General features: G+C 38.0%; 1 protein-coding gene across 1 annotated transcript; it reads right to left on the reverse strand.

Moving 5' to 3' along the window:
* Positions 1–11897: 11897 nt before the first annotated feature.
* Positions 11898–58778, reverse strand: CDH19 (cadherin 19). Its single transcript, XM_081149421.1, has 12 exons — positions 58656–58778; positions 40950–41255; positions 37889–38183; positions 32285–32404; positions 29597–29761; positions 26516–26700; positions 25126–25379; positions 23104–23225; positions 18419–18540; positions 16996–17113; positions 15359–15607; positions 11898–12629 (listed from the first exon to the last, which is right to left on the reverse strand). Exons 2-12 carry the CDS (start codon positions 41139–41141, stop codon positions 12148–12150), a joined length of 2304 nt encoding a protein of 767 aa, XP_081005547.1. The 5' UTR covers positions 41142–41255; positions 58656–58778; the 3' UTR covers positions 11898–12147.
* Between the last annotated feature and the right edge of the window lie 13311 nt (positions 58779–72089).

The raw sequence follows: 72089 nt of genomic DNA on the forward strand, positions 1-72089 counted from the left end.
CTAATATTTGAGTATTCCAAACCAATATCCCTTAACACTTTTATTTTTAAGGCAAAGTAATATAGGCATGCTATTTAAAAATTCATTATTATTCTGATTTTCTCTCATCTGGGGCAATGTCTTAAGGCAGAGGCTAATTGTAAGAGCCACGTATCAGATCATTTCTACTTGAATAAAGGAACTGTCTGAAAGGAGAGACGCATCTTAAATTGCTTTATAAAGGTGATAATGCTGTTCAGAGTCCCGTCTCTCAGTGGGGCTGTTGTCCTGTTTAACATATTTAATACATTTAAGCATCCTGCCTTTTAGAAAAGCAATTAGAGGTCATAATGAAATAGTCTGACTTAGCTAATGTTATATACAGTATGAAGGTAAATAGAAGTGATTAGGGAAGGGACATTTTAGGCTGAAATCTGCCTCAGGGAGTAATGCACATGCCATAGAAAGTAGCATTTGGCTTTCAGAACTGTAAGGCACGTAGCAAAACAAGAGTCAGCTTGGAAATGAATAGCCCTGTCCCCATAATGCTCTCTCTGAGTTCAAATCCCGAGGTTCCAAAAGCCTTGTGCAACCAATTTAATTAGAAAAGAGAAACAATTATAAACTAACAAATGATTTACAAGGGCAGAAAAGCCTTCTGCAATCTGGCTTGTTACATACAATAAGACGATTCGCTCATAAAAGCCTAGGCTATGGCTTCCAGTTATAGTTATCTCTATATATTTTAATAAATCTATTGATTTTTACTAATGTTGCAAACCAGTAATATAAAAAACTGGACATAAGAAATGTAAGATTTTGATGAAATTCCTGGGTCAATTTTATTTTTCTTTATCCATGTTCAACTATATTTTCTCCCTCTGAGCTGATAATGGATAACATTTGCCTTGGCATAAAATGCAGAAGGACCCATAGTCTTCCATCTAAGTAAATCTTAGTGGAATGCACCCCCTGCTGGGGCAGATCATCAGGTTGATGGCTCCTCTACCTTGCCTTTGCCAGATCAGAGTCAAGGAACCTAATCAACAAAATAAACTGACAAACAAAATAGGACCAAAGGCATGGATACATGGAACAGACTGACAGATCTCAGAGGGGAGGCTGGTAGAGGGGACACTGGAAGAGATGGACCAAAGAACATAAGTGCATATATAGGCATAGCTCATGAACATTGACAATAGGGTGGTGAAGGCCTGGGGGAGGGGTTAGGGGGAGGGGAGCCAATGGGGGTGGGAGATGGAGGACATCTGTAACTGTGTCAACAATAAAAAATAAAATTAAATAAAAGAGTAACAGGCATTTTAATGACCTAGTTAGAAATATAGTAAGGATTCAATGCTAATCTGTCCCCACTATGTTTTAATATTTCCTCTAAAAGTATTACAAAGGGAATGTTTTAGATTACTTGTTTTTCACCAAGTAGAGTAGAAAGGAGTATCGTGACTTGAGCACATTTGCCCTTTGAAAATGTGTTTAGATATGGAGCTCTTAATTCATTCTCTCTTACTCGGTTTCACCCTTTCTAAGTATATTACTAAGAAGATGTGCATGCTTTTTTGCCCTAAATTTTATCAGAAGACATTTTTACATAACAAATTTCAAACGAAAACCTCCAATATAACTGACTTGTGTCATTCTACATTGACCACCTTAAAAATCAATACCAGGTCTGATATATATGTTGGGAGGTAAAAAATGAAATCCATTACAATTCAGATGTGCAAAAAAGTAGGTGACTGATCTGCTTCTCAGCATGTTAATTTTGTACCTTGACCATACTGTGAAGAAAACAGAACCTTCTCCTCTGTTTTCATCCTGAGAGAAATGGACATATGCTAGAGGAATCCATAGACTTGAACTGGCCCAGCTGGTGTTGCTCTGTGGTTGAGCATTGACCCAGGAACCAAGAGATCAGGGTTTGATTCCCAGTCAGGACACATCCCCTGGGATGCAGGCTCGATCCTCAGTAGGGGGTGGTGCAGGAGGCAGCCAATCGATGATGTTTCTCTCTCATTGATGTTTCTCTCTCCCTCTAACAATAAATACAAACTTTTTTTTTTTTCTAAATAGACTTGAACTGGTGCATCAAGTAGTGATGGTGCCTGTTATCTTGGTATTTGGGGTTTCCTACTGGTCGGTTGCTGTCTCCTCTAATCAAGGAGTACGTCACTGTGTGATGTAGCCTGATATCAGAAGGGGACAGTTAAAGGAACATGTCCAGCGTATCATTTTGCCCTTGTTCCTGGGGCACAGATCACCACTGGGAAATAAGTCAGAGAATCAGGTCTGTTTATCAGGCTTATTTTGTTTTACCCAAGCACATCAGAATCTTTCGCAAACACTGTTAATCTCAGTTCTCAGTCTCTATGAATCTCAGAGGTCGTTGCTTAAAAGCAGCTAATCTCTACCTCGAGTTGGTGGTTAAATTACAGGAAAAAAATTTTAAAAGTACATTCTAGTATAAGTGATATATAATACTGAGAATGCCCAAAATCGAGGGAACTACGAAGGAAAACTGAGGGGAGGTACCAAAAGCAATGCAAACAAATGGAGGCTGCTGTGAAATCGCCCCTGTGCATTTCCTGTTTTCCCATCCTCTTGCCTTCACCTTCCTTCTTTCTTTTGCTCATGATTTATTTGTTCTTTGTAGCAATATTTTTTTTAAAAATCACCCAAAAATATTTCTTTCTGTGCTCTTTGTGGGTGATTGTAACTTGAAGAGGAAAATATGACTTTAAGTAAATAAATATACTGGGTTTGAATGCCATTGCCTAATATAACAATGATTTAAGAATAAGTGTGCTTGAATAATCAATGTTTTTCCTGTGCCCACATGTATTGAGTGCGTCCTTTCTAGTAGCTATAGTATGATATATAATAAAAATGGGGAAAGAAAAATGTTTGGCATTTAATTTTGATAGAAACTCTGTCTAGGTAATAAAAGTAATATAAAAAGGGATACATATGTTTTGAAAAAGGAAAGCTAACCTACTATTAATCTTATATATATATATGTATATACACACACACACATATATATACACATACACATATAATTTATATGCAGCCAGAACATTGACAGTAACAAAAAAATTACTAACAACTAAATATAATTAAATGAATTATGGATTAATGGATTAATAAATGAAGGAGGTGATGTAAATGAGGAGGAGCATGGTATTGCTACCTGATAGCTGCCCAAGTAGGAGGGGGCTCTCTCCTCCTAAGCTCTTGTCACTCTCAGGAGAAAGAATTCAGATGAGTGACAGAAAGCAGTGTTAAAGCAAAGCAAGAAAATGTATTAAGGAAGCAAAGCAAGAGAATTTAAGAATACAGTTGGCATAAAGCACAAGAGGGCAACTCAGCTAGTCTGAGCACCCCACCTGGTGGGGTTCAAGGGTTTTATACTTTTCCCCCTTATAGATTTCAAGGTTTCTCTGTCAGGTAGACTAGATTTCAAAGTCCCCCTTTTGCATTTTTGTGGCTTTTCCCAGAATTTATGAGAACACTTGGTGATTTTCTATTGGCAGTTCCCAAGACTGCTGACTTCTTTTTTCCAGTGGAAGAGATAAACTCCCCATTTCTTACCCCCTTTCCCCTCCTCCTGCCCTAGCAGCTCACTAGCCTGCCTAACAGTATCATAGACAAAATCCAGGGAGGCAGAACTAACTTGCCTGGCTTTACATTATTACCACTTATGTGTGTAACTTCAGGCAAATTACTCAGTCTCTCTTTGCCTCTGTTTCCTTAGTAGTATCCTGGAATAACATGAGTACATTCTCACATAGTAGAGAATCAAATGAGAGAACATTTAAAAACACACACACTTAGAATGGGACCTTGGAAATATACCTACTTAAAAAAAAAAAAAATAGAGAAATTTAGGGAATCAGCTTTGTTTGGTCTGTTCAGAAAAATTTGAAAGACTACAAATCCTCTCTTTAATATAGTCCTCTTTTTGACAAATAGTATAACTCAATGAAGCCCATTCAGAGTCAGCAATTCCTTTAGGGAAGCTGAGAATTAGTCTCACCTTAGCACCAACCTGTCACCTGCTCAAGAGTCTCTCACTTCACCTCTAAGAGTTTCTTACCATTATTTTTTCAGGCTAGGACACAGATATTTCACTTGTCAAGATTCTATTCAGGGTTTATTACACACCACTCAACTTGGAAATGCTCTCAGTAGATGCTACTGGTCGATCAAATCTTCAATGTTTGTTATTCACTTATTGAGGACCAGCGAACCTAAGTGTAATATAAGTTTCAGAGCTCAAAATTTTTCCCAGCATGTTCTTTGGCACAGATTTCCTTTCCAGGTATTTATGTAAAAAAATTAAGTAGCATGACTATAGATAATATTTCATACAGAGAGAAATATTTTCACTTAAAACCTGTTATTGGGACAATTTGTTTTAACGATGTGTGATAATGGTAAGTAGTTACTATGGATAAACATGCTATCCAGGGTTGGGCAAAGTAGGTTTACAGTTGTAAGTATGCAAAACAGAGTTTATTCTTGGATTATTATTTATTAATTATTGTATCATTTCTCATACGAACAACTGTAAACCTACTTTTGTCAACCCCTGCATGATTTATCAACTTCTAGTTTTATTTACACAGTTAGTAAAACTAATAACATTTTTAAATAATTGTGTGAGATTCTCTCCCTGTAAATTGACTATGTGTAGGCATGTGCTAAGTTTTAAAGAGTTAAAATTAGATGATTAGCTCTGCAGGGGAAGCTCCCAGAATAATGTAGAGACCTGTAGAATAATGTAGGTTTCTGAACACTGAGGATCCGTATGACCTGGACAGGTGTCCAGCACTTGCCTGAGCACTAAGACTGAATAAAAGGAGAGATTGATAAAAACTTACTCGTCAGAGGACATATGGCAATAGATGTGTCCTTAACTTTTGTTTTTCAAAACAGAGGATGGGGAATGTAGATTGAAGCCAAGGCTGTGGCTTTTCATTCTGTATTGTCAGAGGTGATGAGCGCAATCTGCTTTATAATTTAATTGTAAATTCTTCACATACAATTAGAACTGTGAGTATCAGATGTTAGATACTAACAATAGGTTTGAAAGCTTTCTCTTGGAGCCATTAGCCTGTGACTTTTATTGCTTCCATGTAGTTCTAATAGAACATAGAAATAATTTCATTTCTTCATTCCTTACAAAGTGAGCAAAACCAATCCTTTTTTAAATATATTTTTTTCTAAAATATATCTAGAAAACTTTGCCACAAAATTTAGGTACTACTTATCTTAGCAGATTTTTCCCCAAATAAATATTGTAGAGGAGTGACTTTCAATCAGAATATCTTGTACATAATGTATAATGTGAGCAATTAATTTTTCCTTTGGTAATGAGGCAACAGTAGACAGGAAGGGCCGGGGAGGGGGGGCAGTAACAGCAGGCTAATTATTGTCCTGAGTTAATTCATTTACTTCCAATGCACATCAAGTCTAGAGTAAGGAGGTCAGTCTATGAGCATTCCTAAAGATAAACTTAACAACATAACAACAATTATTATGTTAACAATAACAACAGGTAAAAGCATTGTTTGCCATACGTTCGGCAAAGTTCATTCTTCCATAAGTATTGTTACAGTTAATTCCTACAGTAGTGTGACAATTTAGACATTCTTGATATCCCCTTGTGCAGATGAAGCCACCAAAAGAGAAATTTCTAAATAGCGTGCCAAAGTTGGCCTATCAAAGAATTGTTAGCTGGAAAATAATTAAAAGTGTATTTCATAGACCGCTTACTCTCACTAGTAGGCACATGAGATAATTTATGGAAATGTGAATTCCATATATCATCCCCACTCCCTTTTCTAGACAAAACGTTCGGCCGATTTCTACATCTATGTAGTTGTGAATATGTGGGAGTTTCCTTGTCCAGCCTAATTTGCAGCTGAGATAAATCACTTCGGACTGCAGAACTCAATAAAACACATCACATTTTCAGTATTAAAATGAATAAGCACAAAGAGTGGCATGAAATACAGTTGTGTAAACTATTTTAATATGCTCTCACATGCTTTAAGAACACTATAAATTATATGTACTTCTTTTCTATCTTCCTTATGGTTTATATTAGAAAATAGAGTTTTAAATTATTTGAACTGTGAGAAATGCCATATTGATTTGATATGCTAATAGATTTGGTTTATTGATCAGTTTGTAACTTGAAGGGAACATCATGAAAATGTTTTATTTTATTCCGTTTTTAGACACATTTGCATTGATCTCTCCAATGGCCACTTGGGCCAAATCTCAGATAGTTTGCACAGATTCTGGAAAAGTATCCCTTTTCCAGGTCCCAGAAGCCTTTAAACTCACATCCAGTGAAAGGTTCTCTCTCTCGCCCTCCCGCACTGTCCTTGCTGCTTGTGGACCCCTGGCGTCTGGGTGGGGAAGGAGGAGGAGAGATAAGGGGCACAGTAAACCTGGCTGTTGCTCTCGTCATTTCACAGCCAGAGTCCTGGGCGATGACAAGCCTCCCACTATCCAACTGTGTTGCTCTGTCCTGGGCTACTTGCATGGGATATTGGGAGATAGTTTAAGACCTGGAGGTTCCTATTGTTCCTTAGCCTGGCTGACACCTCTTTAAATGATTTAGTTAAGCTCCTTCTTAGTTCCTACCTTCTGTCCAAAATTTCTGCAGCTGCAAACACTTAACCTGTGGGGAGGGCATGCAGCTTTGCCTGTCAAAGGCTAAGGAATTGCATGTGGTCCATCTGTGGCCCTCTCTCTTTTCAGGACATTTCAGACCAATCAGTCAACCTGAAATCCTCGGAGATCTAAGGGAAAAAAAGGTAGTAACAAATTCCAACAGGTCCCAAAAATCTGCTTTGTGGTTGAAATGTTAGTTCCCTGTCCTCCAGAAAAATCACAATTTCTCACAATAGAAAAATGATAGATAGATGATGGATGGATGGATAAGTGATGATAGATGAATGGATAAGTGTTGATAGATAGATGATAGATAAATGATAGGTAGATGGATGGATAGATAGAGAGATAGAGAGAGATGATAGATAGATGATAGATAGATAGATAGATGATAGATAGATAGATAGATAGATAGATAGATAGATAGATAGATAGATGATAGATAGATAGATGATATAGATAGATGACAGATGATGATGATAGATAGATGATAGATAGATAGACAGATGATAGATAGATAGATAGATGATAGATAGATGATAGATGATAGATAGATATAGATAGATAGATGATAGATAGATGATAGATAGATAGATAGATAGATAGATAGATAGATAGATAGATAATAGATAGAGATAGACAGATGATAAATGATAGATAGATGATAGATGATAGATAGATAGATAGATAGAGATAGATAGATAGATAGATGATAGATAGATAGATAGATAGATAGATAGATAGATAGATAGATGATAGATAGATGATAGATAGATGATAGATGATAGATAGATAGATGATATAGATAGATGACAGATGATGATGATAGATAGATGATAGATAGATAGACAGATGATAGATAGATAGATAGATAGATAGATGATAGATGATAGATGATAGATAGATATAGATAGATAGATGATAGATGATAGATAGATAGATAGATAGATAGATAGATAGATAGATAGATAGATGATAGATAGAGATAGACAGATGATAAATGATAGATGATAGATGATAGATAGATAGATAGATAGATAGATAGATAGATAGATAGATAGATAGATAGATATAGATAGATAGATAGATGATAGATAGATGATAGATAGATAGAGATGATAGATAGATAGATAGATAGATAGATAGATAGATAGATAGATAGATAGATAGATAGATAGTTGATGATAGATGATAGATAGATAGATAGATAGATAGATAGATAGATAGATAGATAGATAGATAGATAGAAAGATAGATAGATAGATAGATAGATAGATAGATAGATAGATAGATAGATAGATAGATGATAGATAGATAGATGATAGATAGATAGATATAGATAGATAGATGATAGATGATAGATAAATAGAATTGGAAATGTAAAATATCACATATTCCTTTCCTCCATTTTCTTTCAAACTAGTAGCCCGGCCTTTAGTGTATTTGATATTTAATGCCCTTGTTATATCACATAGAAAAACATGGAGCTTACCTGGCAGGTTTCCTGTGACCCTGTGATATTACAAATGAGAAGCAGGATTCTCACGCCTGCACGTGTTTCCATGCTCATCGCCCTTCCTGGGAACTTACTCATGTAAGACTTTCTACCACAATCATCAAGAGACCTGTTCTCACTGAAGAGTATAACATCATTACCTATTTTAAAATTCTGAGTAAATGTTAGTAAGTCCAAATAAGTTAAAATGCCAAACTCATATAATTTCTAGAAAGATTTTTAAAAAATCTTTACCTAAGAACTACCCAGTACTAACCTATTTTGAAAAATACATTAACTCCATACTAATATTCAACAAAAGTCAACACAGCTTCTATAGATAACAAAGTATTGATTGGGATCCATTAATACATTCATCTAAAAGCATTTATTGGTCACTTACTATGTGCCAGAAACAATCTTAGACAAGAACAAATGAACAAGTCCGACAGTTCCTTGCCCACTTAGGGTTTACATTCTAATAATGGGTAAAGACAATAAAAAGCAATATATATATATAATGTGGTAATACTAAGTAGCTCAGCGATTTGATGAAAAGCAAGGCAGAGCCAGAGCCACAGTGGGGGACTGTGGTCAGACTGGCCTTCCTTAGAAACCACAGATAGTCACACACCTGGACCAAGTGAGGGATTGGAAAATAAAACTGTTTGAGGGAATACTGCTTCAGGCCTAGAAGAGGAGGTCGGAAGAGTTAAGAGAGTGTGGGCATAGCAGGGGCAGGATAACACATGTCTTTACATGTCAGGTCAGGACACTGATTGGTATTTGAAATGTGCTGTCAAGCCTGGGGGTCCATCTCGAGAAGGGAAGGGACCGTCCTGCTCTGGTAGAGTAGCATCGGCCCTGGTAGGGATGCAGGCGCGTAAGGGGCCCGCACCTTGGCCAGGGACAGCTCTTGCTGCTCGTTTGACTGAACCTTCCCAACAATCATGTGAAAGGGGAGACTGGGCCTCATTTCACAGATTACAGGCTCAGATCCAGAAAGGGTAGGCTTTTCACCAAATTCACAGTTTTTTTCAGATAAAAGTGAACTAATTCCTACTCAGTTCTGCCAGGCTGTCTTGTGAACATCCATTATTGCTAACTTTTTCTGATTCTTATAAAGGACTAAACATTTTCCTGTTTCTACCATTAGTAATTTAGGATTCACACCTAACCCTGTGAGTGAACTATGGGTGGTACTGGGGCACTTGGGGACGAATTGCAGCTGTGCTGCCTGGGGAATACCTGCACTGGGGAACCTCTATTCAAATGGAAAACAACTTAATGCCATGTCTCTAGCTTAGGATGCAGCTGACTGTGTTCTTGCAACACCCATGTGACCAGGAAAAGATTGAAATAAGTATTGAGATATTGCCAAGCATAATATCTAGGATATTCCAGGTTCTCTGATAGAATCAGAAAGTATTTTTTGGATGCAGTTCAAAGGGAACTTTTTAGAACAGAAAGTAGCTATGCAACCAGGTGCCCCTTCTGGTGTCTCCTGCGATTAAAAATCCGTCATTACCTAAACCAGAATTTATTTGAACACATCTGCTTAATACCCCTGGACACAAATGTGAGACCTGGCTGATGAATACATGGGAGCATTGTGCGTTTTTATAAGCGTTCATCCAAATGGAAAAGTTGTGCACAGGGCTGGCGTCTGTGGCGGAAGCTGCCGTGTCCCAGGCCACCCTATTTCTTCTTGGAACCTGTTTTCCATGCGTAGCTTCATCTGTTATCACTATTTCCAGTCCTTCTGCCATCATAATGTTGTGTTATTGTTTAAATACAGGGAGAGGTCCTGTGTTGAATAATTTACAAAAATTGCCCTAACTGTACTTTTTCAATTTTTATGTTATTATGGTAGAAATATAAATGTCATCTGTACTCATAAATTTGTTTTATTTGCCAGTTTTCAACCTTTTAAAATTGCCTTTTGTTGAATAGTCTTAGTTTTTCCTAAGTTAATAACGCTATGGATGCAGAAGGGTCCAGTACAGCTGAGCGACTCACCCTCACCCTCTCTCCGTGTCTTCCCAGACCGACTGCAAGTCTGATTTTCTCAGGCTTTTGTAGAGGGACGTGATCTCTGTCACCAACATAACAGTCCTCGATTGATATTGGTGAAAAATCTCTCTGCTGTTACCTGGTGTGGATGCTGGCATTTCAAAATACAGAGAAAACTACACTGTAGCCATTCAGCGACTCTAACGCTAGCTCAAAAGGTTTAATTTGAACATGTATGTTCAACTTGTTAAAAATGAACACATGGCCCGGCCGGCGTGGCTCAGCAGGTTGAGCATCAACCTAGGATCCAGATGATCGGGGTTCGATTCATGCCCTGGTTGCAGGCCCGATCCCCAGTCGGGAGTGTGCAGGAGGCAGCCGATCAATGACTCTCATCATTGATGTTTCTCTCTCTCTCCCTCTCCCTTCCTCTCTCTGAAATCAATAAAGATGTATTAAAAAAAAAAAAAAAAAAGAACATATAAACCAATTTTTAGGACATTATATTCACTACTTTCTTTCTGTTTAAACGATGAATTTTAAATTCCACCTTGATTTGAATAGCATAATAAGGCTCATTCTTAAAAAGCTGATTAAAATTAAAAGTGCTTTATCTTATGATCCAATATTACCATAAAGGTTTATGTCCAGCAGCTTTGCATTCATCCTTCATAATGTTACCATAAAATAACTGCTGCACCCAACTCTATATTCCATAATAAAAAAAGATACCAAAGAATAAGTTATAGTCTCAGCTCTTAATAAAAACAGAAATGCTGTGAATTTTATCCCGTTTTTCCTGTGCTGGGTAGGATTCGGTGCAGCTGATCATAATACTTACACTGAATATTAACTCAAGTGTGAACCCAGTTCTTCTTTCACTTGCTTCTATCATTTTAGTAGCAATAAAAAGTTACTTAAATTTTTTCACACTTTCCACCATTTTCATAACTTTTACATTTACTGATGAGTAGACGTTGACAAATATTTTGTGAATGTATTGTGACAAGATAGCGACGCATTTTGGTTACACACGAAAACAATTTATGAAAAACTCCTCAACATATCTTATCTCCCATTTATACACAAAGCTGTAATATCAAAAATAATAAATATTTATACAATATCTTTGATTAATTAACATATACCAGTTAGCTGTCTAAATGTGAAATCAGTTTTAAAGTGTGATCTTGACAGAGATTTAAAAATACCAAACTAGAATAAGTCATGGAATCCTAGTAATAAACTTGCTTTTTTATTAAATGAAATTGTTCTTTCAAGTTTCGTATGATTACCCAGATTCTCCTAGGTGTTTAAGTTTATCTCTGGATAGCATCAGGAACTTAACACACATATGCAACTTTCCTCTTACTTGGTAAGATTTAATGAAAGCCTAAATGAAATAATATTAACATACTCTAGGTTCAGTGCCTCTCCCACATTAAACATCCAAGAATGCTGAGAATCTGTACTGGATGGGATTGGAAACAATGCTGGGAGACTATGCCAGGGTGCGCTTGCGGTGCCTGGCACCGGGACCCGAGGGCTGCTGGTCTGCATCTCTCTCCCGCTCCACCTTCAGTGACAAGGCTTGCAAGAACCATGGGTGTTTGCTCCAAGGAAATCAGAAAACACTCTAACTCAGATCTTATTTTTCTATCAGAGAACTGGAGCATACAGCTCTTTACCAAGAGACTCCCAGTTTGCTCCAAAGCACAATTAAAACTTTTAATTGACCTTATTGGGGTGACCTTGGCTATAAAACCATGCCTGTTTCAGGTGTACAGCCCTATAACGCATCATCTGCACACTCCAACACCATCTTCCCCCCTGTGCCCCTTCCACCCCCCCCTTCCCTCTGGCAATCCCATAGTGTTGTCTGTGTCTGGTTTTTGTTTTGCTCAATCCCTTTACCTTTTTCACCTGACCCTCCAACCCCTCTGCCCGGCCAAGCCCTAAGTTTCTGACTGCATGGCAGAACCAAACACGCACGCTGATCTCGTAAAGGGAGGCTCCAAATCCTGCAGGCCGTCAAAGTGTTCACCCTCCCCAGAGGCGGCCGACTCTAAAGAGCTCAGGGACCCGGCCGAGGACCCCGTCCCCTCAAAGGCGTAGGTCCGGAGGGAGTCAAAGGGAGGGGCAAAAGGATCGGTGTTAGCTTCCGCCAGCTTTTCCAGGATGAATTCCTTGATGACGGCATCGTCTGGGCCAACCTGCCAAGACGGGCCCCTGAGCCCCGCGGGGGGCGCTTTCCGCGGCCTGCGCGCCCTCCTGACCGGGCTGCCCCTGGGCTCCCCGGTGGCCAAGGCCTGGGCGTCTTCCTGCCCTTCCCCTTCGTCAGCGTACCTGATGATCCTCTCTTTGAAATCTTTACCCTTCTCGGCAAACAGAGGCTGCTTCCTCCTTTGTCTCAGAACTAGGAGCGTAAAAATAAACCCTGACAAGGAAAGCAACCGAAATATTAGCACAATATAGCGTAACACAGCGTCACAATATAGCAGGATATGTTATTTATAATAAACTTTACAATCCTTGCTTTGGTTACAAGCTTAAGACAAGAGCTTAGATGTTATGATTTTTAAGGCAGAAAGGTATATTTGCTGTTGAAAATTTACAAAAGGGGCTTGCAGAAAGACAGGGATACAGCAAACTTGCTGGTTGATGATTTAAAGTAGAAAAGCATAAAAAATATAGTGAAATGTTTTTGAAGGTGATCAATTTAAAACCTAAAATTTTATTTTTTTCTTATATATTGGAAACAGAACAAAGCAGAATATGGGAACATCTTTCAATCTCTATGCATTTGTCCATTTAGTAACCAAAGATGCAGGTTAATAGAAGTTAAGCACAACAGAGCAACTGAGGGTCCCCATTGAGGAAGATTCTGTGGCATAATTATTTTCTAAGTTAATATTTACTGCCCGTAAAATGTGTACCAGGCATTTTTCTAAGAGCTTTAAATCTATTCATTGATTTAATTGTTATGAGACCATTATGTTGCATATTCCCTGTTGAAGTTGGGAAACGAGCCCAGGGACGCTCAGTCACACTCCCAGAGTCACACAGCAAGGAAACAGAAAGCTGGCACTCAAAACCAGACAGCTGGCTCCGAATCTGCACCCTGGGACACCACATTAATTTTAGAAATTCCAAACTGCCAAGTCTTTTCATTATAGCACTGGTATGTCAACCATCAATATTTATTAACAAGGTAATTTTAATATCATGTAAAAACAACAATTTCAGAACACTTTTTATTTTAAAGAAAATGTGTGTGTGTGTGTGTGTGTGTGTGTGTGTGTGTGTGTGAAGGGTAGCCAATTCTTACTCAACCTTGGCTTGTATGTAGCTGTTCAGAATTTCATAGATAGGACTTGAACCAAAATGGAAGCAATATCATTAATATTATCAAAAAGATAAATATATTAGGCAATATTTTATATAAAAGTTACATTTAAAATATTGAAACACTGCTCTTGAATCGAGTAAGGGCAGCACTGTGTCTAAATTCAGATACTATACTTTAAAATTCATCTGCGCTTGGCCCGGTGGTTCAGTTGGTTGGAGCATTGTCAGGTACACCAAGAGGTTGCGGGTCCAACTCCCCATCGGGGCCCATGCCTAGAGTGAGGGCCCGACCCCCAGTAGGGGTGAGTAGGGAGGCTACTAATGCATGTTTGCCATCCATGTTTCTCTCTCACATCTCTCGCTCTCCCCCACCCTCCCTCCCTCTGCCTCTCTCTAAAATCAACGAAAACATATCCTTCAGTGAGTATTTAAAGCAAAAACAAACAAAAAGCAAAACCTCATCTGAGATATATGGCTGAAATGGAAGGAGGTCTAATAAATAATTCCTAAACCTATGAACTGGAGGCAGTCCTCATGAAGCTTTCAGAGGAAACCACCATTGGTTGGCCCCACTTCCCTTCCCCCCAATATTAGGCGTGCCTCTGACTGCGGGGCTGCCCTTGGTTTGCCTGCAGCATTTCAGGACTTGGGGTAGGCCTAGTGATTCAGTACTTGCCATCCCCCAGATGCTATTTTAACTATTTCTTGATTCCGACGTCTAGCTATGTAGCTCTCTCTAAATTCATTTTTATGATCAAAGATCATTAAAAATAACCGGAAACAGTGAAGCTAGGTATAAAAGAATGTTGGACGGCAAGAGGAATGCATGGGCTTTGGGGTTTTGATAAAGATGAGGGGAGCAGAAGCAAAGCGAGTCCTGAAACATTGCACATCTGTTGGAGCCATAAGGTTGGGAATCCAGATGCAATTGCTGATGCGGTTGCTTTCAGCACGCAGTAAGGTGTGTTGGTTTTAATACAGTTATGAGGTAACAGAGGGAAGGGTTTAGATTGTAGACACTGATAGATTAAAGAAACGGAAAAGCTTATGTTAAGTGAATCATTAGTTGTCTGGAAAGCCTGGCTACATACAACATTTATGGGTTCATTTTCCTCATCAGAAAATGAGTATAACTTATCTTCTTGTGAAACAATAATAACAACAGCAAACAAGAAATAATGGAGTTATTCGACTGCAATTGCTTTTGTGTTTAGCACTTTGATGAAATAAAACTCTCTCCTTTACATTCCTCCACGCTAACATTTACTCTTTCTAATGCCCCAAAGCTGTGAGTTGCTGTGCAGGATTGAATAGCAGTGTGTATGGTTAGAGAATCTCGAAACATCATTTGGGAGCCGCGGAACCCTTTGTAAATCACATAATTCTTTGAGTTTCACTCTTGTTGTCCATTCAACACAGGTGATTGAAGTTACTACTTCATAAGGTTATTGGAAGGATCACATCGCAATACGTATGACGAGCACTTAAGACACTCCCTGGGTGTGACAGAAACTCACCATTATCACTCCGAATTTTTATATAACTATATATGTAGCAATGCCTATGTGGCAGAACCAGGCCTAAACCACTGTGCGCACACACTCATCTCTCAAAGAACTCAAAGAGGGTGGACTTTCAGCTTCAAGTGCATGATCACCATTTTTTAAATTCACTCCACTTGATTTAAGAATTGAGAAGAGGAACTAAACGCGTACACACACAAAGACACACTACCCTGCTATAAGGAAATGACCCATTTTCTATATGTATCACGTTATTTTCAATAAATGAAGATATATTCAGTTCAGCATGACCTACCAAGTATTATCACAGCGCACGTCAGGACAGCAATTACGATGTCTGTCCTGGATTCCATGAGGAGCATCTCTTTAGCACTGCAGATCTGGGGACTGCCACTGTCGTCGCAGTCACAGACGCGGATGGTAAGGGTGTTCGTGCTCGTAAGTGATGGGGTACCGTTGTCGGCAATTAAGATGGTGATGTAGAAGACCGGCTCTTCTTGAAGGCTAAACCCAGTTCTATTAGTCAAAATTACAGCCGTGTTATCTAAAACAAAAACACATATGCATGATTTTTTCAACAATACATAAGAAATTCATACCAGGCATATGTACTAGAGGCAATGGGAGAGAAATACCTAAATAATTTTTTTTTCAGGGCAACTTCTTATGCCTCAGTACTATGTTTTCTTTTGTTGTTGTTGTTTTTGGTATTTCCATCTCCCCAAAATATTTTCTGTAGCAATCAGACAAACTTTAGAAGGCAAACTATAAAAGGCAAACAAAGGGAAGTCTTTTGAAATGTATGCCTCCTTCCGACTTTTCTCGAGTCATTCTTTTAAAACAATGTCTCCATCTTGCTCTTGAAGCCTATACAACCCTTTTGATTCTAGTTACTAGACAGATAGAAAAGGTGATATAATTTACATTTTTCCAACGTCTAGTTTATTTATGACCACAAACATTAAACCAAATCAATTACTTGTTGTCTCAATGTCTTTATTTTGCCTCAGTACATTATTTTGTGTTAATATAAACAAATCTGAGCTACATCTTATTTCTTATGTTCATATTTGCATTTTTTATCCTAAGTTTATTTGTGTCCCCTGCACTGGGGAATCTGACAAGGACAAGAGGAAGATAACACATCTGCATTTATTATCCCAACAAAAGAGCCCCTGCACTGACGGTTGACCTGTTGTCCGAAGGACAGCTACACGTATTGGGTACAGATGCTTAATAATAAACCCAGTGGTGACTCATATCTCTGGGATATGAAGAGGAATTAAAACAGAAATCCATATGATGGTAAAAGTATTTTACTGGAGTTAAAGCAAAAAGAAAAAAAAGAAAAAAAGAACAGAGTGGCTCTCTATAAAGTTAGTCACGTCAATAAGGAAGGAAAAGAAATTCTGTCTCTCCAGATGAAATCCTTTAGAACATTTTGTCCTCAGATTGAGATAATGTTCCACTGTGAAGGAAAAAAGAATTACATTAAACCTATACTGCATAGTCATAGCCATCATTAATGACACCGATATCTTTGAGTCAATCGAGCTAACACGACCGCGAGTTGAGCGAGACCACTTTCTCCCCCAGGCCTGGGCCGAAGGCTGAGCTACATGGTGACGTGACGGGAATCCCTCTCTCGGCCGCGAGAATATCTGCAAAGCCGTTCGGACTTTCCGAGGACTTACAGCCACGGATGACGCGAAAAAGTGCTTCCAGTTTCAAGACGCCCAGTAGAAAACGGGGGCAGTACTTTCGGAACTTGACTTTGGGTTTTCTTTCCCATTTTCATTTCCACTTCTTGCTCCATAGCTTAACATTATCAGTGTGCAGGAAAAGTGTAAAAAGCAATGCTGTAAGTTGGCTTAAAATCAACCGCGATGCCAGGAGAATGGATCGAAAGCCACCAAGAGTGAACGTAATTACCTTGATTATCTGTGATTGTAAAGGTGGAGTTCTTGGAGTCCTCCATGGATAAATTAAAGTAAAAATGCTGATCTTCTATGGAGTCATCTCTATCCACTGCACTGATGGTCTGAATTACCTAGAAAAAAAAAAAACAGAAAAAGGTTTTGTTTGTTTTGTGGGGTTGTTTTTTTAAATTTATTTTAAAAAAAAATCACTGTTGTTGTTGTTATTAGATTTTTTACTAAAATTTCTTTACCAAAATCTTTATGGACATTGCAGAGGAAACTATCAAACTGATGGAGATATTAACATATTTTCTCAGGTTGAAAATATCTTTACGTCCCGCATTCAAAACGGTGTTTTGATATTACACAGTGAATACACTTTTGTTGATGGGCCAGATGGTTTTCATAAGCTAAGTATGCTAGACGTTCTCGAAGCTGTGTCAAGGCTCCCTCCCATTCCTCCTGCCTACACCTCTCCCTTCCCTTTCTCTTCCCTGCCCTTATCTGAATTCTAGCCATTAAGATTTGCTGCAATTATATATTCCCTGCTGGTTCTGAGAGCAGAACTGTGATGAAGTTATTGTCTTAATAAAGTATTTGCTGAAGTATTGAGTTTTTTTAAAGTGATTTAAGAAAATAATGCATTTAAAGTTTAGAGGCAAGGTACATGATTTCATTTGATCCATAAAGATGATAGGAAAAGTGTTCCACCTCAAGTGAGTTCCTCTATCTTACATCATAAGAGTGAAGTAATGCAGCTATGAACAAATCAGATCTCAATTAATTATTGTCTTTCAAGACATGAATATGTCAGTCAAGTAGTTCCTTATTGTCAAAAAAGAGAGATGATGTCAGGATCACATGGTGAAATTGTGATTAATTCTGGAAATTAAAATATGTTGATTATACAAGTTTATAGTGCGTTTATGCTCCTAAACACACTATTTTTGTGTTATAACCTTTTAATACTGTTGCTTTTAATTACAATTTACTTGTGATCTTTATGGTTATATGCTTAACTTTTTTTGTGTTTGAGTTTATGTGTGTATATAGGTATTTAATTTTGTCTTTTTTTCCTTTTGCTATGAGTTCTTTAAAAAAATGATACAACTTTTATTCTACAATTCCAATCTAATAAAAATTTGGTAAAAATAAAATACTATTAAATGAGTAAATGGGCAGAATTGGCCTTTGTTAAAAGTAATATTGTTAATATTAACAGTAATAGTTAAGAGTAGTGTCATGCATTAATAGTTCTTAACATGAGGCCCATTCCCTTCTGAAGAGATTCCAAATGAGCTGTAAGATGTCCATGGACACATGGCATTGCACAGAAACAAGGTCAAAGTGTGACTTCTTAAAAAGAAAGTTAACTTATACAGAACTCACAACATAAAAGCATGTAATTAATATGTCAGCAATTGATTATTTCTTACCTGTCCAGAGCTTGCCTTTTCACAAACATAAGTCTCATAGTATTCAGGGAACTCAGGAGCATGGTCATTAACATTAAGGACTTGTACATACACTGGAACTTCAGAAGCCTGTTCTGCATTGCCTACAACAAGCAGAATACAAATAAATATTGTCAATGTTGTCTTTAGGGGAAAAGTTTATAAAAATTGTGTTAGAAGCTATGTGGTATAATTTCATTTGAACAAAAGCTGTCTGAGGACCGGCTTCCTATATAATTTATATATTTATCAACAATACAACATAGAAAAGAACATTCTTAACACATTTAACTCAACCAATATTTATCAAGTGCCTGGTACCTGCCATAGTTGTAGGAGCTAAAGAACATAGTTCTCTGAACATCTTCCTAAAATCCAGGAAATTTTTTAACATATTTGCATTAATCAATCTAATCTGGGTGAATATATGTGTTATTATTCTCCCCAGTTTTGCTGATAAAAACACTGAGAAACTGCCCAGCTGGTGTGGCTTAGTGGTTGAGCGTCGACCTATGAACCAGGAGATCATGGTTTAATTCCCAGTCAAGGCACATGCCCAGGTTGTAGGCTCCATGCCCAGCATGGGAAATTCAGGAGGCAGCCGATCAATGACTCTCTCATCATTGATGTTTCTGTCTCTCTCTCCCTCTCCCTTTCTCTCTCTGAAATCAATAATAAAAATATATATATATTGAGAAACTTTAATTTTATACATTACAGATAAATGACCTGCCTAAGCTCATAGCTGAAGTAGAAAAGGCAGTTAAGAAGCCAGCAGCCAGTACTCTCAATAACAGCATTGTTCAGTGTAGTTTTAAAAGCAACAAAAGGACATGAAATAATGATCTAAATACATGGCAAAATAAGATAATTAAAATAGTATCTAAGTAAAGTTTTATATATACATTGAGTTGGGAGGATTTTCTTAAGTGAGCCCAGAAATACAGAAATGTAAAAAAGCCAAGATGAAATATTAGTAGCTCTAATTTTCAAATCCTGACAGATGATATGAAAAAGACAATTCAGTGGAAATATTCACAAACCACAAATTCGCAGATGAGAAAATTCAAATGATTCCCACCAGGGTTTCTTAACCTGGTCACTACTGATATTTTAGGCTGGATAATTCTTTGTCTTGAGGGTTTATCTGAGCACTGTAGGGTGCTTAGCAGCATTTTTTAGTGTCTACTAACTAAATGCCAGTAGCAGTTCCCACATTAGTTGTGATAATCAAAACTGTCCTCAGACATTGTCAAATGTTTTAGGAGGCAAAATAGCCCCCAGGTGAGAGAAGCTGCTCTAGCACAATATTCACAAAGGCTCTTGCTCCCCAGAAGGCAGGAGAATGATGATTTGGTCCATGTAATGCATGCTAATATGCAAAACAGGCCCAGTGATGGTGGAGTGGTGACAAATAAGGGGGATGTAAACATTTTCTGGAACCTAATCTGGCAATAGATAATGAAAGTTAAGTCACACATATCTTTGACCCAGTAATTAGCTTGGGAAACCCATGCTACAGCCTAAGACACTGGCACCAAAAAGGGACCTGGACCAAGGTGGGTCTGCCCCCAGCATGGTCTGGATTGTGTGGGTTGTGATTTTATGCAGGAAACTTTTCATAATGAGTCCAGATGGTTCTGAGAGTACATTTATTGAAGCTGGGGACAGTGAAATAAAGGAAGGGCTTAAGATAGAAGAGGCAAGATCATAGCAACAGGAGTGCACCTAGGTGTGGCTGCCTTACCGCTTAGAAAGAAAGTCACAGGGCAGAAGAAGTGAGCCAGCAGGGCTGCGTGGACTCAGGAAACAAGCTACAGAGGCAAAAGGAGGGCCCTTGGAGACTGGTTCAGGGGGTTAGCCCAGGATGAGCTGCTGCTGCCTGCTGCTCCCCTGGTTGCAAGTCTCCTGGGAATCTTTAGAGCTTAGGAGAAAGAAAGCAAAGTTATGCACCTGAGGAAAGAAGGGGGTGGGGGGAGGAAGGCGTGGGTGTGCTCAAGAGAGCACAGCTTTTGCACTGGGTTCTTTATCTTAAGAGTCTTTATCTGTTTTCTTAAGGTGGGAATTTTAAGGGAGGTCTTAGGGGAGGATCTCAATAGAATATTCATCAGCTTTCCAGGTGTGTCCTTTCATATGCTGATTCACCCAAATGAGCATATAGAGGGGCTCAGGGCCATTCTCTGGTCAGTTTCACCTTCAGAGCATGTCACCAAAGAGGGACAGGGACAAGACAGGCCTGCCCCACCAGGGTCTGGAATGTGTAAACCATTTGCTCCAAAGTGTCCTTGGTTGGGGAAGATAAGTCCTTGTGATTTATTATCTGGCTGTAAATTGCTCAACCGTTTAGCTATCTGTCTCAGTTTCCCCGTTCCACTTGCCAAAGAATTTTCCTAGCTCCTTACTATCCTGCCTCAGCACCAGTATATAATAGTACAAGATTCAATTCATTTATTGCAGAATTGTTTGCATCACACCCAAATAATTGGAAATAGCCCAAATGTATATCAAAAAGGAACTGGCTAAATAAATTACAACCATACTATGAAATTCTGTGTGCTTATTAAACATGAATGAGTCAACATAACAAATGTATTAATATAATGAGCTTTAAAAATGGATTTTAATCCTGGTTGTCACCATGAAAAAAATATTTAACTACTCTTTGTTTCAGTTGATTCTCAGTAAAATGCAAACAATACTAGTAACTACTTACAGAACTGTTATAAAGATTAATTAACACATATAAAGCATTTAGAAGATTACTTAGCATATAAAGAAGTGATAAATATCAAATATTACTTTATTTATCTACTAACCAGAAGTGATATACATGCTATTTTGTGAAATGATAAAAAAGGAAGTTGCAGCCTAATCTGTTCTACATTTATATAACATTATTTTAAATCTTTCTCTTTTTTTTATTTTAAAAATGCTGTGGAAAAGGTATATACAATAAAGACTAAGAAGGGGGAGTTTCCTTTGTTTCTCTTAATGTTTCTGTTTATAACCTCCATGCTCCTTTGTTCATTATATTTACAATTGTAATTTTTAATGCAAAGATTTTTTTTTAAAAAGAGACTTAATTCTCTCTGCTGAAAATAAGGGGAAAGACTTGGAACATTTACCTTACGAAACTCATAATTGTAGGTTATTTCTCTGTTTCTTTGAAACATATATAAACCTTTTAAAAGTTAAAGAAACCTCTCTCCAACTTGCCAGCCCAGGTTTGTCTTTCTAAAGTACTGGGAGCCCAGTCTTTGAAATGGAACCATCAAGGAGGAAGAGGCTCTTCCTTCTGGCCTCTGTGAGAGGCCAGGAGCCAAACTTTAGCAAAGACCTGGACTCAAGTTGCAAAACTGCGTCTCATCTTAAAGGGATGAAAAGTTTAGCTTTCATTTGGATAAAGTCAGTTAGCAAACGCAGGTGGACACTCCAACTACGGGTGAATTTAAAATGAACTACGCATGCGACACGTGATGTGAAGGCCTGGTAACTGCTGATCTGGAGAGCTGGCGCGGTGGGCTGTCTGCCCGCTGCACAGAGGGTGAGGTTTCTCTCCGTCTTGGCCGCCTCTTCGCGGATTTCCTTCAATGCAAAGCACATCCTGATTCCATGCTTTTCAGTTATAAAACTCTTTTCCCTCTATTCCACTGCTGTAGAGAGGGTTTCTGGGTTGGGATGAGATTTTGTTCGTCAACTACTTTTCCCCAATAAATAACAGTTGCAATTATGATAGAAACTGCAATTTTTATTTACTTAAAAATTAAAAATTGCAGAGTTTAATACATAGTCAAAAAATCCATGGCATTTAGGAAATACATATACCATTAAGAATTATTTTGAGACTCTTCTCTTTTGTGTTATATTCAGGATAAATAGATAAGTGAAACATTAAAATGTTTTTTTAAAAAACTATCCCTAGAGATTTCAAGGTATAATGAATCAGAATTTAAGGCTCATCTTTTCATGGTTTAAACATATAATATACGACCATAGAACAACTTTTTGCTTAAGTAAGTAAACTGGAAACAGTATTCCAGGTACAAATAAATTTAAGAAAAATTAGTAAGAAATTCATTTAAAGATTTTATTCTTTTCTTCTGAAAAAAATCTGTTTAAGTTCAAATTAAACCTTTGACATAACTATAGAAAACATATATATATATATATTTTCATAGCTTCGTTTTAAAGTAGTTTGTCATTTCATTCACTTAGCTGACAAGCTGATAAATCGCCTGTTGCTTCATTTGGGACCTTTCCCAGGAAGGAGACGAAGCACAGTCAACTTCATTTGCTGATAGCACACATGCCGCAAGGCAACATCTCTTTGCTACAATCAACACAACTGCTACTTCGCAAGCTTCTGGGCAGTGAACACGTGCAGCAGGGTGCTTTCAATAACACCTTTATGAGGTGCCCTGTTTTCCAGGATCCAGGTGGCTTGTTCATATTACTACTGAAATTCAAATGGTGAAGCGATTTATAAGCCGTGATAGGAATGAGCAGGCGCTGTTAACTTGAAATAATAAAATGCCACATGTGTGAACTGACATACACAATATCACTTACCTCTAATTCCAAGAGCATTTTAAGTTGGCTCTTGTCCCTATTACTGAGTGGTTTAAACAGTCTGGGGAAGGGACATGTGGTCCCCAACGGGCACTTACTGATTTCTCTGGCTGTAATGCTCAGGTTGCACCAAGCACTCGTCTCCCGGTCAAGAGGGCCAGCCGTGACGATGGTGCCATTGTCATAAATTTGGAAGGCACTGCCGCTGGTAATAGAGTACCTGGACCAAAGAAAGGCTCCCTCAGTTTCATTTTCTCTGTGCAACGGTGACACATAACACCTTCTTAACGCAACGAGACTGATTGTCAAATGCATGCTCCACATAGCTGATCAAATTCTGAACAATTTTCAGAAAGGCGTATTTATATATTTAAGATTCAATTCACAAGAGATAGGACAAAAAACAAAACAAAACCTATAATGGCTTCACAGTTAAGTTGATATATGCTCAATCTTAACCCACTCTCGTTCCTAAGAGAGAAAATGCTAATAAGTGAGTAGCTTGGTTAAAAAGAAATGGCAAAATGTCACTCACAAAATAAAGAGAAATGCAAATGAATGGGAATAAAAATTAATGCTCAGTAACATTTTTTTTTAATTTGAAGCAACATAAAACAGTTGCCTAGACTGCCCTGAGTCTCTTTCCAACACCACATGGTTCTTGTTAAATCTGTGCATATTGTAATTACGCGGTAGCTGACCTATGAGAAATTGTTTAATTTTGTTTGCTGAAATAAAACAATCTGATAATATTTAATTTTGTTTTCATGATATATTAGGGACATTTACTATACTACCTGGAAAAAAACAACAACTTGTGATCCTAATATATGAAAAGCAATCTTATTGATAAGACACTTCTAAATGGAAGAATGTCCATAAAAGGCATTGAAATATATTTCTGATAGGTTCTCACAAACTATTTTTAAAGGTAATTAATTTCAGTATAAAAATGAAAATTGTGTGTCTCACTTACTTGTCTCATATATACCTAACATTTTTACTAGTAGTAAACACACAACTCTAATAATTTTGTGTTATCTTTTAAAATCATGCCATGTTTTTATTAATGCTCATAGGTATTGTTGTAAATCATTCATCATTATTGCCTTGTTTACTTCATTAAGATTCAATACATAAATTGTTTTTAACACTTTATTATCATAAATAATAATATAATAAACAGCTTAGTCATTATAGCATTTTTGAAAAATTAGGTATTCTGAAGTATTCTAAGAACAATAAATAGGTTAATATATATACTACTGTAAAAATCTAAATTAATTTACTGGGTTATAATTTTATATTTTCCCCCCTAAAATTACTATAACTAAATAGGAACTATATCTACAAATTAGGAGTGGGTTTTTATAATTAGCAATTACTGTGGAAAACTGGGAGCATCCCTGTCTCAAAAATTTAAAGCAGCTCCTTCTTTCTCTCTGTTCTCTCTGCCCCCCCCCCCCCAAACACACAGCAAAGCAGCATCGTAATAAATACATGGAGGTCTGTGGAATTCCCTGAACTGCAAAGAGGGGAAAATAGATGATTAGGGGAACATGTAACAGATTTTGTTTTTATGTCTAACCAGACCTACGATTTGAATATTGAAAAAACAGAAGAAGAAAACAGAGAACATGGGCATAAAGACTAGTTGAATAGTGGCAAATGCAGTCCAGCTGTAGCAGAAATCTTTCTAAATCACTGCACTTATTTCATTTTTACTCCTTTAAGGAGTATCCTATAGAAAGCTTTCTCAATATTTGAATATCATTTTAATGAAATAACATTTACACGAGCCACGTTGGGTCAGCTTTGCTTCTTCTTTGATTGGGCACAGTCAGGATTTTTTACCTTCACCTCCTTGCCCCAGCGAATGGACTGGGCTGCACCCTAGTTTAGATGGTGACCCCCTATTTCTTGCACGTTGGCAGTTGCTATGTCACTGCTTTTTAACCAGTAGCGAGGCTCCCTGTTGTGACTTGTCTAAGCTGTTGCAAATTTGATTAATACCATACGGAGAAATACAGAGGCGTCCTGTTCCATGGGCACGGAATCTTATGCTTAAGCCTGTCCGGGTCGGTGCGCTCACGGCTGCGAGGCCGGCCTCCCGCACTCACCTGACGGGGGCCCTGCGGTGGTCGGGGTCCAGGGCCGACACCGAGCCCACGGGCGCGCCCCGCGGGCTGCCCTCGGGGACCTGGAAGGTGTAGCGCGGCTGCAGGAAGGCGGGCGGCTCGTCCTCGTCGGCCACCTGCACCCTGACCAGCGTGGTGGACGCTGGCGTGTGGTGGCCCAGCAGCCGCTCGTCCACGTGGCGGTTTCGCACTTGGGCTCTAAAACGATAGTAGTTCTGATGCTCGAAATCCACTTTCTAAAAGAAACACAGAGCACACGGAAGAAACGGCTTCAGTCACCCAAGGCTTGCTCAGAAAATGAACATTTTAGCTGTTACGTTATCTCAGTTTGAGTTTTTATTTACTTTTTTATTTATTTTAAATATATCTTTATTGATGTCAGAGAGAGGAAGGGAGAGGGAGAGAGAGAGAAACATCAATGATGAGAGAGTCATTGATCGGCTGCCTCCTGCACGCCCCTGACTGGCGATGGAGCCTGCAACCGGGACATGTGCCCTGACTGGGAATCGAACCGCGATCTCCTGGATCCTGGGTCGATGCTCAACTGCTGAGCCACGCTGGCTGGGCAGGTTTTACTTTTTTATCCCCTAGGTTGGTTTGGGTGTGTTTTTCCTTTTTATTAAATTTACCAGGGTGACATTAGTTAATAAGACTATACAGGTTTCAAGTGTACATTTCTATGATTCACGATCTGCATATTGGTTTTCCTTTTTATCTACTGGATTCCCTGGTATTATCATTAAGGAGTTGCACAGTAGTTCTCTATTTTTACTTTGTTATGTCTATCTATTACAAAATGTTTTGGGCCTGCCTGGCGTGGCTCTGTGGTTGAGCATCAATCTATGAACCAGGAGGTCACAGTTCGATTCCCGGTCAGGCCACATGCTCGGGCTGCAGGGGGCGCACAGGAGGCAGCCGATCAATGACTCTCATCACTGATGTTTCTCTCTCTCTCTCCCTCTCCCTTCCTCTCTCTGAAATCAATTAAAACAAACAAGCAAACAAAAAAAATACAAAATGTTTTGGGATAATAACTATATTTTTTAAATTAAGGTTAAAATTATATGTTTATTGGGTATAAGCGTCTTGTGGAATTAAGAATTAATTTCTTGTTATTTAAGAAACTTATTTTCAAAAAGTTTGCCCTCTATTTGAAATTTTTGAAATTTAAAAAATGTCCTACCTGCAATACAAGAAGCTCTGCAATAACTAAACCTCATCTCTAAACTCCTTGTTTCCCTAAATCAAGAATCACAGGTTCTCATTTCAATTAGTTAAAGAAGGACAACTAACTGCCCACACAAAATTATGGTGTGTATTTCCGATTTGATCTTGCATCATCCCGCAAAGCACACCGTTTTAATCTATCTACCTTCTTTAATATCACTATGCCTTCCTGGGTCTCGTTATCAGTGACGATGCCGAACGTCTGAGACGCGTCGTCTGCAATGCTGTAATCCATTTCTGCGTTCGCCCCGATGTCCTTGTCGTGGGCCGTGATGATTCCTATAGAAGCACCAGCGGGTGTAGATTCAGAGACATTCATGCTGTACAAACCTTCAAAAACAAAATCCAAGATACTTGTACAAATAGTTAACATAAGAATCTCACAATGATAGCATCCTTTATTTATGGCCTGGAGGAAACCCCATGCCTGCCCATTCCACCCCTTACCTGCCCCAACCTCCCTCTCTATACATATAAACTTCCTTCTTTTATTTTTACAATCCGGACATTTCCTTAATAAACTATTTGAGCATCTATTATTGGCTCCTAAGTATATCTTAGGAAGTCCTATTACCAGTACATATAATTTTCAAATTTCTATTCCTATAAATCCTTCTCAATATTCATGGATTTATTTTTTATTGTACCCTTCAACCACCCCAAATTAAATTTGATAAAAAGAGCTTTTCAATTTCACTCAAGCATCCTGATACCTAAAGTTACCAATAACTGCAAGAATGAATTAAAAAACGAGAGAGACTAAAAGAAAATAGTTGAGTTCCAAGTACGGTAGTTTGATGTGGAGATGTTGAGCCTGGGTTCCCGTAGCCACGGCAGAGGTGAAAAAGAAAGTTGGATCCATAAAATCTGGAAAGTGGGTGTAGCAGAAAAACTGTGTTGAAATGAGGTGACCCTACTGCTGCAGCCACAGTGAAATAATGGCAATTATCCTGGAAATGCAGAGATGCTAAATAGAAATAACTGAGCTCTTCTCCTTATTTTTGAGAAGTATTTTGCATAAAGCTGATAAAGAAGTAGCCATTCATGTATTATTATTTGTAATTCATGCTTAAATGTAGGAAATAATCCCATTAGTCAACACGCACGTTTTCAAATGAGTGTTGTTCGGGAGGGGAACAGGGACATCGTCTGAAGAACTGGGTAACCTTATGGTATCACGACCATGTCCTCCACACTCACATCTGATCGAAGTTAGTAAGACTCTCCTCGAACCTGAGGATTCTGGGTACCTAAGAGGATTTGAAAACTATTATCTCAGTTTCTTAATAACTGATAAATATTGTTTTTTTAAAAAAAACAAACTAAAAAAGCAGCAAAAGGTTCGAGGACTTTCTGTCTCAAGGAGCTTCTTTGAGAGCACTCTGCCTTCTAGTCTTCAGCTTGCCATTTCCCCTTCATCTGAATAGAATGTAGACTAGATTTATTCAACGAATTCAGCCAGTATTTCTCTACATGTATTATACGCCAATTATTTTATGAAGTTCTCAACATTTCAGACTTAATTAGACATTGTCTTCTTGCCTTCAGGGCATCTTCATGTTGTGGCGAGAGTCACAAACGCTACACAATTCATAACACAGAGATGAAGGTCGCACACTGCTTCCCCACTGCCTACCTGCCACCCAAAGAGGGGCTGTTTTGTTGACTCATAAAGAAAAGATGTAGCTCAAAGGGTACAAGGTTGCAATTATGTAGGATGAATACATTCCAGAAATCTAGAAGTGAGCGCTAGAAATGTAGAGCATGGTGGCTATAGTTAATGATACTGTATTATCTAATGGAAATTTGCTAAGGGAGTAGGTCTCAGGCGCTCTCACCACACACACACACACACACACACACACTGTGCAGAGATGGACAAGCTAATCAGTTTGACTGCAGTAATGATTTCACTGTGTATATATCAAGTTTTACACCCCAAATATTTACAATTTCTATTTTTAAAAAAACCACAGTGGCTACATACTTTAAACCAATAAAATTTAAAGTTGGATAATAGCACAGAAATAAAAGTTCAGAATTCTAATATTTCTTGAAAATTCAGAAAATCTGATAACCTAGGGCTGGCACAAATTGTCTACACTGAGTATTGTGTGCATCACTTAGGAGTGTGTGTGTGAGTGTGTGTGGGGTGGGGTGGGGCGTGTTTGTTCTGCTTCTTTCTTTGCTCCATGCTTATCAAATTTTCCTTCTACCATGATAATTGCTCATGATTTCTGGAAATTTTGCAAATATATTTCTGTAGCTAAGAAAGAATCCCCTGAAAAAGAAACTTCTTACAAAATAAATTCCTCCTAGGAGTGTCATAAGAAATTCTTTCTGAAGCACACCATGCAATTTAACTTACACTTACTACTTAAATTCTCAGAGCAGGTGTGACCTATTCTTGCTATAAATACATAAATGAATAAATAAATAAATAAATAAATAAATAAATAAATAAATAAATTATATACAATTTAAATCATTACTGGTAGTAGGTAGAAGAATGACTCCCAAAGTTATTTGTGTCTTCACTGCCAAAGATATGCAATAGAGAATTTACGTTTCAGATGGAATTAAGGTTGCTAATCAGTGGAACTTGAAATGTGGGCACAGTCTTGGCTTATCCAACTGGGCCCAATATAATTACATGTGTCCTTAAAAGTGGAAGAAGAAATAAAAGTGTGGGTCAGAGTGATGGCAGTGAGAGAAAAATGTGACACCTTGTGCTGCTTCTGAGATGTGTGACTATGTCCATAAACCAGAAAGAGGCATCTAGGAGCTAAGCACGTCCTCCAGGCGGCAGCCTTTAAGGAAACAGGGCCCTTTATCCTGCAAACACCGAATTCGGCCAACTCCCAAATCCAAGGGAATGGGAAGGTCTGCCCTAGAGCCCACAGAGAGGAGGGCAGCCCTGCAGACGGACCTGCACGATCCTACTTGGCCTGCAGGCACCCGTAGCAGACGTCCTTAAGTAATAAATTAGTGTTAAGACATGACGCTTGTGCTGATTAGTTAAAGAAGCAATTGAAAAATAACGCATTGCTCATTCATTTTATTTGACTTTTCACGCTAATGAAAATAGTCACACCGTAGAACAACTGAATTTATTTTATATCGTTTTAGTGCTGTAGCCGTGGTTTTAGAACGCAAACTAACATCTGCATATATTCAACATACTTATAACTACATTACAATAAAATTCAAGATGGTTTCCACTTACTTTTTTTAAATGTAGGTTTATTGTCATTCACATCAGAAAGCGTAACTAATACCCGCGTTGTTCCAGACAGTGCCCCGGGCAGACCGATCCTGTCTTTGGCTTGAACAATCACCCAGTACGCATCTACCAGTTCTCTGTCCATTTTAGAAGATGTTCTTATCACTCCTTTAAAATGTGATAAAACTCCAATTATTATTTTATTATTAATCATGGCATCTTCCTAGTTAATCCCAAGGATTCAATCATATTATCACTTTTGACACATTTCGAACTACTACAATGTGCCAGGCGCTGCTCTAGAGAAAAAAAACAATAATGATAGTAAGTTAAACAATGATTCTTCCCAGGCTTTCATGGGCCATCCCAATATTAAGGACACTAGCAGACCTTTAATAAAATCCCATTGAATGATAAACCACAGGTGGAGAAGACTGTATTAATTTTACCTCAATCTACTCTCTGCTGTCTCCTCTAACATAATATTACTGTGCTACAAGAAACTTCTCTCCTTCACTAAAAACTGTAATATCACCTTTTTTAAAAAAAAATTAAAAAGATAAAACAGATGACATTGTGACAGGGTTTTAATCGTGGATACAGTATTTCACAATTATAATCTATTATGTGAATCAGTATGAAACCGTCAAATATATTAAATAGATGCTGCTAGAACCTCCCTATATGTGACGCAACAGCAGCTTGTTTGATAGAAGCAAACGAGAAGAGTATTAGGGCTTCTGACTTAGGCTGCGATATACCCAAAGGTGTAGGGATCAGTCAAGCAGCGAGTAAGGGAACACAGAGGCTTCGCTCCCCACAGGGGCCTCCGTGAACTTCGCCTACTTGATTTTCAGCTTTTCTTCTCACCTTCAGACTGAACAAAGGACGGATCTGCCCAGATCCTCTGAACACGCCGACACTTACAGCTGCATTTTGGCCTTTGGCCCTCACGTATCCTGCTGCTCACCCGCCCCACCTCTCCCCCATCAATGCACTCCATCGCTTTAGCTAACGTGCTCAATATAGATTTTTTTAAAAACAGTGCTTAAATGGTCAAGAGGGTCGAGTATGGCCCAGTCCCTGCCTGTTCTTCAGAGAGCTCGCCGTCCGCTCGGCTCCTCTGTGCTTTTCCGCACCAGGCCCAAGCCTAAGAGCCTCAGCGCCCTCCCAGCTCAGGGACGGCTCCCCGCTCTTCCCGGGACCTGGGGCGCCCTTCCTCTCTCCGCCTTGGCCCCGGCTCAGCTCTGCCTCCTGGTTTCAGGGGACTCTGCCTTGAGCACACAGTAGAAAGTAGCCCTCGCTTTCTTTCTCTCATGGGACCTTGTGTGTTCCTCTTAGGGACAGTCACAAACTGAGCGTGTGTGCATTCACGAGCATCCCCGTGTTTAATATATATCTGTAAGTTCCAAGAGAGGAGTCCTTGTTTTGTTTTGTAGTTTTTGCTATTATTTCTCTAAGGGTGTAATGTTGGAAATCCAGTATGTTGTACAATGCCTGTTAACAGATTCGACCCCTCTCAAACAAGAATGGGTGGGGGAGTTAAAACCTAATGTCTTAAGGAATCCATTGCACGTATGGAAATAGCTTTTGGCCCATGCATCCCAAACAATAGAAACTGGGTACCATCCTTGGCAGAATTAAAAATATAGTCACTCAAGTCATATTTTTCAGAATCGGATTCTCTCAAGAAGCCTGATTGAGAAAGAAAAGCTGAGGCATTTAATAGCTAGCTGACAGTTGAATGAATCGATAACAAATGCTACAAGTCCAATAAAAGGCTCCAATTCTTTTAAGCTTTTCAGGCCACCAAGATGGAAATGCTAATTTGCCTCTCAATAACAAGCACAGAATTCTCCTTCTTTTGACACTTGCCATGTTCTTGGTGGTTAGTTACACACTTGCTTGTGTGGTTTTGTTTCTTTGTTTGTTTTCACTTTTAGAGACTAAAAGCTCTTAAAGGCAGGATTTATATGGGCTTAATCTCTGTTTTGGACATCACGACTGATATCTGTCAAATGAATTTGTGTCATAAAATCCTCATGTATTAAATTGACATATTTAAAAGAAGAGAAAAATTGTCCTATTTAGTTTATAAAGTATTTAATTGATTAATGGAAATTGGCAAAGCAATTTTAGAACTTTAATTTTTCAATCTAAATAAAAAAATACATAAAAATACAGAAATACGTTTTTTTGAAAGAGAAGGCCTCCAATCAGCTCCTACATCCAGCTGTCAATTCATGCTTAATGTTAGTTATTCTAATTGGGTTTTCCATGTATCTCATTGTGGGTTTAGTTTGCATTTCCACGATAATTCATGAGGTGAGCATTTTTAATACGCTTGTAGGTTTTTTGTATATCAACTTTTTGTCCATTTCTTGTCAAGTTCTTTCCCTCATATTTTCAATTGGGTTATCTGTCATTTTCTAATTGATTTACAAAAATCCTTACAGATGTCTCATCCCCCGTCTGCAAACCATTTGTGGTCCAGGTGCATAAAGTCCAATCTTTCAACCTTAGAAAAATCAGCTAAAAGATTAAAAATGATTAAATGTTTAAACTACAACCCCCCTTTTTTTGGATAACAACAGATCTGCAAAACAACATGCTTGTAAACTGAGAACTTTTGCTGTTGCATTTGCCTACTTAGAACCACGTTGAGCTGCACTTGATTTCATTCAGAAATACCTGTTGTTGGCTCAATGGAGAAATACGGTTGGCCACTGATGACACTGTACACGAGGCGAGCGTTATTGTTCGAAGAAGGGTCATCAGCGTCACTTGCTGTCACCTGGAAGACGAATGTTCCTGAAGAGAAAGCAAACAGTTACAAGAAATGAAGACTCTGGTCTTATTTGAACAATCAGTTCGATCCTGTAGCTCCTTCCTTCTTTAGCAAGGACAGTGATGAAAAACAATAAGAGACTAGTCCACCTCCTGGTTCTGAATTTCAAAACTATGTATAACGTCTATACAGACAAGAGAATATAACCTCGCACAGAATGGCTCTAATTCCCACACACAGTGTAGAGTTTTGAACATGATTAAATGTAACCGTTGAACAATCCATTACAATGTGTAATTCAGAATTTTCAAAGGTGTGTTATTAGCAGAGAAATCAGAAAATATTGGAAATACCTTCCTTCAAAAATCATGTTGTGATCAGCACCTCAAAAAAACTGGAGAATGTTGATGGAATATTAATAAAGATTATTCACATGAGCTTCAAATAGTATCAAGTTGAGGACGGGCATAACTATTTTGCCTGCTTAATTCCCTTCTATAAACTCTCTACTTGTGTAAAGAATTTTTTTTTTTAATTCAAAGCAAAATCTACCAGATATTGATAAGCATGGTCATTAAAATCCAGTCACAATCAATAGAAGTATAAAAAATAAGCACTTGTACATTTAAAAATAATGCAAAAATTAAATTTCTTTAAAAGTATTAAGCTTTTTAATTATCACTGTGGAATCTAGCATTCTGTGTCTTCTTGAAAATTTGCATTTATTGATACATGGTTTTCTGTCAGTAAGAATGGTAACACAAATAGGAAGTCAAGAAGCCTATGTGATTTTTTTACAGCTAGCATCATGGTTTTTTTTCACTATAATCAAATTTTATTAACTAAGAAACTCTAATAGAAAGCCCATCTATTCTTCAGTAATAAAATTGTTGAAACTTTACCCTGTCCCTTAATTTTATGTAATGTTTGCTATTTAAACTTAGTATTTTCATTAGTTATTTAACACTTGTTTTATACTGTGCAACTACTCAAAATGTAGACACTTTCACTTCAAGTGTTCTAACAACATATTCCTGCCATTTGTGACAATGTGTGAGAGCACTGAGGTAAGTAAGAGAAGTGAGAGAGAGAAAGACAAATGCTACATAATACCATGTGTGGAATCTAAAGGAGCTGAACCCATAAAAACAGAGGGTAGACTGCTGGTTACCAGGGGCTGGGGGTGGGGGGGGATTGGGGAGACATTGATCAAAAGGCACAAACTTGCACTTAAAAGATAAATTCTGGAGAACTAATGCACAACATATTGATTGTCGTCAAATATATTATAAACTTCAAAGTTGCTGAGACACTGCATCCCAAAGGCCTCACTACAAAAGGAAATGATAATTATGTGGTGTGATGGAGATGCTAGCGAATGCTACAGTGGTAATCAGGTCACAACATATAAATGTATCAAATCCATACATCATACACCTTAAACTTTCACAATGTAATATTAAAATTACATCTTAAGTAATTAATTAATTCTTGCAGTGATTGTGAAGTAATTTCAACAAAAGCCTTCTTAGGAACCATCAATTCAATCAACTGTATTGGGCAAGTTGTTCTTTTAACTACTCTTCTGTGGACTCACCCATTTACTCCCCCCCCTCCGTTTCCCATTTCATTCCTTTCCAGAGGGGTTTTCCACCCCCAGGTTCTAGAAGGAGACTACCTGTCCATAGCTTCAGGAATAACAGTCAAAATCATGGTATGGTTAGTTGGTGGCCAAAAGAAATTCTCAGTATTAAAGCTTTAGGCTTCCTAACACACTATTATTTTTCACACCCCATGGGAGAAGCTACAAGTAAAAAGTAGATACCGACCAATTTCATTCTAGCTTATTGGAACGCACACTAATAATATTATTTAAAGAAATTAAACATCAGGTAAACATTGGGTGGTAAACACACGATGCAATACATAGATGATGTGTCATAGAATTGTACATGTGAAACCTGTACAATTTTATTAACCAATGTCCCCCCAATAAATTTAATTAAAAATTGTGAAGTAAAAATAAATTAAAAATCAGGGACAAACGTTTCCAGGATTGTGTGCAAGGGAAAGCGACAATACCCCAGAATAGATATGTGTATATTAAATTTCCTCACCCTGAACTCCTACTATTCCATCTTAAGACGGCATCCTGTAATTAGAATTGGGTATTTGATGGCAACTCTTAAAAGTTTAAGTTGTCTAGATCCTTGAAATCGAAAGGAATGCAAACCAGAAGGGCAAATAGCCTCCTCTTGGGGGCAGAGGGTAGACTGGCCAGCGTGCCTTTCTGAGTGGGGTCCGCTTAGCTTGATCCGACATATCGTTTGTAAGTGCAAACAATTGCATTTGCTGCCTAAAGCTTTTCTTAAATCATTTTTTATCTATTCTTTTTAGTGGACAAAAGTTTAACTACAAAAAGTTGCTCTCTAGAATCACACAAATATTCACTAGAATAATTCTGGGCTGTATTATCATATCGATAGCTGATATTGTCTGCCAATATTACCCTTGAGAAACTTTTTCAAAAATGCAAGTTTAAAATGAGTTTTACCTTTCTAGCTAGTTTCTGAATCTTTAGAGCTATTGTTTTTGGAAAAGGACTTTATGAAAATAAATTTAAGATGGCATTTGACTTCGCCTATTTTATCCGGCACACTCTACTGCAAAAACGTATTGTTATGTAGGTCACACAAGATGTAAACTTGTACCAAGCGCCTGGGAGAAAAATCATAGTTTAGTTCTCTCGGAATCTTCATTTGCTGACATACTTTTTCATTTGTTCCTACACAGATAGAAAATGATAGTGATGGTATGTTAATATAAAGTACTTATTATATATGAGGAATTACATATAAATTGTGCTTTCTGTGATAATGTTGATATGTGCTAAAACTTATAAAACTACATAACCCTTTTTAATATTACAAGCACACTGGCAGCATCAATTATATTCCCAATGGTTTAGGCCTATTTATCCATCAAGAGTGAAACCTAATGTAAGAACAGAGTAACTCTGTCAATGTTGATTTATATGGATTTTAGTATAAACCAGAAGCATTAGAGGCCTGAATGATTCTCACCCAAATGTTGTTTAATGTTAGTAACAAAATCGTGTTAGATGGGGATGTCTCATATTTCACACGGAACGCTTCATCTTCTGGTGATTATGGGAGGCATCCAAACATAAAAATGGGAAAGAGTAATAAATTTTTATATGCAGACTAGTTTCTATATCATGTAAGCAAGAGAAGTTAGCAACCTGTGGCAAGAACGCTATGTATGTAAAGTTTGCATTGATTACAGAGAACCAAATAAACAGCACACCATGGCTTAATCTAGTGCTTAAATGCCAACTTTTGAACTGCAGATTTCAAAATGACTCATTTGTTTTTGTATGCAATGTTTTTGTTGTAAATTCAGTGGTAACAATATTAACAGGCTTTTCTTAGAATAAAGATATAAATTGCCTAACAGGAAAGGTATTTTTACTCGCATCTTTAGTACGAGTATACTTTGATTAATCTGGAACAAATTTATTGAGAGGATATCGACTTTTAGAATGGTCAAATCCGAAGTAACACAAATTAAACATTATTATTTTGACGTATAGTCTGAATCTGTGATTTTTGGTAACAACAAGAAGAGATATGATATTAGATAATCTAGTAAAAATATAATTTTCAGAAATCAAATCCATGGTGGAAATAGTGGTTTAATCCTTGCATCTGCTCACTCCTTCACACTGAGAACTCATTTTATTATTACAAGAATTATTAGTTATTTAGAAGTATTGATTGGCCCATCCTTACTGCATTTATAATTCAAATGCAATTACTTTACAACCTAGAAACTCTAAATGAAACTCAAGAAAGAGATGGCATTTCCCCCTTGTCCAAACATTCATTCATTTAATCATCCCAAACTCAGGTATTATATGACTCTTGTCCTATTACATCTTATATTTTTGAATGGAAGAAATATAATATTTGCAAATCCAGGATGACAAATGAGAAAGCAGAATGTCTTATCTTAATTCCACTAGGTAGTTCTAGTTTAAAAGTACCGCATTTCAAATGTAAACGTAATCAGTTACAAGCCCATCACTACTAGTAAATATATATTACTTGTAATAAATATTACTTGTTAAATAAGCAATAAGTGGTTTATAGTTTTCTTGGTTTTTAGATTCCTTTTAGTAGTCCACCAAATTCTAAGTTCAAAGTACAGGCTCAAATATAATAATTAGTAAAACCCAAATATATTTAAGAAAGACAAGAGAGAATAAAAAGTTTTCACTGGTTGCTTTGTAAGAAATACAATAGGTGTGCAGGGAGTTTGGAAGCAAGATGAACATTCTAGAACCTGCTAAATGACCATGGATATGGAAAGAAGATGAAGAATTAAAGATATATTCAAGTCAAATAAAGTCCACACTATCCATCAATTAAATATCGAGATTGAGGGAAACAGAAAAATCACCTATAATCTTATTAACTGGTTCCTTCAAAGCACAGTTAATGGCTGCGAGGCTGTTCCCGAGGGAGCGCATCTACCAAGGTCGCCAGCGCCGCAGAGACGTCCCGCTCTGTCCGCAGCGGGCAGGGCCCTGCCACCCGCTGGCCCCTCCACCCGGGACAGGGCGCCCAGTGCTCAGTGCTCTTGGGTGACTCCACCCAAAGCCCGAGCCCTGGCACCGCCACAGGCTGTATGAAAATCCCACAGATCGGCTAGGGTGACATGTACTAGAGCCTCTCGGGGCAGCGGTAAGTAGCCGAATATCCAAACACCGTACAGGCCAAACCCATGCCCTGTGAGCGCCCTGACATCAGCCAGGCGCCGCCTTGGTGCCCGAGGCAAGTGCTCACTGTACACGCCGGAGCCCCATCGAGGGCTCCCTCTCCAGCTCTGCAAAATGCCTCTCTGTGCCTCCTCTCCTCTCTCGAAAGTTCCACCCCTCTGCTCTCAATCCCTGCCCCGCCTCATGCACCACTGACAACACAGAAACCATCACTTACTACCTGGTTGGTTACCGATCAATGTGTGAACCTACCTGCACCGTCCCTCTGTTATTGCCCTAGATTTCATCGCTCTTTCTCTTCTCAAGAATAGTTTTCCAGCAGTCATATCCCTCTTATTTTGCTTCAAAAATACTCTCGTATCATCTCCTATAGTATATAACTATGCTATTAAATGCCCCATCGTAATACATGACTAAACTACACTTTTTAAAAATCCCTTTACCTTCATATCCCTCTATCTCCTGCCTCACATCTCTGTTTTCTCCCCGCAGCACAGCACCGTTAAAGTTGCTAAAGTAACTGTCACCTCCTTTCCTCCTTCCATTCATGCAATAGAATAATTTCCAACACACTGCAGTGATACTTAACATGCTTGTCCAAGGAAGTACAAATGTAGAGTTTTCAAATAATTCCAAAGCATATGCTCAAAACCTCAAATCTGTTTTCATTGCCCATCTATGTCTGATGTCAGTTGATATGTAATACCTTCTGGAGACATCTCAGGAACAGCAGCCTCGTAAGGTTCATGTAGGAATGTCGGTGCATTGTCATTGATGTCCATAACTCTGACGACAAACTCGGACTCAGGTTCCACGGGCTTTCCAGTAGTGATGTCTATTACTTGGGCTTTTAGAAAGTAGCAGGCCTGTTTCTCTCTATCAAGCTTCTGAGTCACATATAAGACACCTGTTGTTGCATTGACAAAAAAAATACTTCCAGCTCCGTCTCCCGAGATCGAGTACTTCAAAGACTTGGACCCATTGTGTAAATCAGATCTCAGCTGCAAGTGCAAAGAGCGATCGTTTAGCTTCCAGACATGTCAAAATGGACAAGTCAGTCATAATGGTTTTATTTTCTTGTCTGTTTATTATTCCTAAGTTAATAATTCCATACAACTCCCATATGATATAAATAAGTTATAATATTATTTTTTAGAATAATTTTAATTAAATTTATTGGGGTGACAGTGGTTAATATGAACATATAGGTTTCAGGTGTGGGTTTCTCTGTTACAAGGTCTGTACATTGCACTGTGTGCCCACCACCCAAAGTCATATCTTCTCCTGTCACTATATATTAGGACCTTTTACCCCACATACATTAAATCCTATCTCCAGGCATATTCTACTCAATTCTCAAATATACCTGTTCTTCTTGTGCTCCTATTCTATTTATTTTTTAAAAACAAAGTAAATCTGTTTATCACTCATAGTTTTAATGTCATTTTTAATTTTAGATATAAAAAACAAGGGTTATTATGATATAGGTAACATCTGTTTTATGTTTTTTCATATCTAAATTATTTTTACATAAGCTCCTAATTATTGTGAATCTACGGTTTTCTTGTTTTATTACTTATGAATATGCTTATCTTCAAAGTAAGAGCTTCTCTGAAATTTTACAAAGTGAACTAAGAAACACAACCTTAAATTTATAACTTTCTGATAGCTCAAGGTACAATGTATTTATTCTGGACTAATTAATAAACTTGTCTGAGTGATTGGGGATAATATCTGAAGATATCTAAAACAACTAATTTTAGTAATTTTAATAATGTGTTGAGTATCCCTGTCATGCAATAAAAGAACCAAATTGGTACTTCTAATAAAAAGGTAATGAAAAGTTCTAGCTCTTTTAATTGAACAATTTATTATCATAAAACAAAAAGGAAGTCTCAATGACCTAATAATAATAAATTAAGGAAAACAAATGTCCTCTCAAATAAATATATCATATCGAAGCAAAGCATGTCCCATGGTTTTCAAATATCATTTTGATATAGTTTGAAAATTTGATTAAATATTGGAATGAAAATAAGTCAAATTTAGTAATGAATGCATGCATTTCAAGTGCATTTATACGTAATTTTCATAGATCGGTGAGCTTGATCTTTCTAAGGACCCAGATTTAAGGAAAAAAAAATTTTAAATAAATTTTTTTTTTTTTTTAATCTGCCTCTTAATGTCACAAGATGCATCAGTTAAACACATTTCAATTTCATGGATTCTAGTATTATAAAATCCCTCTATTCCCATTCAAAAACCATTTTCTCAATGAGGCAGTTATTATCAATTTGGCAAATCAACATGACTTTAAATTTTTATTTAATTTTGTTTTCCAAACTTAATCGCTATTAACAAATAGATCGAAAAGAAAGTTACGTTGGACATACCAGCTACATTTTATTTTTACCAGCTATTTAGTTACAAGCACCTAAACATTCATCATTAGACTCTTTTAAACTAGTTATCTGTATGTTATTTAAGCCTAATGAGGTTGTTTAGAGGGAAAACACCATATTTTCATAACTATGTTTACAGAATGCAAAAATAGGCAAAACCAATTGCCATGTGAAAGGGGGGAAAAAGGGAAATTTGTGTAGGGAGCAGAGGAACAAAAACTAGAAAATGTGAGAGCCGGGGAGCAGTCCCTGCTCTGACTGCACCACTGCATTTCCATACAGAGCCTCACTCACTAAGTCACCAGCCCCTGTTGGCCTGTCACCCCTTTCAATGAATGGGGAGCGTGATGAGTCCCCGGTAAATGTAGCTGGAGAGGCTCGGTGAAGTAGTAGACACTTGACTACAGGCCTCACCTGTGGCCTCCTGCCTGCGATTTACCTGCGGTCACCTTAGAAAACAAAAAGGGGTGAGAACTGCTACTTGAGGGACACACATGCACGCGCAGTTTGACATCTCTGCCTGCGATCTCCCTGTAAGCCTTTGGTCGCATGTCGCACAGGCATTGAGAGGAGGGGACAGGTGAGCTGGGACGGAATCTGGACAGCGGGCTACCCCTGCAGCCCCCCGAAAGGGCTGGAAGAGAGGGTGAATGGCATTGAGTGCTCCGCCCTTTGGGCCCAATTAAATTTCAGTGCCAGTCCATTAGTGGCCACACCTCCTTCCGTTCATTCAGCTAGAGAAGGAGCTTTACAGAGCAGGACATGATATTTCAATTACCTGTTTACAGAAAATCAAAGAATAATAAAAACCAAAAGCATAAATAGGAAATGGTCTTTCCCATTAAGGACATTCCCTTAAAATATATTCTAATAAGAAAGTGAAAATAATTACTCTTTGTGCTTCGACCTCACTAATCAAATGAAGCACGTAGGCCCTTGAAGCTACTCAACTGCAACAGGAACTGGTATTAACCTGCTCCATTAAAATGAACGAGGTATCTATCAGCACCTACTTAGCATGACAGAAAACCAGGCCAAACACCCCTGGTAACGTTATTGTCCTCGGTGAGGTTGCTTTGAACCATTACCAAAAATAACACCATCCAATTTCCAGGTGTCCATAACGAGGCTGTGTTCTCACGGGGGAGACTCAAGGGAAACGGGGAACCAGAGCTTTCCCTCCTCCGCAAGCTTTTGTGGGTACTTTAGGTGCTAACCAACCTGAAGCAATTACTTATGCTGGCTCTGGGAGTTTCCTAATGCTTCTACTGAGAAAATTTAGACTTCACCAAATACCCAAACTCTCCACTCAGTTCTTTAGATTTCTACAAGGTCATTTCCTGTAACATCTCAGAAAATCAGTACCCAGCCGAAGGGCTGCCTGGTCACGTTCAATTCCTCTTCCACAAAGAACGTGTTCCAGGCCCAGTAGCGCTTCTCTCTGCCGCGGGGCCCCTCGGGGGGCATGTCCCTCGTCTCACAGTCTCCCGTCGCTGTGACGCGAGGCCAGAGGACAGGAGTCCCCAACAGAAGGGGGAGAAATAAGCAACGGTTCATTCTGCTCTTTTGATGCCAGCTGCTTGACAGTCTTTAGAAGAAACAGTTCCGTTGCAAAGGAAAATCTTAGGTTCCTGTATAATCTCTTTAAAATCCGAAGTATCTTTCACATTCCTAGAGAACAAGACACAAAACAAAGTTGGCTGTGTTAAAAATAACGTTTTCTCACATAATTGCTCAGGTAAAGATACATTCCCGCATTCATAAAAATGGAACAAAAATACACATTTAATTTCTGTTTCAGTTAAACCAGTTAATTATATTCTGTAGGCCCGCAATAGCTTGAACAGGAGAGTGGGACACTTCTGCTCAGGCACTGCCAGGCGTAAGCTGTGGTCAAATCAGCCTGAAGGTTGGACAGTTGCTCTGGCATCTCCTTGATTGACAGCTGATATTCAGACTTTTTAAAAACACTTACTGGCATAACATTGGTCAATAGGATCATATGGTAGATTTCTATGATACAAAATCTGTATCTGTGCCCACCACCCTAAGTCATATCTTCTCCCGTCACCACATATTAAGATCCCTTCTCCTCTTACCCCCCACCCCTTCCCTCTGGCAACCACCACATGCTGTTTGTGTCCATGAGTTTCAGTTTATATCCCACGTACGAGTGAAATCCTGTGGTCCTTAGCTTTTTCTGACGGCTTATTTTACTTCGCATAATATTCTCGGGGTCCGCCCATGTTGTTGCAAATGGCAGCATTTCATCTTTCTAATGGCTGAGTAGTATCCGCCGTGTGCATGTCCCACATCTTCTCTACCCAGCCCTCGATCGCAGGACACGTGGGTTGTCTCCATGTCTTGGCCACTGTGACTAATGCTGCAGTGAACACAGGGGTGCATGTATCTTTGCAAATACATGTTTTTGAGTTTTTTTGGGTGTATACCCAGGAGGATTGCTGGGTCATATAGTAACTCTATTCTTAATTTTCTTTAGGAACTGCCAGACTGTTTTCCATAGTGGCTGTACCAGCCTACATTCCCCCAGCAATGAATGAAGGTTCCCTTCTCTCCACAGCTTCTCCAACACTTGTTATTACTTGTATTGTCAGTAACGGCTATTCTTTTTTTTTTTTAATCTTCACTGAGTATATTTTTTTCATTGCTTTTCAGAGTGGAAGGGAAAAAGAGAGAAAGAGAGAGAGGCATAGATGAGAGAGACACATCAATTGGTTGCCTCCTGCACATGCTCCAACTAGGGCCAGGGATTGAACCTGCAACCAAGGTACATGCCCTTGGCCGGAGCTGGACCTGGGACCCTTCAGTCCTCGGACCCATATTCTAACCACTGAGCCAAACTGGATAGGGCGATCTTAGCCACAGGTGTGAGGTGGTGTCTCATTGTAGTTTTGATTTGCATTTCCCTAATTGCTAGTGAGGTTGAGCATCTTTTCATATCTCTGTTGGCCATTTGTATGTCTTATTGGGAGAGGTTCCTGTCTGGGTCCTCTGCCCATTTTTTAGTTGAGTTTTTTGTTTGGTGTTGAGTTTTATGAGTTCTTCATGTATTTTGGAAATTAAAACTTTGTCAGAACTGTTGTTTGCAAATATCATTTCCCATTTGGTTGGCTGCCTTTTTGTTAAATTGTCAGTTTCTTTTGCTGTTTAGAAGCTTTTAAGTTTGATATAGTCCCATTCATTTATTTTTGCCTTTACCTCCCTTATCTTTGGGGTCAAGTTCATAAAATGTTCTCTACAACCAAGGTCCATAGGTTTAGTACCTATGTTTTATTCTATGTAATTTATAGTTTCAGGTCTTATATTTAGCTCTTTGATCCATTTTGAATTAATGTTTGTACATGGTGGAATTTGCAAACAAAATAATAAAATATCTAGGAATATATTTAATAAAGGACATGAACAACCTGTACACTGAAAACTACAAAACATTATTAAAAGAGATTTAAAAAGACACAACAAAATGGACAAACTTCCCGTGTTCGTGGATTGGAAGAATCAACATAGTTAAAATGGCCACATAACCCAAAGCAATATACAGACTTAATATAATCCCCAGAAAAATCTTAATGTCATTTTTTTAAAAAAATAGAACAAAAAGTCTTCAGATTTTTATGGAACCACAAAAGACCTCAAAAGCCAAAGCAATTCTCAGAAAAAAGAACGAAGCTGGAGGTATCACACTGCCGACGTCAAATTATACTACAGAGCTACCATAATCAAAACAGCATGGTATTGGTAGAAAAACAGATACACAGATCAATGGAACAGAATTGAGAGCCTAGATATAAAACCACATGTATATGGGCAGATAATTTTCTACCAAGATAGTTTTCTACCAGAAACAATGGAGTAAATAAAGCCTCTTCAATAAATGGCGCTGGGAAAATTGGACAGCCACATGCAAAAGAATGAAACTAGAATTTTTTTTAACATGCTTACTTTCATTTTATCTCAGTAAAAGCACTATCCCATTAAAGTAACAGGCCAGTGAGGGATACATGTAATATTTCTCCTCTATTTCAATAGAAATATGTTTTCTCATACAATTTTCCAAACATTTTATGTAGTATTAAATAAACAAAATGACAATTTACCTTAAAACCCCAGGGAGTTAATAATAACTTATACTGATTTTATAAAACACTCTGAGAACAGAAAGTGTGTGCAAGATATTTCCCACTTTATACTAGTAAAGATAGGAAATGGAATGTTTTTTTATCTTAACAGAAAAATACTGCAGGTTTTAGAAAATAAATACAAAATTATAGTGCTGGGTAAAAACAGCTGAATTTTTTAATATGTAAGACAAAGATGAAAGGTATCTTCTAGTATATACATATTAAAACAAAACAAAAAAAACCTCAAACTATGGAGTTTTCCATTTAAAACTTTTCATTTACCTGAAACTCATTATACCAGCTCTCTCTGAAATGACATAATTCTCACCCTTCTATGTAATTGAAAAGCTTGCATTTTCCACAGCTACATAGCACCTCCCTCCATATAACCAAATTAGATTTGTTTGTTTGGGACTCGTGAAGAAAAACAATTTGTCACATCTGCAATGGAGTTTAATGTCATCATCAACAACCACAAGAGCAAATGACATAGAGTTCCTATTTCTGTTAGGAGATTTCTAGATGATCTTGTTTTTTGGTCTTCGACTCCCGTTAGGAAGAGTATTCATTCAAAAACACCCAATTAAGAAAGAACACATTGTCAAAAATGGGGATGGAGTTCCTCCCACGCAATGTATTTGTTATAAGTTTACTTAATGAAGGTCATGAAGAAATTCAGCGGAAGGGAAAATTAAAGATAAATTTCATCCTTAGATAGAATATTTGGGATTCAAGTAATCGCTGTTATTTAGAAATTGTTAAATATGTATATTTAAAAGCTAGTAAATAATGAAAACCTTTGGAACATGTAGTTTCCTTTATGAGAATATATTTTGCATAAGTTTGGAAAATTATCACTAACGGTCACATTAAGTACACTAATAATGTTGGGCAAATAACATTCTCATTAACTTTATATTAAGATATTTTCATACATCTAGAAATAGAGCAAATGGTACAATAAACACCTAGACACTATTATTTAGCTTCAGAATTATCAAGGCTGAACAATCTTATTTCATCTATGTATATACCCGCTTTCTGATATTAAAACCAACTTCAAATGTCATAGCATTTTAATTATTCATTACACAGAGACACGTACACACACAATCGGGCACAAATGCTGTTTATCTGGGTGCGATTATCCTTCTAAAAATCAAAATTAAATGTTAAAAAATGGGAATAAGTCTTTAATATAATCACATATTCAGTTAGTGTTCAAATTAAAATATTTACACATTTTTGATTTAGGGTTCAAGGATGTCCACACAATGCAGCTTGTTAATACCTTCCTTTAGTCTCATTTAGTCCACAGGTTTCATCAGTCTAAATTTAATTTTCCTTTTCACTTATGTGTTGGACAAACAAGGTCATTTATCCTGTAGAGTTTCCCACAATATGACTTAATATGTTTGTTTATTTCCTATAAATTAGTAGAGGCTTGATTAGATGCAATTTTAAATATTTGTCAAAAATACTCCTAGCTGATGCTCAGTACTTCCTTTTGTATGATGTCTGGAGACATAAAATACCTAGTTTTTACACATTTTGTTTTTAGTATTAAAGTTGTTCTTGTTTCAAGATTCATTAGTAGATTCATGTATCATCAGTTGGTTCATTTATTATGAACTTCCTAGTCACCATTTGTTTTAAAGTCTTACCAATTATTGATGATTATTGCTTAAATTGACTATTTCAGTGACCACATGGTGAAACACAACAGAGAAACAGAAACTTAAAAAGCACCAAAAGAAACTCCTACACAACTGAAAACATAATATCTGAAATGACAACAAAATTTACAGTATGGTTTTATCAAAAGATGGAACAGTACAGAAGATAATACATTGGCTTTGAAGATTGTTTAATAGAAATTATGCAAACTAAAGTACAGTAGCAAAAATAATTTTAAAAATTAAAAAAAATTAGTAACTGTGGAACAATCTCAAATTATGTAATCTCAAATTACATAATAAATATGTAATTTGAATCCTAAAAATAAGGGAGAGAGATATTGGGTTAAAAAATAATGAGAATGGCCAATGGTTTCTCAGATTTGCAGAACACTATCACACCACAAAAGACGCTCAACAAACATGAAGCTAACAAATGAATGTTACTGTAAAAATTTTAAAAATAAAATGTAAAGAGAAAATAATAAAACCTCACCAGAAACAGGAAACAGTAAGATTATCCAATAAATGCTCATCAGAAATAAGGTAGGACTGATAGAATGGCATACAAAAAGTTCTGAGAGAAAAACTTTTAACCTATAATTATATAACCTTCAAAACAAAGATAATATAAAGCAAAGTAGAAAAATTAACAGCATCACTGAACTCTAAAAATATTAAGATAAAATCTTCAGAATTAAGGGCATGCGAATCTTTACAATGTAATAAAATAATATGAAAATATAAAATATATAGGTAAATATAGAGAGTTATTTTTGCATTTTATTAATATTTTTTAAATAAGTTCACTATTTAAGCATTAATAATGTGTTGCAAAATAGCTAACATATGTGGGAGTAAAATTCACAATGATAACGGCACAGCCCACCATGTGGAAAATAAAACTCTCTGGGAGTCAACTTCTTACTGGTAAAGTGATGTAACAGTAGTTCAAGGAGACTGCTGTGCATGAAAATGAACTACTGATGCACACCATCACATCTCAAAATAATTATGCTGAGTGAAAGAAGCTTCATACAAAAATTCATATTCTATGTTTCCATTAATATATCCTTCCAGGAACTGTTAGCTCATCACAGCGAGAGAGAGATTAATAATTCAGAAAGAATGGAGGTGAGGGAGGAACCAGAAGAGGGGACCTTGGAGGTCCATGGCCACCTTCTTTATCCTGATTGAGATGATGGTCTCACAGAAGGGAAAATATGTTTAACCTATAAACTAACTGATCTTTTTTACTACTTTATACATCAAGAAACTTTCAAACTTGTCCACTGGGAGGCAATATATATCTAATTAATTGGAAAAACTATATAAAAAGAGTTCAAATTAATGCACTATGTAATACCAATTGAAGAAGTGTTTCAAAATTAGAAGATAATGCCCTACAAGAATATTGTCATAAATGGATTTGGTAAAATAAGTCCAGGTAAAGAAAAATGACATGCAAATTTTATCAAGAAAATTACAGAAGAGAAAGTGGTTTAACAGTTGAAGTTTAGAAATATCTGTCACGTCCCCCCTCTAAAACAATCTAAAGTATATATGTCAAGCAATAGTATTCATTAAATCTGGGTGATTCTTTGACCATACATTGTATTTTCATATGACTGAAATATCTCACAATTAAATTTAAAATTAAAAGTCAAAATATAATTTTATCATCCTAAATCATAATAACACAGATGTGAGTACCCTTTCATTTGAACTTTTTTGTATAAAAATGCAAGAGTGATGTAGTAGCAGTAATGATGTCTGAATGGTGAGATAATTTGGCGTTGTTTACACTCTTCTACATTCTAAATTTTCTATCATGGTCAGAAAATACAGCCTTCTATTTCAGGGCAAGAGGAAACATTTCAAATAATGGTCCGCTTGTGACTGAAGAGCGTTGACAGCTGTCAACATGCCAGACTGAGAAATACTCAGGGCTGAGTCCAGGCTGGTAGGGAAAAGTTCTATCAATTAGTATTCTGGAATGGTCCCTAGAGAAACCAGCAGTGACATCTTTGCCCTACATCTGCAATCCCAGTTATATTTTCCAATCAGGTGAATAGCTGGATAAAAACCTGCACATTATTTAAATATGGAAAAAGAAAATCATGCTAATACTGCCTCATATGCCTGTGTTTAGATTTCGTCTAATTGCCAGTATCGAGGCATAATAATTTATAGTTATTAATTGAAACATAGAGTCCAGTATATTTCAAAATAGATACTGCATAATAAAATAGCATTGATATTAAAATACTATTACATAATAAAACAATTTTGCTAATATTTAAATAACAGCATTTCATAAGAATCAAATATTATGTCCAAGTAGAATCATGTGATTTCAGTACTGAAAAATGTTATTTCATCGAGTGTATTGCATTCACATATGAAGGAATTGATACCTAGAAATGTTAAGGGATCTGCCCAGCACCAAAAAGCTACTTAACAGTGAAGGTAGGATGGGAAACCTAATCATAAGGGCACAGAGTGAATCACATATGCCGAGCTTGACTGAGTGGAAGAAAGAAAATTCATAGACATCTAACATCATGCATAACATCTCTCACTAGTAGTTCGCCTTTAAAAATTGAATAAAGATCTATAAATTGCATTATAATGTTTGGACAAGTCTTGAAACTAGACGTAAAAAACATTTTCTATTATCTCCGTTAAGACATCTCCTCCCCACTTATTCTAAAGACGCGTGAGACTGATAAAAAATGGAAAAATGACTTAGAGTGATGGGTTTGGTGGCTGTGTGGGGAGGGTCAAAGCTGAAGGTGGGATAGGGATAGAAGCCCAATACTACCTGTGATCTCCTAAAAATCTAAGGAAATGTGGCAGCCTCGTGGAGTGACCCTCCCCCAAGGCCTTTAAACGGCTCCCTCGGAACTGCTAAGAGGAAACACGGAAAGAATGTGAGCGAGAAGGGAGCAGCATTGCTGGGCCCTAAGCGGCCCTTGTCCATGTGCCAGCTCTTTCTCCACACACCTAGAATATCAAAGGTCCTTCTCCGTCCCAGTTGTGAGCTCTCATTACACACGCGGTGCATAGTCACTGTCAAGAGTAGAAGCTGAGAGCCACAGATAGAGCGATTGAAAGGAGAGGGTGTGTGTGAGCTCCCTCCTGGGCCTCCACGGCGGCCGCGCCTTCTCCACTCGCTGTTCCTGCGGTGGCCTGAGCTAGGGGCCAACAAGGGCCATTCCATTCCCTCCGGGCTGGCTGCAGGGAGCTGCTTCCAGGCATGAGGGGGGCTGTCGTCTAATGAGCACCACATCGGGGTGCTGGGCACTGACAAGGTGGAGCTGAGCACGTAAAATACCCCAGAGTGAGAAGGGACAGCTTCCCGCTGATGAAACACACGCTGGCAACATGTCATTTTTTAAAAATCTGGTACCCCATCCTCCCCCCCACTCCCACAAGCTACGAAAACATGGTTTCTCCTTATTTCCAGTCTAAATCTCTGTACACCTCTACACTGAAGATCTGTCCAAAACTCCTTTTAGACCAGGTCCCTAATTCTACGCTGCTGACGCAGTTAATCTGTAGAGAGCTTACGTCTTCGCTGTTGAGCAATCTGATGTTAATTTAGCCATTACATGTCCATAGGCTATTTCCTACACTTATTTTCCTGTGTGCCTGCAGTCAAACCTGGAAAATGGTTTCTTCTCAGAAATCTCTTTTTCTCTTAATTTTCTCTTAAAAATAAGTAACAAGGACAAATAAAGCAATGCTTTATTTCTAATATCTAAAACATTATTCTAATGTGACTTTTATTATTTAAGGAGGGAAACCCACATACATTTGTCTATATTTTCATTTGCACTGTATAATTTAAAAACACTGGAAACCCCATGGAAACCCCGAATCTTTTCATTTGGAGAGAATGCATGAAACTGGGCTCGCAGTCAACAAGGAAAGGAGAGAAATACAAACAAATTTCAAAGTTCACACTCACACAGTGCCATTCAGCCGCTCAACGTGGCACTGCACAGCCTCTTTATGACCTGGACTATGGCTGTAACACTTTGATAGGTGAAAAAAAGAAATTAAATACATATAAAATTATTCCAGTCAGTTAAGGAAAAGCATGTAGACAAATGCAGAGACGGTGTGGAAGATTATATCCTCATATGCACACAGAAATCATCTCTGAGGTGATGTTATAAGTGGGTAGAAATTCCTCTCATTGTATTTCTATGTTTGAATATTTATTTAGTTAATACATATATACAGCATTTTATAATAAATTATAAAACTATATTTTACATAAGTAAAAACTGTTAACACCACAGTGAAGATCAAGAGATCACTCTTTACTGACTCTGGGGTGGTTCTTCCAACGATGTGGAGGTGAAATGTTCAAAAGGCAGCTGGGTGAGCTGAAGAGTCCACCTGAGCAGCAAGGATGACGGAATGCCCAGGACAGTCCGCCACCCACCAGCTGAAGGACTCTGGACAAACGGCCTGACCTCTGGGTTCCTCAGCTGTCTCATGGGAAAAGCGAGGATAATAATTGTGTTTATCCCATAGGGTTGCTCCCTTGATTAAATGAGTTGATGCACCCAGGAGACTGTTTGACACATACTAAGTGTTAATGTGCTTTAAACTAACTATAAAAATACCTACCTGTAGGTGAACGGTAAAGATCTGATCATTTCTTTACTTCTAAACTTGGAAATATTCAGCTGCTGTTATTTCCACAAACAATACACACACATATCAAACTTTATAAATGACTTTTGCAAAAATAGTGCAGGATACATTGTCCCTGATGTATGTGTTCTACATGTATTTTCAAATGATTTGAATGCCATTATGTTTTTCCCCCAAGCATGGCTAAATGACTATGACAAATAAAAATTGTCATGCTTGAAGCAACGTGTGATATTGCACGGACATATATAGGCTGAAAATGATCCCAGTGAGACTCAGAACAATTATGTTTTCAAAGAAGACTCATTATGACTTAACGGATGAAAATATTATAATCTAGGCACTTATACCATTTGTAACTGGATCTAATTAGGAATTGTCTTTTCTGTGACCTCTCCTTGGTTACATAAAGATAATTATTCCATCTGTGAAAACTTATAAAAATGTAATGTATTCTGGAAGGAAGGCTTGTGGAAAGCTGAACTAAGCTCGGCTACGCTAGCTTCTCGTAAAGAAAAGCAGATGGTAATTAATATAACGTCTCCATCTTTAGACAACCATTGAGTAGGCCTGACCAAAATAATATTCCAAAAGACTTTTACTTTGTGATGGTCAGGAAATTCCAAAGCTTAAAAAAAAGAAAGAAAAACTCTTAAAATGATGGATTCTAAAATGATCCTTAAACATAAGAGAAAACCTATCTTCGTCAGTTTAAAGAAGCATGTCTAACCCCTTAGACGGGTTGAAGCGAGCAAAGGCAGTGTGAGCCAGGGAGACATGGCTCCTGGGGCTCTCGGTGGCAGCACTGCGACAGTGAAAGCAGTTAGAGGTTCTTTTTCCTTTCTCTCTTAAGTTGAGGGATTATTTATAGAAGGGAAGAAATGAAGCCCTTAAAATGTCTGTTAACAATCCCATTTATTCCAGAAGCATCTTTATAGTACCTTATAGAGCAGTGGCATGGATGGTTGGCAGCTGGTCATAGACTATATCTCAAAGTCTAATTTTTTTTTTTTTTTTTATGTTACAGGCACTGCCTCAGTATTCATTTCAAAGAAGGTCCTCTGTATTGTGTGAATCTGTTGAAAGTCTTGTCCACTTAAACACAGAAGCAAGGATATTTTAATGAAAGAATGTTCGTTGTTTCAAATAAACTGTTAGGTGTCCCCGCTGAAATATCTTGGAGAATCTGTATTATCTATTGTCTCATTTCCCGTCTCAAAGTCTACCTTTATGTCTAATTCCTATTTGTTTTTATTTTAATCATCAGTTGCAATACGATACTAGTTTTCAGCGACATAATCTGAGTCTTCTAATCTGTGCTTTCAAACACCTGCAACTCCTGGGCATTGAAATGGTTGTTCCGCTTCTCCCACCTACCACCCTGGATCCCTGATGGTTTGTCGCCTCCTGGGAGGGTGATGCTTCCCAGCACTCAGACTAACCGTGGTCCCCAGAAAGGGTAATATGAGTACGGAATAAATAAACACCATGGAAACAGAATTCACAAAACTGATGACCTGTTGGGTTTCAAGACAGACTGCTTGTGTCAAAGGGAGTGTCAAGGGTAGGTTTGGAAAGACCGAGTTAAGACACCTGCAAAAATCACAGGCAGAGTTTCTTAGCTGGCACCTGTTGATTCCAGACACAGAGAGAACTGTAATTGTTAACAAACTATCCTCCCTCCTGCCCCATTTCTCTAAGAAAAGTTTGGCTTTAATTCTGTAGGATTTCATAAACTATCCCTAGACTCTGGATAAATTAGTAAGCAGAAATAGATGTGACTGGGCTATGAAATAAGAGTAAAAAAGGAACTAACATATTTCGGTCACTGTGGTAGACACACTATTGTCTACCAATATCCCTCAGACTATCGGCAGATTTACATGTCGAGTTTTGCAAATGAAATATAAATAAATGTAATGTCTACCAGTTCAGAACTGAAGCAATAAAAGGCTTGTGAATAATTCTTTTGTCTTCTCTCTTCCTCATTTGGCAAACAGGTGCTGTAGTTAGCAGATGATGGAGCCTCAGTCAAGGCTGGTCACTGAGCGAATGCGTGGAGCTGGGTGCTGCACCCCCACTGACTCTCGTTAGATACTTGGGGTGTAAGCTTGATGAGAATTCACTAGTTACTTGGCTGCATAGCCTAGTACCTTGATAAAATCATCACCAACTATATTCCTGGCACCTTAATAGATACTTCACGTGTTCTTTTGTTAATCCCCCTTGTAATTCAATGAGATATTAATTATTAACCTCCTTTTAAAAAGAGAAGAGAGATCAAAGTGAGCATATATATAAACTACTGAGAGAAGGGAGTCCCAACGGCCAGCTATAGACGATAGCTGGAATAAAGGAAGACTCGTCAGAGGAGATGAAAATGCCTAACCAGAAATAATGCAAGAGGTGAACAGGGTCAGAGTTGGGCAGAACTATGATGTGCCCAGGAAATTAACTGCATATTAATTTCAAACAGCAGACCAGGTTAAACTATTTCTAAGGTAAGATATTAAGGCTACAAATCTACACAGCCTCTAGAATGCAGCGCATTCCTTCCTGGGTCTATGTCAAGTCTTGGGTACTTCGACCCAGTCCTGATTTCTCTAGGACATTTTCTCCTCAATATTAGGTACTAAGTTAATTCTTCTACCATTTCTTCACAATTTTCAAAGCGAATGCTTGAGTTACAGTTTTCCTTGTGATTTCACAATTTGTCTGGTGCATTCAGAGTCAGATGCGTTTCTTGAGTATTTAATACCAGGATATTTTACACGCACGTCCACAGTAGGTGAAATGTTAAAATTAGTTTGGGGTTGTAAGGACAGGAAAGAGGCCTCTTTTTCTTCACTGTGGCATTCCACAATTTGTGAGAAGCACCTAGTAATTAAACCCCAAGATTGTTGTCTCCTCTGTTCAAACTGCTGACAAGATAAGCTACTCTCAAGGCTGCATTGTTGCATCCCCTCGCCCAGCTGCTTTCACGACTCGGGGGTAATTCACACCAAGGAGTCTCTACTTAACAGAAAGTTCTCTTCCCCCCTCCCCTTCAAATAAGCCGCTTTGGAACTTTTCATAACTTTTGCTCTAAGTATGTCTTATAGGCTCGGGCAAAATATTGACAGGACACCGCCCTAGGACATCTGCCGGACTGCCTACCTGGAAAGCACACAAACTGTAACTTTTCAAGACAACCTCCCTGGTAGCTGCTCAACTTCAAGACAACCCAAGCACCCCTTCCTTGTCGCCTAGCGACGAACCTGCTTGAAAGAGTAGGCCGGCCTCTTTGTTTCTTGCCCTGTATTGATTAGCAGCCCTTGGCCCTTTCCACTCTTGGAAAGTAAAATGAACTTTCTCTCTGCATCTCTTCTTTCACAGCCTTCATCACAGGCCAACACCTAACAGGGGACTGCATTAGGAAATAAAACTTGAAAAAATGCTTCCTATGTTCAGAGTTATAATGAGCAACTTTTAAAATTAAAATTAAATAGATGTAAAGACATTGAATTAAGTGGAAAAGAGCCAATTTTAGATTTTTTTTTCCTTGAGGTGCATAGTATATTTCTTTTCTTTCTTAGGTAACTAGTTGAGGTATTAATTTTGTTTTTATTTTGGAGTTGTACTGAGAGAGAGAGAGAGAGAGGAACATACATTTGACCTGATGGCATTCCCAGCACATGGCAAGCAGAAAATAATTTTTAGTTAGCTGTTTTTCCCATGTGATGTTAATTAACACTTAATAATAGCACTTAATAGTTGGAAATAACCAAGAGATACTAAGAGATACAAGAAATAACTAAGAAATAACCAAGAGATGCATATAAATTTAAGGAAATAAAATTATCATGAATATAGTTAATCTGAGGTTAAAAATGGGTTTAAAAAGTAAGATAGGTAATCTTCTTTAAGTTTCTGATTCCTTTGTAATTGACATCAGAGAGAATAAACATGATTTTTTTAAGTGCTTAAATATAGAAACATTCAGTATAATCTTGATGAATGACTGAATTATTGAATACATAAATGTCTCTTTTATCTTAAAACTTTGAGTGATGTGGACTATGAGTCACCCCACTTTGTCAATGGGTAGGGAGAGTTAATGTATTCTGTAGAAAGGAATGAGGTCCTTACATGAAATAATTCCTCACCTATTTTTTTTTTTTCTCATTCTGGCAACCCTAACATCACCTCTTTTCATTATATGTAGAATTCAGCTAATTAATATCTTACTAAGATATGTAATATTTAACTCACATCTACATACAGCTTGAACATGCTTTCCCTATTTCTTTATCCCCACAGCACAAAATTCAAAGATATCCTTATAATGCGATTTCACATAATCTCATACAAATTACACCTATGAGTTAAGAGCTGTGTGTTTTAAACATTAGTTAAAATTTATATATATAATTAAATTTATATGTAAGTGACTTTATCAAATATACATTTTATAAAATGATACAGCATTTTAATAAATAATTTGGCCTTAAAATTATCAAGTGAGTATATACATAAATTTGAAATGTATCCTTGGACAAATATATAGACATGCATATGTATATGCGTGTATGCCAACACCTATGCTTATTTATTATTAACCAATAAATTTGGAATCAAATCCTGATGTGCCTATAGAATTGGCACATTCTATAGACATTAGATAAAAGAGGGGAAACAAATAGGAAAAGGGAAAACAATGTCTTATGGAGCCTTTATGATGAAAGTGTTATTTAGAAGGAGGGTTAATATCCAACTAGAAGGTGATGTGATGGGTCTTTATTTGCCATCTAACACTATGGGAAAAGGGTTATATTTCGCTTTCCTAGTTTAAGAGCAATTTCAAGCACCATCAAGAAGTATTTGCTTAATGACAAACGTAACCACTAAAATTCAAACAAAAGATGCATCTACTTTTTTTCTCAGTTTTTTTTTTTAGTGTTCTGTTTAAGGGTTCATATTTGTCTCTAAATCTGGTAGCATCATCTCTTTATCAAAGGATGTCATAGGATCTCCACTAGAGATTTTTTAAGAATAAAATAGATGGCAGACTCTTGGAAACACTTTAGCTATAATTTAACTTTAAAGCAGAACAATGGTGGCTTTTTTCTGTCCTATGATTTATGTACAATGTGCTCGTTTTCATAGGAATGACCTTTCTAAATTCCGTGCTTAGAGAAAATTACTTAGATTAATTTAAGCCATAACTGATGTGCCAAAATCATTTCCACTTTAATATACTATTCTACGAATTTACAGCCATCCTTTATCAGGTAAGTTCTTAGAATGAAGGCACAGGAAATGTGGATGTACTAATCCCGTATGTTGATGAGTCACTGCCCTATAATAACATTTCACATTTTTATTTTATTGAGGCAACATTGGTTTAAACTTTAGAATATTATATCAGTTTCAGGTGCGCGGCATTGTAATTCACCATCTGGTATAGTGCAGCCTGCTCACCACCAAGAGTCTAGTTTCCATCGGTCACCAGGCAATTGTCCCCCTCCCCTTTTGACCTCTCTCCACCCCCTCCCCCCCTACTGACCACTCATCTGTTGCCCGCCTCTCTTGGTTTTGGTTTTGGTTTTGACTTGGTCCATCAAAGCAGGGGCTCTGGGAATTACATTTTGCTTTAATATTAAGACATCCCTTGATGACTGTGAATGTCTTTTATCAAGCAATGAATGCAACAAATTTCTGAAAACAACATCTCTGCTTTACTAAGGCTAGAAGTGTTTTTAATGTGAGATACGAATTCCTTGCTGGATCATAGCGGAGTCTTCAGGAGGGCGTGCATCACTTCAGGAGGGAATTGACTGGTTCTATGCTGTGCAAAGGCAGGTTTTAGAGCATTGCCGGATTCTCTCAAATGAGTGGGGTTGGGAGCTGGTAACAAACCCTCTAACAGTATGGATTTTTTTTTGTTAAGTGTCAAACATCTTCCTGGTCACCTTGGTAAAAATAACTCATTTCTCAAATCTGTAAGCTGTCGGCAGCTTTGCCAGGGAGAAGGGTTCATATGGGGTTATGAAACTCCATATCTGTTTATGTTTCATTGTCCATCTGATATTCAAAGAAAAAACACAGGTATTGGAAGATCGTGGATATTAAAGGAAATCATCATGAAAGTAAAATATAAAAATCCCACTTCCCCATATTCATCAGCACGGTTCTAAGACATGAGGTCAGTGGCAATAAAACCTAACCTCACCAAAGGTATGTGCAAAGAACTCTATGTCCCTTTAAACTGTGTAAAAGCACATGAATTCCTATTGCATTTCTGTCAATGACATGTTAAATACTACTCCGTAACACCTGAAATGTAACATACTGTTTAAGCAGTGCATGTTAAGAGAAAGAGTCACAAACGATTCAGTATCAATCTGCGCTATAACAAATTCCTAAAAGAATAGAAGCAGTTCTTAAGATCATATAGGCCGGGCCTGGCCTGGCTCAGCAGTTGAGCGTTGGCCTGGGATCTAGGAGATCATGGTTTGACTCCCGGTCAGGGCACATGCCCGGGTTGTGGGATCGATCCCCAGTTGGAGGGGTGCAGGAGGCAGCCGATCAATCACTCTCTCATCATTGATGTTTCTCTCTCTCTCCCCCTCCCTTCCTCACTCTGAAATCAATAAAGATACATTTTTAAAAAAAAATGCATAGGACATGTTTGTGTATCTCATTTTAAAGCATCTTCAATTTATGATAATTTACAGAGTTGAATTAATAAAAAGTTTCCTGGAGATAAGTATTCTAAAGGGAAAAACAAAACAACACAAAAATACAAGTAGATAACATGTGCTTCAAGACTTCTACAAATTGTGTGTGTCTGTGTGTGAGGGAGAGAGGCAGGGAGGGGGAGAGAGAGAAAGAGACAGAGAGAGAGAGAAAGAGACAGAGAGAGATTAACTGTAAAGTATAAATATTTCATTAAAATACAAGTAAAGGACTTATTAAAACTGAGGCTGTAAAACGCAGGTATAATCTACATTAGCTAATACAGTCCAGTCATTTTTAAGACCTGGGAAAGTGGAAAACACATATAAAGAATTGGATGATTTCTAGATTTCATAAGCTGGTTATTTTTGAAAACCGAATAATTCTAGCATTTTCTGTTATGTTTATTTCTTTTAGGAAATAATGTCACTGGGTGAAAAACTTGGTAAGGAGAAATATTCACATTGCATTGAAATTTAAATAATTTAAAAATCTTTCTTACAATTTATTTTTAAATTATAGTCAACATACAATATTACATTAGTGAGTTACTATGATTTTATTGAACAGATTCTCTGTACTTTATAATACATCCCAGTGACTTATTTCATAACTGGAAGTTGGTTACTTTGTATCCCTGCTAGCTTTTTCAAGTAAAAAATTATAAGCATATATTTTTGCATACTCATGATACTTAAACAGCTAAAGTATTAAGAATTTTAATAAAGAGCATTATTTGAACATATTTTAATACATTATTTGATATTGTAAATACACCCAAAATGTATATATTAATAAATCTGCAAATATTTTATATAAATAATGTCTTCTATACAGATACAGTAATTAAAAAAATAAATTCATAGAGCTCAAATTAAATTTATATACTCTAAAGAAAACATTTACCATTCTATTTAAATATTCTTTGTTGTTCACCTCTTCATGTGTTTTTTTCAAATATATGCTAGTTACAGATTGACTAAATCCCTTTGGCAAAACTTTGTTAAATATTTTATTAAAATTAGTAACCCAATTAAAATTATTTTAACAAATTAAAATTGAAACAATATTAAATGTCTTTCACATTTTGCATTTTCTTAATTCACACTTTCATGTCATTCATATTTGATAAATTAGCCTTTTCTTATATATTATGAACATAATATATTGCAAATTAATGCGTATGCATGTTTGAGTATGTATGTGTTTATATTCATAATATACTCGATAGTTTTATTAGTAGTATTATTATAACATTCTTAATTACTTAAGCTTTTGGTTTTAAGAATTTTCCAATGTCAACAGAAAGTTGGATATAAAAAGAGGAAGTAAGTAATTATGTCAGATTTGACAACAGATTGGCCTTCAAAGAAACACTTAGATTTATTCAGATATGCAGAAAACTCCATACTGAATATCATTTACTAAAAATAAATAATTTATTGTGTTACAATATTTACTCTGTATATAAATATTTTTCTCGTATCTTTACAGTTGACAACTTTATTATTCATAGCAGCTGATACTACGAGGTAATACAGGATAAATAAAAAACCAAAATCCTAGAAAAAGAGAAAGATAGAGGGATGTGTGATACATACCCCCCAAAAAAGAATGTTCTAGATATTCCAGATGTGAGCACCTTTTAGTTTCCTCAATCTGAATGGCAGAGATGGCGAATCGCTCTCACACACACTTGTCTTAGAGAAAGTTCAATATTCATGTCATAGTTTTAAAAATTTAGAATTTTTTCTTCCCTTATGAAGTGCAGACTAACAAAGAGCCTCTCAAAGTCCTTTTTGGCCCTATAGTCATTAAAAAATAATGTATATAGTTCGATATAGGCCTGATTATCACATCCTTACCTGTGCCTCTTCAAGCTCAAGGGCCTCTGTGGAAACGCACTTTGAAATCCTGGTAAACGGCTGAGCAACAGCAGGAGAGGCCCTTTCGATTTTGCTTCCCCGGCTTCCCATCGAAGCTGCCTGAGCCCCTGCCCTGGGCTGGGACTTTAAGTAGCAGGACACCCGCGTGTCGCTGCTCGCCAATGAATGCTATTTTGGTTTTTCCGAGTAAAGCCACAGACACTCAGCCCTTTGTGTAAAATATCATAAGGTCGCTCTGGTGTCCGCTCACAGTCTGGAATTCAAACCCAGGCTGCTCCAAGCCAGTAGTATGAGCTGGGTATAGATATTTTTTCCTTTTACTAACAACAAGCAAAAAGAAAATAAAAATAAAGTGCTTATTGGCTCGAGGTGATAGAGGGGGGATTCAACTTATGTAAGAGAATTCTGCCAGTGGAAAGGACATGCCCTCTGCTTGGGGATTAGCCGATGGAACAAATGATCAATTTAAAGTAAGCACAAAAGTTACTAAAAAGAGAAGAGCTTTTCCACTGTGTCTATGCCTTCTGGCCGTTTCTTAATTCAGTCTTTCTGGTCAGGCATCAAGTAAAATACAGAAAGAGAAGCCAATGTCTAAATTGCAACCCTCTTCTTTTCCTGGGTTTATTTACTGCCTAAATATACTGATTTTTATGAAATGTATACTTAGATTTTGTTATAAACATTATTTATTGTAAAATACATATTAAGTTTTATGCTGTTTTCTCAAGCTGTTTTAAGTTAGTTAAAAATAATTTTCAGACCAAATCAGAGAGAGGTTAAAAATGTGAACAGTGTCTAAAACTATGGATATCCATATAACTTAACATTTTAAGGTTTATATGTACATTATTGTAAGGAGACAGCATCCAACTTGCATCAGCAGGCTCATTGCTTTTATATCGTAATAAGGCAAGGGTATTAGGAAAAAGGTTACAACTAATGCTGTGAGAACAAAAGAGATTGTGGTCTGATTTATGCTTATGTCATTTTTGAATTCATAAAAACCAATTTTTATCAGTTACCATGTGTTAGACAAATGCCCCATACTTCTGTAACACGTGGCTAACCAAACAGAAATAAACTTGGTCTTAAAAGCTTTTGTTTTTAATCGCTGTGAGAATACATAAGATCTGTCCCCTTAACCACTTTTAAAGTGTATAGCACAGTTTTGTCGATGGGCACAATGCTGTCCAGCGCATCTCGGGGACTTACTCATCTTGCCGAACTTGACACCCACCAGCCAACCTCCTGTTCCCTTTGCTGCCAGGCTCTGTCCACCAGCATCCTCCCCTTTGCTTCTGTGGATGTGACTCCTTTAGATGCCCCTTATAAGCGGATTCATTCAGGATCTGTCCTCCTGTGACTGGTTTGTTTACTTCGAATATGTCCTCAGGATGTATCCACATTCTAGTGTTTTTGTAAGAACCTCACATTTTACAGGATGTGGCCTCTTGTTAGATACAATCTCCAGCCCCACTTCGGATTGCAGTGACACTTCTCCAACCTGAGTTCACATTCAACAGGATGTCCCGAGGGCTTGTCTTATGGCATAAGGCAGCAAGTGTGGGTCAGCGTTTCCTACATGGATTGTGACAATCCCACTAGAAATACAATCAGAACTGTAGAAACTACAGTGAGACAGGATTACATTTTCTAAAGAACAGACAGCTTGGAGCTGTATGTTTTATGTAGAACATAATTAACAGCAATTTCTGATTTCATTAAATGGGAGATGTTTATAGAACACCCTTGTAAAGAAACCAACTAGGTTTGATTTTAAGATAGGCTCAAAGTCCTTTAAATTACTTAATAAGGAAGTTTGTCTTCCCTGGAGGTCAAGAGGTGATTAACAGCAGATAGACTGGAATCCAGAAAGTCTTTACAACTATGTCACAAGCAAGAATGTAGACTAGACAGGGCTGATGGGAACAAGCCTCATACCAGGTGAAAATTATTTCCCAGCTTTGGGAGGAAAAAGATATTTTGCACAGTGAATGGAGCGTGACTGTATATGAATGGAGAGTCTCAGAATTAAGTACATCACTATTCACATGAGAGTCAACGCCATTACACTAAGGGGTTTTGGAGGTCTCCCTACTATAGAATAAGTGTCTGAGAGGGTGGACAACTCTTGAGACACAGATGCTGTTCCATAACTACAGAGAAACACTCTGGTAAGCAATCATCATCTTTCACACCCAATCTGGGGGAATTCTACAATGTCATCTGCAGCAGGCTGAGGAAGAGAGTCTGAAGTTTCAGAAGCATTCAAATTGGAGTGGTTGGGGGGCTCTGTGGGAAAAAAAATTACTTACTCTTAAGGACAAGAATTATTCATTTTAGGTGCTATCAGTTGGGAGAGGTCCGTGTCCCCACCTGTTGCTTGTGGGTGTGGGCTTCCTGATATCCCGAGGAAAGGAATTTTCTGAGACTCGCAGGGGAGAATGAAATATTGTAGAAGGCTTTATTTCTGTGGAACTACATCCCTGAGTTTCCAAGTTCCCCTCTTCCTCCTTCCCACCATGGAAAAAGTGTAGCTGTGACTTCAATAGGTCTAAAATAAAAGGCAGTGCCCAGAGTTTCCGTTCCATGTTAGGGCACAGTCCAGTCCAGCATCAGCCTAGGTTAGTTTGTGTTTCCCACTGCAGTCCATCAGTCCACTGCATGTGGGGTCCTCATGGTGACATTGTTATGTGACTATGGAGGGAACATGGGCAGGAGCAAAGCCAAAGGAACCAGAGAGCAGAGAGAGCCATGAGCCAAGAGCCAAGAGAGCGAACTTCTTTGTTTAGGGGATTATGTATCCCCACATTTTTGCAGGCCTGCATTGGCTCCACCTCTTCTAGCCAATGATTTCTGTTCCCAGGTTTGATTGACTGGCTTCTTCCCCAACTCATTGCACTTGCGCTCATCTCCTCTTCGTTAGACTCCTTCCCCTAGTGACCTGCGGGGAATGGGCCAGTGGTTCCCTGGGGAGTGTGAAATTGCAGCTTCCTGGTGAAGCCGCCCAAATTACATGCCTTTACTGTCTGGCTTCCCTTTTGCTCCTTTCCTATTATTAATAACTAGCTAATTACAGTGGTACCATAAGCATGTGTAAAATCACTTTTTTAAAAGCTGAAAATGAAAATATTTTTTAATGAATCATTAAATGGCATTTTTTTCTATTAGCCCAATTTGCTGTGTTTTATTTTTTTAATAGTGAGCATGTATCACAATGATAAATAGGAGAAAATAAAATGCATATTGAGAAAAAAACATTAGCTAATCCATATACTTGAAACAATGGCCAGTCTTTTTTGTCAGACTCAGTAAAACTTGTCTCCTAGTAAAAAAAAAACATTCATTCAATTGAGTATGCAACATTCTGTATGGCCTTCGAAGATTTATCTCTTACACTCTGGTGGTAGCAGCATTGATTTGATATAAGTAAAATGTATCTATCTGTTCATAAATATCCACATTCCTTTCTTTTATTTTTCTTTTGTTCTGTTACAGTGAGTAGACCTTCTCTAGAGCTCTGCTTCCAAGGAAGACCTTTGTTTGATTAAACTGTAACATAATCCCCATGATAAAGGAAATTGGAAATATATAAATACACAAATAATAAAAATATCCATTCTATAAAAGACATACTTCAGCAATTGGCAATACAAAAACATGCAATTTAAAATACTGGAATTCAGAAATAAAACACCAGAAATGCAGAATTATCATCCCTGACCCCTGGCTCTTGATCTATCATCTATCATCTTTACTTTTGCAAGACATTGTGTCAGAGGTTAGAGTTCTACAAAACACATAAGACTCTGACCAACCTTTCCTTGAAAATGAAAAGTACAAAATAAGTTTTAAACATCGTACAGGAGTAAAAACAAAATGAAAATCCAATAGAACCATTTGGGAAAAGAGGAATGTCAATCTCCACTGAAGGTGTGATGAAATGTGAAATATGTGTTATTGGATCAAGAGCTGATCATGGGAGAGTTGTAGAACTGAACAGCTCGATCGCAGCCTATGTTGTGCTATACAACTAAATGCCCTACGTATTGCTTTAGCTTCCTGAAATGTTCTACAACATTTCCTCATTTTACAAAACTTTTGCATATACCTGTAAAAGGAAAAATCCTGCTTAAATGGAATATATTTAAATTAATGAAAACTAGTCATTGAAAATGAGTAATGTTTTTATAGTAAGTAAATGGCAATCTTTCTATACATCACAACCTCCAAACTGAGAAGCCCACATGCCAAATCCACCGGCCTTCTGTTTATATCAATAAGGTTCTGTTGGAACTCGGCCTATCTGTGACAGGCACCGCTCTCAGACACCAGAGAGGTGTTATTGGGCAGCCCCGAGTCAACTGGGAGAGGGCTGTTCCCAACCTCGGTTCTTGTCTTCTCATATAAATGATTTTATACAGGAGAACCTGATTGTGTTGTGATGAATTTATTAAAACATTAAAGCAAATGAATTTAAAAAAACTAAAGCATACACATTTATAAACGAAACAAGGCTAGCAAATCAATACGTCTGGCTTAGGAAGCACAGCCGGGCTCTCAGGTAATCTGAAGGCCAATTGGACTTGGGGGTTTCTGCCTTATATATCCGCTTGTCTATAAGTTTTAAAAAATTCCCCTGCCAGATATCCTGGTGCAGGTTAACTCTTTGTTATGGTTTTCCCACAATTTATGAGAAGTACCCAGTAACTTTATCTTGACAAACCCAAGACCAGCTGACCTCCCTGTTGAAACAATCGGCACTCTTCTCTCCCCCTCCTCCCTGCTGTTTTAACAGCTTCAGGGTGATCACACTGGGTAGTCTTTCCAATTGTTTGCATTAAGATTCCTCTTCTCCTTCCCCCCCCCCCCTCCAGCATTCTTTTGTGAGGAGAGGTTTTAACCCTTTGTTCTCAAGATAAGGCCCTTTGACAAGTGGCCTGCAAAGCTTTTTGGCTTTGTTTCATTTTCTTGCCTCAGTTTCCCTATTCCTCATGCCCTGAAACTTTCCTAGCCTCTTGCCATCCTATAACAATTCCATTTGTTTCCTCCGAGTCTGAATTGCCTGTGGCTGCCTTCATACTATAATGGCAGCTGTTGAGTTTTTGCAACAGACTCTTGACCTAAAAAACCCAAACTGCTTACTATCTAGTCATTTACAGGAAACCCTGAGCCATTCCTACTTTGTATTTCTGTGAAGTAGTGACATTTAGTTAATATTTATAGCATAGTTTGCTTACAAGCGTGTCAGGAAAGGTTCAATTGAGAAGACAATAGTGATGTCCGTGGTGGGCGTTCTCAGTTGTCCCTTTAGGTCCCCAGAAGCGATTTGGCTGCTCTCTCGGTCTGTCCCTGTCCATCTTCACATCACATTGTGCCATTGCCGCCTCCTCACTGAGTGCGGCTTTTCTCTTCCTCAGAGCTTTTGCTTATGTTTAATTTATATCCTTTCTACAGCTGATAGTTACACCTCTAAGCTTTTAGTCACAGGTTTTAAACTTCTACTAGTAAATGCTCATTCTCTGTCTGTTACAGGCCTGTCTCAACCAACAAAAAAACACACAAAACAAGCCCCCCAAAACAAGTACACAGCCTAACAATACATCTTAGAGAACTGGGAAAAGAGCAAAAGCAGGCCGGAGTCAACAGGAGAAAGGAAATAGTAAACATTAGACCAGGATTGAATGAAATAGAGAACACAAAGACTATACAAAAAAGTGAACGCAAGGAAGAGCTGGTTCTTTGAAAAGATTCACAAAATTGACAAACCCCTGGCCTGACTCACTAAGGAAAGAAGAGAAACGACTCCCACAAAATCCTAAATGAGAGAGAAGTCACCCCAGGCCCCACAGGGATCCAAAGGATTGCACAAAAACACCACGTTCAACAGCCTGGAGGAGATGGGTAAGTTCCTGGAAATACATCCGACCTCCCCAGAAAAAATCAAGAAGTGGAAACTCTTAGTAGACTGAGCAACAGCGAGGGATGTAAACAACCATCCAAAGCCTCTCCAGAAGTCCAAGTCCGGCACCAGCTGGCCTCACTAGTGAATCCTACCAAAGGTTCAAAGAAGATTTAATGCCTGTCCTCCAGCTCTTCCAAAAACCTGAGGAAGAGGCAATATTTTTCTGTAAAAACTTCTAAGGGGTAAAAGTATTCCACGTACATCGGCAATGCTCCTATAGTTGCTTATCTTTTGGCTTCACGCCTCTAGTCCAATTTTTGATGGCCAAGGAAATGGTACCCAAAGGACGGTAATTCTCCAGGGCACCCCTCCCAGCGACAGCGACCAGGGGAGTGTGCCGCGGCCCTTCTAAGCGGCGCCGAGTCTTCAGACGGCGTGATACACGCGGGTTGCTCTTATTTTCATTCTCGTACCGGGCACGAGGAAACTAAAAGCCAGGGACTGTCATGCCGTTAGGGTGTTTTGCAGCCAGATTGCAAGTTTCTGTCAGTCTGATGCCAGAAACGATACGCTTCCCACTCCACCATATTGTCTTCTACTTAGGGTGCCAGTGAAGGCACAACATCCCTTTATTCAAAGGACACCGAGTGAGCGTTACCGCGCGCGCTGCCCGGTGCGAGCAGCAGATAAAAACAAACCCACCCAAAGGTCCCACGCTGGTCTTTCTCTAAAGAATCACGGCATCTGTCCATTAAAGCGCCTGCATTTTTGGATTCTGGCAGGGGCTATGATATCTCTATCACAGAGCATTACAGGAGCTCAGGAGGATGTGGCTTAATCTGCCGAAGTTTTGCAGATGGAAGTGTCAGGGCAGCTGGGAAAGTTCCCAAAAGAGATGGTGCTCACGCCGAGCTCCCTAAACACGCAGGTCCACGCACATCGAGAGGTAAGCCTGCGTGCAATACCGTTAAGGATGGCCTTTTCATGGAATGTGTAAAAAACTGGAGTATTTGAATTTTAAGGTGGATGCTGCGAAATGTTAGGAGTTAAACATGAAAATTATAAGCAAACAAGAAGATGGAGGTGTTTGATTTAGCTGTGAACACATTAATGTCTTTCGGGAAAGTATAACCTGACTAAATCTGAATTTTGGGCAAGTGTTTTGGCAACAATAAGGAGTGATGTATTACAGCAAAGGCAGGATATCCGATTATGAGTCTACGTTAGTAATTTCACACCAACGGATAAAACATAAAGGCATCTGCGAAGACAGTGGTAAAGGAGATGGAAATGACTTGTCAAGATACTTATTATTGAGGCCCTTCAAGATTTGCTCATTGCAAGTAAATAAAAGTAAATGTTTTCCCCACAGTTTCCTACATTGGCTGATGGTAAGAAAAGTGAAAAAAGGAAAAGGAATGATGTAAAATAGTTGAGGGTAATATGTTTTGGGTATGAAGAGAGAAGAAAATAAAATAGAAGAACTGGGGAGAACAGGGAATGGTGATTTAGGGAGTGATGCCATTGAATGGATAGTCATTACGTGAAGGTGGCCAAGGGCGGGTACTGTGTGACACCGTCAAAGGGGTGACAGCTCTTCACCTCATGACATTTACACTTTCCTTCCTCAAAACCCATGATTTTGTTAAAAGAATGAAATAGTACTGACCCCGTGCTCACAATTGCTCATTTCTTGCCCTCTCCTCTGTCTTGACCAAACTGTCACAGGACTTCTCTGCTACCAGTCCCCAACTCTGCTTGCCCTTAAACCTAAAAAGGGACACCCTTATCAGCCTCTGAAAATCAGCTGGCCTCCACAAGATGCTTTTTCTGTCAGACCCTATAAGTGCTTGTCCCTTGGGTGGCGAACTCCCCCTAAGAAATATCTGTTAACCTTTGCTTATCCCTTTCTTTCACATGTAACAAACCTGCCCCTCTGTTGGGGGAGGTTGTAATGAGAAAGGCTATTCATGAGTGGGGCGGGGGGGTATGGGAAATCTCTGCACCTTTCTCCAATTTTGCTGTGAACGTAAAATTGCTCTAAAAAGTCTTTTAAAAAGAACAACAATAACACAAAGCCTCAATATCACTGTTTAAAATATAACACTGTGTTGCCCATCTTGATGAAATAAATGTGCTTGTGTCAAAGGCTGTGAGTGTGTGTGGGGGGGAACCTGTATCACTAGAAGTGTTCTTGTGTGTAAGTCTAACTTGTACTTAGGAATTAAACAGTGATGGAAGGAGACTTGACTTGGGGTGTTAAACACAAAATACAATACACAGGTGATGTATTGTAGAATTGTACACCTGAAGCCTGCATAATTTGATTGACCAATGTCACACCAATAAATTCAACTTAAAAGACTAAAAAGGCTACCATTTTGTCTCCCATGGCAATTTTATCAAGTAATATCGAGAAATGTTGCAAGAGGCCAAGAAAAATGTCACTTTATTCTTCCTCCAACCTATTTCAATAAAAACAAGCCTTTGGGGACTTTAATTTTTAAATGTCATAAAGTTTTGTGTTGGGAGAACAACACAGGGAACTCATCAACTTCTGTATTTTTTATCTTCATACTGTCAGGATGCTTTCAAAGAATGAGAGGATGCAGGGGTGGACAAAGTCGGTCTAGAGCTGTTCATATGGAAAGAGACATGCAGGTTATGACTATTACAATAGCTTTTTTTTTTTTTTTTTTTTTTTGAGAGAGAGAGCGAGAGAAACATTGATGTGAGAGTGAAACATTGATCAGTTGCCTTCCATACTCGCCTGGACCGGGGATTAAATTTGCAACCTGGGTATGAGCCTGGACTGGGGATCAAATCCACCATCTTTTGGTGAATGGGGTGATGCTCCAACCAACTGAGCCACGCTGGCCAGGGCTTCATGAGCTTTATCAACCCAAAAGAAAGTCACAATGCAACTGTAAACCTACTTTTGTCCACCCCTGTATTAGTGATTAAGACAGAAATGAAAGATGTCATGACCAAAAACAAACAAACAAAATATTGTAACTATATTTTGAATTATAAGGTAAAAAAGAAGAGACTGTGTGTTAACATAAGACATTTCAATAGGGAAATAGAAAATATGGGTATTTATAATGATTTTCTCTGCCCCAAACATGCTTCCTCTTAACGATTTATAGGATTGACCTTCTATTTGTTTTTACGCTTGATTGAGGACATAGAGAGGAACTGTCTGTAAACATCAAGTCATACTTTTAAGATCTTGCATTATTCACACATAATACAGTTTGGCATTATGATATCAAAAGAAAAAAAGCATAAAATATGATCTTATAAAGTACAAAATAAATTCTTACAGATACGTATGTAAATCTCTCAATACATTGTCTTCTTTGTGGAGGTGAATTTTGTCTGCTGGGATGACTAGCCCTGTAGATGCATCCCCATTGGGATAAGAATAGAAACTTTTATCCATGGTACGAGAGAACTTTCTTTAGGACTTCTCATAGAATCAAACTAACTCCCCTCACTAATGCTGACCTGCTTATAAATGTTATATAATTTGCTAGAACACAGTTGAGATACTCATGGGGGAACAGTAGTGAAATGGATTTCAGTATTAGTTAATCAATAAGTAAGTCAAAGTAAAATCCAAATACATGGATATTACAGGTTCTGTTTTACACCTGCGGAGTGTTGGGTTTTTTTCCTCTCATATTAAGGCCACGGATTTTTCTCACTGTAGGGAGAACACACATGTATGGATCAGAAACATGCTTTGCACCAGGAGTCAACATTCATGTTTAGAAACTGGCTTGCAAGTTGATGGTCGCCTCTTCCATGCCTAGTGGCTTATCAAAGAATTTCTTACTAGCAAATAACGTCTTTTCTCTGAGAATTGTGTGCAGTTTCTACATATGCGCATTACTCTTAGTGGCAGCTCCACCTGAATACACCATGTAAGTCATCTTGGAAGGGGCCCCTTCCCTAATCAAGCCTTCAGATGAGACCACAGCTCAATTGCAGCTTCATTAGAGAGCCTAACGCAGGATCCCCAGCCAAATCATATCAGGACTTCTGACACATAGAAATGTGAGATGATAGATGGGGGTTATTTTAAGCCACCCATTCTTGGTGTAATGCATTCTGCAATAAAGCTAAGACAGTTATAGTCCAGGAACCCTGTCTCCTGCTTTTCCAAGTGACCACACAAAACATTATATTTAATGTACAAAATGAGCTGTACTTATGCTACTTATAGATGTATTAGCTACATTGTTACTAAAGCATATAAGATAAACCTATGAATTAATTAATTTCAAATGTACCCCTATTTTATTGATTATTCAAACCTTTAGTTAGCCTTATAAATGTCAGTGGCTTTAAATATAATTTTTATTTTAAATTCTGATTCAGGGTGTATTTTTAATGTACATTTCCTCCCAGAGGTACTTTGTCATTTGGTTTCTTGCCATGTGGCCCAGTTATAGTGCCCTGGTTAGTGGGAGTCAGTGAGAACTGAAGGGGTCCATGAGAAAGGCCAGCCACTAAGAGCATTCGAGAGTGTTTTTCAGGCATGACTATGCTTTAGAAGTAGTTCATCATGTCAGATTTCTGTAGTGCTTCTCAAAATAATGTTAAGAAAAAAAATACCTGGAGTGGGATCAGAGTTTAGGTTCTAAAGGAAAATGTCGCAAAGTGCAACAAAGGTTATTTTCGTTTAAAATTTTGAGTTTAGCTCTAAAAGCTAAAACTCAAAACTTTCACATGACAAAGGGTAAAATAAACTTTCAAAGACAACTATCCAAGGTAACTTGCCACAAGGACCTTTCTGTCCTCAGGCACCGATGAATAATTGATGAAACAGTGCCTCCTGCCACAAACAATTCATGGAAATCATTTTTGGTAATTCTGTGAAAGTTGGTAACATATTAAAGTGTTTCAAGGAACCTCGTTATGGCCTCCTATTATTTTCTCCTTTTAATAGTTCTATTTAGGATATTTTCTTCTTTAAAAAATATGCAAGCCTTTTATCACTGCCATGCTTCTGAAGGAAGAGTCAGTAGGAGTTTTCACACATAGCCTGGTTCCCACCACGTAGCTAAAGTGGTTAAAGTAGCTCTAGAATATTTTATGCCTTTTTTGACTATGGAGCTCACGAAACCAGTTTTTGTCTATTTAAGGGCTAAGTCAGTATATGAAACCACAGCTGAAGAGTTGACTAATAGTAGGTTGACCAATCTCTGAAATGCAGGCGTGGAAAAGTAATGGAATAGATTTCAACTGTGGCACTCCCACATTTAAGTTATGTAACAGGGCAGCTCACTGTTTTTGTTATTTCTAAAAAACGAATGGTATTGTCATGACTTCAAATACATACTACAAAGTTGTTATAGGCACCCTGCTCATGCTTACAGATTGTCACTTTTCCTTCTGATAAAGGGAAATATTTTGCTTGCTAATACTACTAGGAAAGATTAGATGGCATTGCAAACGGATTCAAACCAAGTAGCTTTAAAATTTTGTGAGGGTGTTTTTTCATAAATGTCCTTCAGTGAGAGGACAATGATTGGATATGTGGGTTAGACCACTCTTACCCTAGACTCTACGCCTCCAATAACAGGACCGAGGAGAGAACCTGGAACACTTCATGTTCTGGGTAAATGTCCCTCCCTACAGTCTCCACACCATTGTCAGGGGAGAAGATGGTTCCAGGTATCTGCATGGCCTGGAAGGACCTCAACCCCTCTATTTCCTTTTGCCATCCTGACAGCCTCAGCACCACCATCTGCCTGGGGGTCATTGGGACTAATCCTGACTATTATCTAACCCCATTTATAGCATAAGGGCCCTGAGACTCCCAAATTAGCCTATTACCTGACTTTCATCACCCTAGAGCTGTGCCCATCCATGGAATAGTCAATCACCAGCAAAATTCCACCAAACATTATTTATAAGCATTTTATTCATTTTCTCGCTCCAGTCAAACTTAGCTTTCCTTGAGCATACTGCTTCCCAAGCAACCTTTCAAGTTTCTTTCTCCTCACACTTGTAGAAGTGAGAACCTCCCACAGAGATGGGCCTTGACCTCAGCTACGCCATGCACAACTCTTCTTGAGACAGTCATCTAAAGAACCTGGATCACTTTTCATCGTATTTTGAAGATTTTACCTTATTATAGTGCTACTTTCTCCAACAAGATTTGCCAGTTCTCTCCAAGAAGACATTATAATTCTTAACAATTTCTACATAGATGATCTTCGTACTTTGAAATCCTCTCCTCCAAAAGCCTTCTCTTCTTCATGTCAACCTTTAATCCAACCCTAGACTTTGTCTTTCCAATAACTGTTATCTTTTAGGATCTTATTTGCAAACTTCACACTTTGTCTTTCTATTTCACAATCCTTGATTACCTAATTCCAACCATCTTTCACCACAGGGGGACGTATGATTCATTTAGACACTATTTCCCTTCATCTACTACACTCTTGTTTGCTCACTCTGTCCCAGCTCCACCACCCTCTTGCTGTTCATCCCAAAGGCTGGCACTCTGCTGCCTCAGGGCATTTGCATTTGCTGGTTCATCTGCATAGAGAGCTTTTTCCCTTTAAAAGGCACATAGTAACTTGAAAGAAAGGTTCACACCCAACTCAATTATATTGTAATGAGGAAACAGGGAATACTCCATTAATTTAAGGAGAGATTCCTCCATTAAATTCTTGGGCAGTGGTGGATGGGACTGAAAGGTTTTATAAGCAGGAGGTAGTTCTCAGAAGGCATTGACTTTCTGGGCTAACAACAATCATGCAAAGGTCAGTGTACCTATATACTCCTAGCAAAACAAATTTCTTGAATTCCTCCATTTACTTTAGTTTTGCCACTCTAATGAATAAATTTTCTCATGAAGGTTCTGATAGCTATATTTAAGACACTGTTTGTGGCCACCTCTGTAGTGTGGCTCTTTTTTGGAATGCTTTAAACACTCACTAAGCAGGGCTGAAACATTGATTTCTAAGTGGTATTTCAAAATTTAACTAAAAATCATTGGAGTACTGATTAAAGAAACTAACATACAATTAAGTTATGTCATATATACTGAAGCATTTTATGGTGAATAAATCAGTCATTTAGATCTACATTATTAGTATTATTTGGAATCAACAATAGCCAATGTAAAGTCAAGAAAAGTGTCACCTATCCGATGCTTGCTGAGGATATACATAATGTGCTGGTTCGTGTAGAAAGGTGAGATTAGGTGTGCAATAGTTTATTGGGGGAAGTGCCTGGGATTGATGACTGTGAGAAATCAGAAGTAGCCAGGGAGAACTGTCAGACCTCAGTGCAAGCCTGATGCCTAAGAAGGGGAGTGGGAAGGGAGGAGGAGTGACTAGGAGATGTTTATGACTGAAGCACCATTCTGGTGAAGTTTGGGTTTCTCTCATTGGGTCATTGACTCAAAATAGCCTGTAAAGGGTCTCATAGAAGTGGGCCTGTACTAGTAGCTCTTCCATCCTCAGTCAGTGGCTGGGAGACTCAGG

The sequence above is a fragment of the Miniopterus schreibersii genome (assembly GCF_964146895.1).
Source record: "Miniopterus schreibersii genome assembly, chromosome: 10".
NCBI lineage: Eukaryota > Metazoa > Chordata > Mammalia > Chiroptera > Miniopteridae > Miniopterus > Miniopterus schreibersii.

Coding starts and splice junctions, on each gene's coding strand:
- CDH19 (XM_081149421.1), bottom strand. CDS start 41,141: ATGAACCGTTGCTTATTTCTCCCCCTTCTGTTGGGGACTCCTGTCCTC. Junction 26,701..29,596: donor TAAACCTACATTTAAAAAAA/GTAAGTGGAAAC, acceptor TTGTTTTTGAAG/GTTTGTACAGCATGAATGTC. Junction 25,380..26,515: donor GCATAGTGATATTAAAGAAG/GTAGATAGATTA, acceptor TGTTTCTTTTAG/AAAGTGGATTTCGAGCATCA.